The sequence below is a fragment of the Dendrobates tinctorius genome, unplaced genomic scaffold (genome assembly GCF_039654945.1).
Source record: "Dendrobates tinctorius isolate UK_male_01 unplaced genomic scaffold, ASM3965494v1 ptg000021l, whole genome shotgun sequence".
Taxonomy (NCBI): domain Eukaryota; kingdom Metazoa; phylum Chordata; class Amphibia; order Anura; family Dendrobatidae; genus Dendrobates; species Dendrobates tinctorius.
Window position 1 is genome coordinate 2390208 of NW_027361689.1, and position 72089 is coordinate 2462296.

The 72089-nt window shown below is 44.4% G+C and overlaps 2 protein-coding genes across 10 annotated transcripts in view; one reads left to right on the top strand and one right to left on the bottom strand.

Moving 5' to 3' along the window:
* TRAPPC12 (trafficking protein particle complex subunit 12) overlaps positions 1 to 8656 on the top strand; it is a 116665-nt gene extending 108009 nt beyond the window's left edge. For 8 of the 9 annotated variants that reach the window (XM_073568151.1, XM_073568146.1, XM_073568150.1 and 5 more), the window contains exons 10-12: positions 5080 to 5186; positions 6186 to 6273; positions 8239 to 8656. In XM_073568151.1, the coding sequence (XP_073424252.1) occupies positions 5080 to 5186; positions 6186 to 6273; positions 8239 to 8481 (438 nt within the window). In that variant the 3' untranslated portion in view covers positions 8482 to 8656. Of the gene's footprint in view, positions 1 to 5079; positions 5187 to 6185; positions 6274 to 8238 lie in introns of those variants that run through there. The other variant, XR_012230822.1, reaches the window with a different exon arrangement.
* Positions 8657 to 16686: 8030 nt separating this feature from the next.
* Positions 16687 to 57782, bottom strand: ADI1 (acireductone dioxygenase 1). The gene is made up of 5 exons (XM_073568153.1): positions 57525 to 57782; positions 26679 to 26798; positions 19500 to 19679; positions 19114 to 19241; positions 16687 to 17606 (listed from the first exon to the last, which is right to left on the bottom strand). Exons 1-4 carry the CDS (start codon positions 57642 to 57644, stop codon positions 19122 to 19124), a joined length of 540 nt encoding a protein of 179 aa, XP_073424254.1. The 5' UTR covers positions 57645 to 57782; the 3' UTR covers positions 16687 to 17606; positions 19114 to 19121.
* Between the last annotated feature and the right edge of the window lie 14307 nt (positions 57783 to 72089).

Genomic DNA, 72089 nt, shown 5'->3' on the forward strand with positions numbered 1-72089 from the left:
CAAGTAGGGTTGGAGTCCTTTTATTAGGCTACGGGCCTACGATCAGGAATAGTAGCGTTTTGGAGGCATTTTTTTTGCTGTGTTCCAATCACCGCACTTGTGGTTACATACATGCAGATTCACCGCATCTAACAACATTCTATTGTTGGCGTCTCCTCTACTGAGAATGACATGCTGCAGTTGGTAAACCTGCACTGCGGGGGAGTGTACGTGGCAGTAGATAGGAGCACCGTGGATGGGATTTCTATAAATCCCATCCATTGTGCTTGTATCCTAGAACGCAACGTTTTGGACGCAGCGGAGGTGAGCTGTATCCAATCACTGCTATTCCTGATCGTTGGCACCCAGCCTTACTGCTAATGCCCTTATGCCCAACAGGAAATGGTTAGAAATTTGTCCAAGAGGACAATGTAAAAATTGCAGGTTTTTGATTTTTTTATATATATATATATATATATATATATATATATATATATATATATATATATATAATATATATACACACACAGTGTGACGGGGTATACGACAGAGCAAGAAGGGACGATCCAACGAGATTTATTAAGGCAGGGAGCATACAACATCAAATATCCATAATGTCCTTGGAGTCCATGAGAAGTCCACAATAAGTCCACGCAATGGAAACAAATCCGGGCACCTCACGATAGTCCTTGTGCCAGATACGATAACAATAATCCTTGCAATAGTCCACAGGATTCCACACAATCCCACGGACGTCACGAGCTGGCCTCAACTCAGTTCGTGACTCCTTCCACATCCGCACTCAAATCACAACTGATCTTAAAACAAGAATGTATTGTCAGGGCTCCTGGGATCAGCCCATCTGAAGGGGGGTAGGGGTCACACCTACTATTCAATGGTTTGGTCCATCAGAAGATTCTAGAAATGTAAGGGCTCCACTGAGTCTACAGGATGTGTATTGTAGGTTATCTTCTGCTTAAGAAAACAATTGCCAAAGTTCTACTAGCTGTTGACACAAGACTAAATTAGATTATGGTCCAGGTACATCACAAGACATTACAAAGTATTGGGGGAAGGAGACATGGTTAATTTACAGCAAATACAACCAGGTAAAGTTAAATGACATATTATACAAAATACAGGACAGGGCAAAACTACAAATCATGACATACAGTAATAGAAAAGCATAAAAAAATTTATAATATGAAAACTTTGATTTAGCATCAGGTCCTTTTCTTATCATACATTCACATTAATGGGAATCTGTCAGCAAGATCAACCCCCTTGAACGATTCCTATGGACATGTAGTTTAGTGAAAGATTAACAGTAACTTTATATCTGTTCCCTAAATCCAGTGAAATACTAAATGAGGCCTTAAGTGTTTTGTCACCACCCAGAGTACTTTTCAATACTCTGCCTCCTGAGGTTATTGCCATTGTTAGTGCCATCTTCTGATCAGTGGCTTTCCTGGTTTTCTGCACACTAAGCTGTCCGGTAACTGCGCTGGCTATGACGTGGGGCGGCACAAGCGCTATATAACGCTGTAGCCATTATACCTGGTGGGCACCTTAGTGCACAGAAGTGAGGAAAGCCGCGATCTACGCAGTTGCACCTATTGCCACAGAGACATTGAGCTACCACTAAGAGAGGGAGGTGGTAATGATGGAAATAATCTCAGGAGGCAGAGACTCATAAAGTGCTTTGGGTGTGGCAAAGCACTTCTCATTTGCATACTACAAAAATTGCACTATAGATTCAGGCAAAAGGTAATGAATATAAAAGCACCGATTGTATTTATCTTCCACTGATTTACATGCTACATGAGTGGTTCGGGGGGGATCTTGCTGACAGATCCCTGGATCCCAGATTCCGGTACTGGCCATATGGATGTAGATGATAAAGTTATGATCTATTGTCCGAATATCACAAGGACTCCATTTTTCAGTGTCATTACTTAGATACACACTTCTAAAGGACGTACCCAAATGTCTCCGCGTCTGTTAACCCTTTTCACGCTGCGTCTGTTGTGTTGATTGCTGTCATTTACACAATGGAGGACGGAGCTGCGTTTTCAGTACTGGCGATGTAAAGGCAGGGTCAGGGTCACTAAAGCTGAGCAGTGGCAGATGTAATAATTTTGGCACTCTGTATTTTCTGCCATCCTTTAGCACAGTCGTACATTTTATTAGCCATCCTTTCTAGTCCTGAGCGCGCGGCTTTCACTAAAAAGGAAAGGAATGAGAACTTTGTGCGCTACTTATTGGCTCATTAATCCTGGATGTTCTGCAGTAACCCTCCCGCTGCTATCTAATGCAGACCGCGATGACTGAGCGTGGAGACGGGCTTACTGATCTCTTATCTCATTTGGCGTGCCAGCAAATAAAGACTTGTTAAATCAGATCATTCTTCTCCCGTCTGTGGCCCCTGGACGTCTGCGGGGAAGCAGAGCCAATAGCCAATCTTTGTGACTGTATATGAACGGACGCTAACCGGGAACGAGGGACAAAGAGGGAAAAAAACAATAACTTCTGTGATCCTAATAACATGGCTGATAAACGGGACGTGCACGGGACGTGTGTGTGTGCGTGCGTGCACAGGATGTGTGTGCGTGCGTGCACAGGATATGTGTGTGCGTGCGTGCACAGGATATGTGTGTGCGTGCGTGCACAGGATGTGTGTGTGCGTGCGTGCACAGGATGTGTGTGTGCGTGCGTGCACAGGATGTGTGTGTGTGTGCGTGCGTGCACAGGATATGTGTGTGCGTGCGTGCACAGGATGTGTGTGTGCGTGCGTGCACAGGATGTGTGTGTGCGTGCGTGCACAGGATGTGTGTGTGCGTGCGTGCACAGGATGTGTGTGTGCGTGCGTGCACAGGATGTGTGTGCGTGCGTGCACAGGATGTGTGTGCGTGCGTGCACAGGATGCGTGTAGCCATATGTCATTTCATGCTGCAATTACAGGGACATTATATTATAGAGGTTGGGAAGACATGAATCAGTCGGCAGTATGGAATCCTCCTGTCTTTCTGCAGCATTGTGGCGGTCACTAGCTTTCCACGTCTTTCATAAAGGAACCGACCAAAATCCTTATGGCCCCAGATCTGTAACATATTTTCTGTTTTCATAAAGTATCAGCCGGACATGAAAACGAAGTAGTAGGGGGAGGCTGACATGACGATGGTAGGCAGGGACGAGGAGGCTGCAGGGGGGGTTGAGGATAAGATGACGAATAAGGGGATAGGGGGCTAAGAGAGGAAAAGACATAGGGAGGTGGGGTTAAGTGAGGACAAAAGGACAGGGCAAGGGGCGATTAATCCTCTTTGGCCTCTGACTACCTGTAAGGAGGAAGAAATTCCCACCCACCCATGAGAAGAATTCCGGGTCGCAGCGGCAAGGATCAGCAGCATTAACAGATCAATGTTATATGTATGTATAATATATATATATATATATATATATATATATATATATATATATTATATGCAATGCTTTATTTAAAAAATAAATATAAATAAATAAGAGCATTGACAGTTACCTCTTAAGCCCAGGGGACAGGCAGTTCGTTAGCCACGGTTCCCTGGAGGTTTCCCCCACAGGGATTTTTCCTCTCCTGACTGGCTTGCGGATAGCTCAGTGTGAGCACTGGGGTACTACCCTGGTGCATTGATATATTATGATGGCGCTGGTGGGTCCTCGAAGTTGGCTAAATTACATTTTTTGGGACTCCTGGAGTACATGGATGTCCTTCATTAGACGGTATTGTGGTGGTGGTCTGATGGGATTGGGTGATAACCGGCGGTGGAACGTCGGATTCACATTAATGGAGCACATAATTTCCCTCGGGATCAATAAAGTGTATCGTATCGTATTGGGTGATGCCTGGCGACTGAGCGTCGGGGTCACAATACTAGGAGTTTTGGTGATACCCGGTGATGGAATGACGGGATCACATTGGCAGCCTCTCCCTCGGATTATTGGTGCTTCGGGGTCTCGCAGCCAGAAGTAAGGTTGGGAGGGAAGGGGCAATGCCCTGGAATGGTGAACTACCAGACCCCCCCCCCTTTTTAGTTTCAAGGACCTCACCAAGTGTGTCTTAGGTATCAAATTATCAATAAATTGGCTGCTGTGGCCGTTTACACCCAAGAATGGTTGTGCTGGTTTTTATTAAGGGGGGGGGGGGGTATAAAGGAGAACGGGTCAACCAAGAATCGACCTCACCAGAGTCGTGTTGCATGATGATCTTTCTCCAGAAGATGTAAAATAAAATGGCAACTTGTCAGCAGTCTGGTCCTCCTCCACCCAAAATGACCAGGGTAATTGGAATATTTTCAGGAGGAGTAACAGAGGGACAGCACATGCAAAGTTCTAATGAAATATGCTCGAGAATTGTTATTTTATGGGGTAATATTTACTGTGACAGACATGTCGGGTGAGACGGCCGGTCAGATTATAATGCTTTTGGATCCTTCCCTGATTTTTCTATATATTATATTCATGAATTATGAAAATCTCTTTATTGTGTACTTTGTGGAAGACCAGGGGGGTTTCTTGAATCTGAGGGTGCGTTGGGCTAGGGATATGAACGTTATGTTTGTATTTTATTTTCTTTCTGAAAATGTTTAATAACAGTTACCTGATTTAAAAAATGAATAAATAAATTCTTGTAGGGTAACCGATCTGTTCACATGGGATAAAGGAATTGGTTGAAATAATTCTTCATAATTATAGATACAATACAGAACACTATAAGATTAACATTCTCTGTGCATAGAAAAGGTTTCTGAACAGAAAATATTCCTCATCAAACATAGGAGACATGTTGAGCGATCAGATATGATCTGTGGGGAGAACATTGCAGCAAATGTTCAGTTTCCCTGCAGCTCCCCATCAGGAGAAATGAAGTATTACACTGTTCCCAATGACAGCAGTGTCCTGTCTGTGTAATGCATATGTGCGCTGGGTCCTCCAGAGTGAGAAACCTTTTGTAGACGAGGATCCTGAATAGGAATACTATCCCAGAATGCCATAATAGGGATTTTTAAACCAGAGAACCGCTTTTATGTCTCTTATGCCTATATGTTGGTCTCTCCTTTTTTTCAGATTGGAGACATCAAAACTGCTGAGAAATATTTTCAGGACGTAGAAAAAGTGGTCGAGAAGCTTGTGAATAAAGAAGAAACGCATCAGATAATGGTTCTGATGAACAGGTAGGTGCAGGGTGGGGATCGGATTTTGGGCAGTTTTTGGAGACTGGGGCCCAGGTATAAATAGTCTGTAGCTGACACGTGGATGCTGATTTGTAATATGAATCAAATGGTTTAAGTGGGTAAATTTTGTATCTCAGTATTTCTAAAAATTTCAAGACCTCAGGAGTCGTGTCCTTGACGCAAGTAACACAAGCAGGTGACATTAAAGGGGTCCTCTAGGACCGAACAATTAATGACCTATGCATATAACGGGTCGTCAGTATGAGATCAGTGGGGGTTCAACACCCAGCACCCCAAATGAGCAGCGGCCGGATCTAAGTGATGTACGAGCAGAATGCAGCAGCGCCACACATTGCTTAGTGGCCGCTGCTGGGTACTGCAGCTTATCTACCAAAATTGAAGTTTCTCTCCCATTCTAGCACTAAAAAGTTGCAGAACATTGCAAGTTTCCATTCTTCATCAGGCGATTCTTTCAAATGTGTGCACCATGAAGCCAGTCTGGACAAAGGGATGTCCAGATCAAAAGCTGAAGGAACCGCTCGATCATCTCTGTCCTTGTGGCCGCTGCTCAGTACTGCACTTTATCCCCCATTCAGCCAGCTGCACTGCAGTACTCGGCAGCACTGGATAAGTAGTGTACGGCGCTGCTTACATCTTTTAGATCATCCCGGAGCAGTTCTCAGTTGATCAGTAAAGGTGTCGGTGGTAGGATTCCCCCGGATCTCATATTGATGCCCTATCGCAGAGATTGTTCATTAGTTGTTAAATCCTGGATCCTTTAATGGTGGGAAGTAATCCCCGCGCCCATGATTTAGTGCCACTATGGCACAACACCACTTCCAATTCTGCTTTATCCTAGAGTTTACCATTTTGACAATCATCATCTGCTCATTATAGATTTCCAGTAAATGCTGTAAAAATACTACAGCCCAGTATTAGACCAGGCCTGGGTGTCCGCAGCCAAGTGACCAACCTTGTTTTCACAATCTTTCCTGCCAGAGCTTTTCTTCATCTTGGTCAAAATAACTTTCCAGAAGCTCACAAGTTCTTCTCCGAGGTTCTGCAGTTGGATCCCACGAATACTGTGGTAAGTGGAAGAAGGCACTGCCGTGGCGTTCACGAGCCATACCTACGCCATGAAGATTTATTACAGGAAACCTTTTAAGGGGATTGTGTCATCAAACACTTGTTGTTTAAAGAGAAGCCTGCCACCATGAAATCTGCAGGGATAATGTCATGTAGGAGGAGCTATGTCTGGGATTTTGGGTCCAGTGGGCGGTCCTATCAGTGACTGACAGCTTTCCTTGTACAAGAGTGCATATGGAATAAGCGGTCAGTCACTGATCGGACCGCCCACTGGATCCAAAATCCCAGAAAGAGCAGGGGATTAAATGATTAAAGCAGAGGTGATACTGAATCTTTTCTCACAAAACTATATAGCAATATACTCTGTTCCTCCTCCGACAGCTATAGCCCCCTCCCCTGCTCTAAAACACGGTGCCTGCAGATTGGAGTGTGGATTCATGGTGACAATTTCTCTTTAAGTTTTTATGTTAAAAAGAAAAAAATATCTTGCAATTTTCACTCTTTCCACTAGGCTTGAATTCAGCCGCTTATTTCCTATATATGTATAGATATAGGAAATAAGCTTGTATAGATGTGTTATCTGTGCATGCTCTAGTCTGGGCAAAGGTCATTGTGACGGAGGAGGGGAGCTGTGACATAGCGTCTTGTGAATGGTGTGTTATCAGCTGTGTATAACAGTACTGCCTGTCTGTGTACAGAACTGAATGTAGAAGTCTTATATAGAATTGAATATGTTGAAGGACGTGTCCTTTTTTAAACCGTATTAACTACGTAACTACAGGGTGGGCCATTTATATGGATACACCTGGGTGGGCCATTTATAAAGTTGGAATCCAAATTGGCCGACCTCAAAATGGCCGCCATGGTCACCACCCATCTTGAAAAGTTTCCCCCTCCCAAATACTAATGTGCCACAAACAGGAAGTTGATATCACCAACCATTCCCATTTAATTTAGGTGTATCCATATAAATGGCCCACCCTGTATACTGTATATATTGGGCCAAGTGGCTAATGTGAAAACTGCATGATTCTACTTCATGAAGGTTCCCAGTTGGTCCTGTTTAAAGTGAATCTGTCATCAGGTTTTTGCCATGTGATCTGAGAGCATCATGATGTAGGGGCTGATGACCTAAGTCCAGTGACTTGTCACTTTCTAGGCGCTGTGTTGCTATTTCAATAAAATCAGTGTTTTATCAGCGAGAGATTATTACAGGACTAGCTGTCTGGTGCCTTCTAGTCAACCCCTGTATTTAACCCTGCCAGTGATTGAGAGCTTTCTGTCAATGCACAGTGTACATGGAAAGCTGCCAATCAGTGGTGTGGGCGGGGTTATATAATGCTCAACATTCAGAGCACCGCCAGATCTGCAGCAGAGTAAACAGGGATTTATATAAAAATGACAGCATGCAGACCAGAAAGTGACAAATCGCTGGAATCAGCATATCGGCCCCTACATCTTGCTGCTTTGAGATTACATAGCAAAAACCTGCTGACAGTTTCCCTTTAAGTCTCGTAATACTTAATGATCCCTGTTTCTTATTCCATGTGCCAATACTGACGAGTCCTGCAAATGATTCACTTATGCGCTGGCGGTTTATGCAGCAGGACTTGTAGATTGTTTCCAGCCGCTATCAGCATGGTGTAGAGCGCCATCACTTATACAGGTTGTTAGTGGTATTACAGCTGAGAAATAATCTAGGCTGCATTCTTCTGGTATTATTTTAATTTACCTAACGACCAATGTCGATCCCTTTCATTGCCTTCCTATCGCTCTTTAGTTCCTTCTTCACATCCCTTATGAATTCTGTTGCTTTAATCAACAATAGTTAAAAATAAAACGTATGATCCCGGTGTAAGGAAAAGCCAGCGAGGACGTCTGGCTGTGAGCTGCAGTCAGCATCATTGATGAGGATATCGATCTTTGCTTTATTGTTCCGTCTCATTCCCAAACTGTTATTTTCCAGGCAAATAACAATGCAGCAGTGTGCCTGCTTTATTTGGGCAAATTAAAGGAGTCCCTCCGGCATCTGGAAGGATTGGTTCAGCAGGACCCCAAACACTATCTCCACGAGAGCGTTCTCTTCAATCTGACAACTATGTATGAGCTGGAATCCTCCCGCAGTATGCAGAAGAAGCAGACGCTGCTGGAGGCGGTAGCTGTCAAGGAAGGTGACAGCTTTAACACTCAGTGTCTGAAGCTGCTATAATTCCTTTACTGCCACATCTCCTCACAGTGAGAAGAGACTGCAAAGAATTCCCCGTGTACAGATTTCTGCTTGAAAATGTAAATGTTATTCCGAGGTTAAATACCAGAATGTAATTGAACGTTCGGATTTTCTTCTACGCTCTGAATCTTTTCAATAAACATTACCCCGCATCTTCTCCGCGTGCCGACACGCTGCGTGTTTCACCTATAACCAGCTGGGCGTCCGTCCGGTGCTCCTCGTGGTAATGTCTATACAGAGCAGGTGTCATGTAGGAAAGCAACAGAATGGGACAAGAATGGATGCAGCGGCATATATCGAATATCTCCTATGTCCTTGGTGCCAAATATTTGAGTCTTCAACACTTTGTTTTTCTAAGGGTCCCGTTTCACATAGTGACGCACCAGCGATCCCAACAACGATACGACCTGGTAGGGATCGCTGGTGCGTCGCTAATAAGCTGCCAAACAGGCAGATCTCTTCAACGACCCACCAGCGATCCCGACAACGATACGACCTGGTAGGGATCGCTGGTGCGTCGCTAATAAGCTGCCAAACAGGCAGATCTCTTCAACGACCCACCAGCGATCCCAACAACGATACGACCTGGTAGGGATCGCTGGTGCGTCGCTAATAAGCTGCCAAACAGGCAGATCTCTTCAACGACCCACCAGCGATCCCGACAAGAATGTGACCTGGTAAGGATCGCTGGTGCGTTGTCACACAGCAGCTATTCTGAACGATTCCAGCCTGCGTCCCTGAGTTCTGCGTCGCCAACGAGGTTGCTTGTCAAGTCAAACACAGCGATGCATGCCGGCCAGCGGGATGCCGAAAATGAAAAATTGGCCCAGGACATTCGAGCACGATCAGCGATATCCATCGGGGGGGGGGGGGGGGGGCGGTCGCTGCTATGTGTCACGTAGCGAGATCACTGTTGCGTCACAAAATCAGCGATCTCGCTATGTGAGACGGGGCCTTTAGGTTCCTTTTGCATCTTCTTAAAGTGCATTCAGCACCAAAATCCACTTGGAAACGCAAGTTCATTGTGTTCCATAGAATAGTCATTTCAGCGTTCTTAGGCTAGTTTCACACTAGCGGTTTTTAGCGCTGCGCTTCGTGCGCAATAGAATCGCATGCAAAAAAGCATCATGCGTTTTGTATGCGTTTGCTTTTTTTAGGCACATGCGTTTTAACCAGTTTCTAGCCATGTTAACTCATGCGTTTTTTTGAGACAGGTTGGACGGACCAAAAATGCAACAGGTTGCATCCGGCGCGCCTAGGCGCACATTATAAAAAACCGCATGCGCTCGAAAACGCATCCGAACGCGTGCATACGCTAGACCATGCACCCCCATGTTAAAGATAGGGGTGCAGGACGCATGTGCACGCAGCGCTAAAAAACGCTAGTGTGAAACCAGCCTCACTTCTAAAATTAGATATTAGAAAAAACTTTTTGACAGTGAGAGTGATCAATGAGTGGAACAGGCTGCCACGAGAGGTGGTGAGTTCTCTTTCAATGGAAGTCTTGAAACAGGCTGGACAGACAATCATCCCTGTTTTGCACAGGGATGATCTCTTCTGGCTCAGTCGTCAACTCTGCTGCTTCAAGTCGCCACTCATTCACAGAGCAGCTCTTCCTCTTCCAGTCTGCTCTGTCTCCAGAGCATTGCTGTAGACGTCATGCTGATTTACAGCCGGCTCCCTGCAGTTAGGCAGTGGAGAGCTAGCTGTCAATCAGCATTGCATCAGCAGTCAGACCCCATCAACAGAGCAGAGTGGAAGAGAAAGATGCTGCTCTATTGATGTGACATTAGCGGAAGATGCAGAATTGCCGGCAGAGATCGGGGCCGGGCAGAACAAGCAGGTAGTTAAAAGACTTAAAATGTATCTTCCAGATTTGATGTGATGAACATAACCAGGAATCACGAGTGCTGTTTTCTTTTTTGTAAGCAAAACACAAAAGTGGATACAAAAGAGGGAAGTATAAAGGAAAGATTAGTGGTTGGCCATACACGAGACATCTTTCAGCCTCCTAGCTCCCCCATGTATATGAAGGTTCAGTTTGACTAAGAGGTCAAGTGTTTGTAATGGGGAGACAGGAGAAAATACCCGTCAAGATTCTTGGTAGCTGCTTATCTAACCTCAAAACAAAGGGATCGAGTATTGAAATTCCAATTGCCTGATCTTTCTGCTTCCCAACATCATCAGTGAGGAAGGATAGTCGGCAGGTCCCTCTGGATTCAGCAGGTTTGATCAACTTTCCTCTAATGTTTAGGGAACGTCACATCTAATTCATGTTGTCCGAATTACGTGGAGCATAAATCAGTCTGGATGTGTTATACATTGAAAAGCCTGATGAGGACTATGTGTATTAATATCACAAAATTTTTGTGCAACTTGAACAAAAATTTAGCAAGTTTTCACATTTTGAAGCCAGTTTGAATCATTTCTGCCACAGTGGGTGGAGCCAGGATATGACAGCCACGCCTTCCTGACTAATTCATCAAAACAACCAGCATTTTCTACTACAAAAATCCTCTACCTGTGCCTAACTGGAGGAGAACACACCACTTATAATATGCTCCGAATGTATTAATCCGTCCCTCAAAATTTGTATCCTCTTAATTTATTGCAGTCACCATATTATATAGCACTGTAGACTTAAATTGCTCATTTTGCCCTTATACCCAGATAATTCTTCTGTTTGCTCTGCTCTGAGTATATGGGACAGCCAATGTGTGAGGACAAAACTTAACTTTTAATAGATGTGCTAATAAATAGTGCTCCCTTAAAATGGAAAAAGAAAGGGCATCCAGCTTTAGTACTGGAAAGCCATGATTCTGTAACCCATTCAACAGATAGTGGTCAGGAACCATGAGGCCCTGTATACATGTAGGGACTGTGTTTGTACAGACAGAAAATAGGGAAAACATAATACAAATCTGGGTGAACAAATAACCCCACAATAAAGGGAGCAAATAATTGAAAAATGGAGTGATCTCACCCAATTGTTGTCATTAGTCACAGGGCTGTGGAGTCGGAGTTGTGGAGTCTGAGACGGAGCCCATTTTGGTGGTGTCGGTGTTATGGAAATTGAGGAGTCAGAATCATAGGTTTGGCTTACCAACTCATGGCCCTGATTAGTCAGATTCAGGAGCCACTTCACTAGTGATGATGGCATCCAAGGAAGTCTGGGCAATGGTCTCGACCTCTACATCCCTATTGGGGCAATCAAAGATTAAAGTCCAAGGCTCCCACCCTAAGAAGGGCAGTCCACATCTGGCCCTATGAAGGAAGCCCTACACCGTCCCTATGTGCATTTCATCACTGAAGAATCAGGGGATGTAAAGCACAAATTATGGTCTTCATATTAGTGCAGAGGATAAAGGACAACTCCTGAACTCTTCCTGTATGGCAGAGTCAGATAATGGTCCAAGGCTAGAATCCTATATAGTGGACACATGTAATGCCAAACAAAAGCACACACCGCATTCTCACAGGGAGAATACCTCACATTCATCTCCATTGGAACGCACCATGCTTCACAATACCTTGACTTCCACTTCTTGGCCCATACTGACGTCACATCCTGTAGATGAGATGCAGGCAAGGCCGATGGTACATGGAACGCAAAGCGCTCTGTGAAACAGCAAGTTTCTTTTACCTGCATGAGTCATCCCCCTCTTCTACTCCTTACTCAGATTCTCCCTTCTCCCCCCTACCTCGGAGTTTTGTAGTGATGACTCATGTAGGGAAAATTACTTTTTCTACATAGAGCTTAGGATTCATGATGTTATAGACCTAATGGTAAAGGAAAGACCTGGGTAGAAAGGCAAAATAAGCAATTGTAAGTACACTGCGCTTTATATTGTGGTAACTGCTGTATATTAAGAGGATAAAAATGTTGCTGGGAGGACGAGGGCTTCTTTAAGTGGTTAGTGTCTTTTAATGAATTGACGCCCTGTACTGCAGCTAGACTGACGTAATGCAAGCATACGCTACACTAGCTAGTCTTGATTGATCGGTTCCAATGTTTTTTGGAATTGCTGGGGTCCTAGCACTACCACAAGACTTCCAACCAACCAAATAATCTAAATCACACATTCAAGAGATCTGATCTGTGTAACATTATTCATCTAAAATGGGCGAGTCCAAGACAAGTTCAGAGGTGTTCCCTTTTATGCCAGTTGTATGATCCACCTCCATGCTGTCGTTTTGGGGATTCTCAACCACACAAACTGAGGTCCTCAAGAGGGAAGGATTGAGATACAAAAGACTAATAGCAAGACATTGTAAGGTCACCATTCACACGGCAGTACTTTGCCATTAATAGTTGTAGGCCAAAACCAGGAGTGGGTCCATAATGGAAAAAGACTACACCAGAAAGATCTGTACTCTTGTGTTTTGCACCCACTCCTGATTTTGGCCAACAAATCTGATGACAAATTACTGATCTACAGCTGATAGGAAGACAAATACTTTCTTTTTACGTATGCGATCTACGCCTGTGAACTTTGGGACTTTTGCGAATCATTCTATAACTACACACACATTGCTTCTTGTTATGTCCTGGGTTATCACTTTCTTAGAGGTGGATTATATAAAAGTTGCGAAGATCCTATCTGAATGAGCTCCTGAATAGATTTATTTTTATCAGCTGGCGAAGGAACATCTAAATCTTCGAGCGATGTCCCCTGTGCACTGAACATGAAGCATCTTACATCACATTAATATATCAGACTTGTAAGCTATACTTCAGAGATCTTCTCCTCCTCGTACAGCGGTGGAATACAGAGTATGTTCCCATGTCTGACGGTCTCACGTTGTGCTCCTGGGCTCCGGTGTGTCTTCTATAATTCATGGATTATTCCCTTCCTAGATCAGCGGCCCTCTCACTTCCAGGTGTGCATGCGTTCCCTGCTCATATCGCACCATTGTTTGCTTCTGAACGAGCCAGTAATCAAATGTGTCTCTACCTCTGCAAATAACTGTGCGGCGCGCAGGAGAGAGAGCAGGAGCCGCACTTGGATCATCACAGTGTGAAGACTAATTATCTCTTTCATCTCAGACCTATTGTATCATTAGTGAAAAGCTGGATTCTCATGATAAATTTCTGCTCATCCCAAGAATACTTTCTTGTATAGTAAAATTTCTGCTCATCCCAAGAATACTTTTTTGTATAGTAAGATTTGTAGATCTTGTGTAGTAAGATTAAAATTGACAAATCACCAGGCCCTGATGGCATTCACCCTCGGTTATTAAGGGAGTTAAGTAATGTGATAGACAGGCCTCTATTCCTTATATTTAAATACTCTATAGAAACAGGGTCTGTTCCTTTTGATTGGCGGCAAGCAAATGTGGTACCAATATTCAAAAAGGGGTGTAAAAGGGAACCTGGAAACTATAGGCCGGTAAGCTTAACATCTGTTGTGGGTAAAATTTTTGAAGGGTTTCTAAGGGATACCATTATGGAATATCTCAATGTTAATAAATGTTTAACTCCATATCAACATTGATTCATGAAGGATCGCTCCTGTCAGACTAACCTGATCAGCTTCTATGAGGATGTAAGCTCTCAAATGGACCAAGGAGAATCATTGGATGTCATTTATCTCGACTTCTCTAAAGCATTTGACACTGTCCCACATAAAAGATTGGTAAGTAAGATGAGAAAGCTTGGGCTAGGGGAAAATGTGTGTAGATGGGTAGGTAGCTGGCTTAGTGATAGAAAACAAAGAGTGGTTATTAATGGTGCATACTCAGATTGGGCCAGGGTTACTAGTGGGGTACCACAGGGTTCTGTATTGGGCCCCCTACTATTTAATATATTTATTAATGATCTAGTGGATGGCTTACACAGTAAAATATCAGTATTTTCAGATGATACAAAACTATGTAAGGTAGTTAACACAAAGGAGGACAGTTTGCAACTACAGACAGATTTGAATAAATTGGAGAATTGGGCTGAAAAATGGCAAATGAGGTTTAGCACAGATAAGTGTAAGGTTATGCACATGGGAAGGAGAAGCAGATGCTACAATTACTTACTAAATGGGAAACTGCTGGGGAAATCAGACATGGAAAAAGACAGGCATCTTAGTCAATAAGAAGCTAAATTGGAGTGCCCAGTGTCAGGCAGCTGCCACCAAAGCAAATAGGGTCATGGGATGCATTAGAAGAGGTCTGGGGACACGAGATGAAAACATAATTCCCCCCCTGTACAAATCACTCGTCAGACCACACTTGGGAGTATTGTGTGCAATTTTGGACGCCGGTGCTCAAGAAAGACATTACTGAACTTGAAAGGGTTCAAAGGCGGGCTACTAAATGATAAATGGAGTTGGTTCACTACAATACCCAGAAAGGTTATCAAAATTAGGTCTATTTACCCTAGAAAAGAGAAGACTTAGGGGAGACTTAATATATATGTACAAGTATATCAGAGGGCAATAAAGAGATCTCTCCAATGAACTGTTTGTACCAAGGACTGTGACAAGAACAAGGGGGCATTCTCTTCGTTTGGAGGAAAGACCATTTCTGCACCAGCATAGAAGAGGGTTCTTCACGGTAAGAGCAGTGAGGCTCTGGAATTCTCTTCCTGAGGAAGTGGTGATGGCCAACTCACTGAATGAATTTAAGAAAGGAATGGATGCTTTTCTTGTGAGTAACCGTATAGAAGGTTATGAATAATAGAATATTATAGGTAGATGGTTGACCCAGCTTAGGGGAAGGAATTTTTTTCCCTATGGAGAAAATTAGCTTCTACTCTGTGGGTTTTTTGCCTTCCCCAGGATCAATAATGCAGAACAGCTGCACTAAAAATAGGCTGAACTAGATGGACATAAGGTCTTCCTTCAGCCTTCAAAACTATGTTACAGCTCCAGCATATTCCACAGTATAGATTGTAAGCTCTTGTGAGCAGGTCCACCACTATAGCTGTTGGCTATCGCAAACCAGTACATCCAATAAAACAAAGTGGGAACCTAATGTTCCAATTATTAGGCTTCATACAAATCACTTGGATCTGTAATATGTGGTAATGAGATTTACTGAGGACTGGCATGCTGGTGTGAATACACTGCACGATGGTATTGGGACCCCTTCATGTTATATCTGCTGGAGCTTTTATGACATCCAAACCTAAATCCTAAGAGGTTAATTTGGAGTTGGTCCCTTTACAGTTCTAACAACTTCCATTCTTCAGGTAAGACTTTCTACAAGATTTTGCATGGTGTCTATAGGAATCTTTTCCCATCTACAACAGGTGTCCTTAACATGTGGTTTACGGATCTACACTGTGTGGTTTGTGACCCTATGATGTGTGGCTCACGGACCGATGATGTGTGGCTCGCAGCTGTCTGCTAGCTTAGTGTATTAGAATTAGGTCATAGAGCTGACCTCCAGGTGATGACTTTTCTGCATAGCCCTACACAGAACAGCAAATCTAATGCTCATATACTGGGTGGGAATGGAGATACATATGGTACGCTGCAGCTAGGATGATACAACCAGTGAGGGGAATGTGCTTGATGTAAAAATTCTGAATGCAGGTAAAGTGGGCACGCCTGGAAGAATGGTGCCTATAAGTGATGTGGAGCAGCTCTGTTGTCCTCACACCAGTTTCTGCGTGTAACTATTAGGGGGGATGGTGATGAATGTGGCTAATGAACATCGTTTAGAGCTCAATGTGGCTCTCGTGCGTAAAAAAAAAAGGTTTGGGATTACTGATCTAGAAGATCATTCGTGAGATTGTCAAGACACTGATGTTGCATGAAAGGCCCAGATGGTAACATCTGGTCTACTTCCACCCACAGGTGTGCAGTGGGGCTGAGTTCAGGGCACTTTGCACAACAGTCAAGTTCTTCCACACCAAACTCCTCCAGCCCATGAGTTAATGGACCTTGTTTTATGTAGTAGGGCATAGGCATGCTAGAACAGATCAGGATAAAAACATACGGTTGTCCAAAACTTCTGAAGCATTAAGACTTTGCTTCACTAGAACGAACATGCCTAGGCCAAGCCTTGGAAAAACAACCCCCTGGTGTTATCCATCCCTCACAAAGTTTCACTGCTGCCCCAGTACAGTCAGGCAGGTGACATTGGCTTTTTATTTGCCAAACTTAGATTCATTCATCAGATGCCAGACAGAGAAGTGTGATAGGTCACTCTACAGCACAAGTTTCCACCGCTCCAGAGTCCAGTGGCAGCTGCTTTACACCATTCCATCTTTATTTCAATGTATTGAAATGCAAAATTATACACTGTGAATACTACGCCGACACCAATATATAACATTAAATACCACAGGGGGGTGCCTGGCCCTGCAAAAATCCTAATTCACCCTACGTGACAGCGGCGGTTGGCGCCCTGTAACCTGCGCACGGGCACCCCTGCTCGTTAGCGGCTCACCCTGCTAGCCCTATAGGCCCCTATAAAAAATATATATAATATGGGATGTACTAATATCTTTCACGTGGACTTGTTCATTGAATGTTTTTCTGAATAAACTAATCCACAACAGGAGAACTTTCTGCATATATTCATTAAGCTATCCCTGTCTTTTGATTATTCATCAGACTGCGGCAATAACCACCTGTAGCCATTTATAGGGGCATTATACAACAGTGCACCGATAGGAGGACCAGGACCGGGTCTCCAAAACTAAACCTTTATTATGATCATTACTTTTCAGCAGTTCACAGCAGGAGGATTAGTTGCCCGGTCCGATACTTGCGCAGTGTCAGGGAATTGATATTGATTTCAACAAAGACGAACAGGAAAGTGAGGATTTATCACAGAGTAATTACCGCAGCCCGGACCGTAGACTGATGTCTGCATCCTCCTCCGGCAGCTGCTGTCCCTGATCTCTTTCTTACATGGTAGGGTCTCTATAAGAGCAGAACTACTGGTTTGCTACAATTTTTACATTATATTAGTGTTACAGAATTACATTTGCTGGATTGAAAAGCTGCTAATTTTGTTTCTGGGATGTGCCCAACACTTCTCCGTCCATCTTGGCAATCCAGGATGTTTTCTGCATGTATGATGCCATCGTGCGAAATATCCAACATCCCCCTGGGGTGCCAGCTCTTCTAGGAGATCCAATTCCAGTAGAAGATCAAGCAGTCCTGGAAAATCGGTGGTATAGTATCAGCGTCTATCTAGATACTATTCCTTGGATTGTCTGTGTAATTGTAGTTCATCCCTATTCACTTTAAAGGGGTAATCAGGCCCTCCTCATCTCTACAAATAACAGCAGCCATAATAATAGCAAATACCTCCAATTAGAATAGTATAGTTCTTCTGAATGTCGCTTACCCCATGTGCAGGGCATTGTAGTAGCTTAGGGTACCGTTACACTTAGCGATGCACCAGCGATCCCGACAACGATATGGATCGCTGTTGCATCGCTAAGTGGGCGCTAGTGAGCTGCCACACAGGCAGATCTCACCAGCGACATAGCAGGGGTCGTTACCTGTCAGACGCGGCGATCCTGACGTCCTCCCGCCCGCATCCACGCGTCGCTCATCGGCGCCACAGGAAGCTGACGACGAGAAATGGTCCAAGACGTTCTCGCGCGATCAGCAGTAATCAGCGGGGGAGCCGGTCGGAGGTATCAGACATAGCGATATCGCTAGCAATATCGCTGCTGCGTCACAAAATCGGTGACGTTACAGCGATATTGCTAGCGATATCGCAGTGTGTAACGGGGGCTTTAGATATAACTGAGTGGTCGTAGCCATGCATGTCTATCACGATGAGTGCTTGTAACCATACATACCTAAGCTACTGCAATGCCCTGCACATGGGGTAAGCAACATATGTAGTATTGTCCTTCTGATAACCTATGTCGCTTACCCAATGTGCAGGGCATTGCAGTAGCTTTGGTATCCATGATTACGACCACTAGCAACTAACTCACTATATGGCCGGGATCACACACAGTAAAACCAAGCTCTGGCACCGGCACTCCAGAGCGGAGCGTGCAGCCGCACAGCAATACATGGAGCTGCACGCTCCGCTCCGGAGTGCTGGTGCCAGAGCTTGGTTTTAACCTGCGAGACTCGGCCGTATCTCGCTGTAGTGTGACTCCGGCCTATGAGTGGTAGTAACCACGGATGCCAAAGCTACTATAATGCCCTGCACATGAGGTAAGCAACATTCAGAAGAACTATATTACTACACCTATTACATATTGGATAGGATCTTGGAGATGGGGATACCCTCTTGAGATAAAACAGGTGTCAGATACCGGCTGCTCACACATGCGAGGTGGCAGATATTTGTAGACGTGACCTCTTGATTTTGAAGTGAGCTCTCCTCTACAAATATCTAAAATATAAAATGTTGTTTCTATTTTCTGCTTTTTTTTTTTTTAATTTGGCACATTGTGGTGAATAAAGGATGGCATTTCAACATCTAAATACACTTTTTAGATGTCCCTATAAAGTCCTATATGGACCAAACCAAGTTTTAAGACACTGGGCAGCCAGCAAGTTGCTAGAATGACATGTCCTCTAAGTAATACAAGGAAATATTGTACAGCCCTTACACAGAGGTACTGTCAAAGGTTCACATATTTGTTGGATCCTATTTTACATACAGTACATCTTATATTAAAATATCTTATTATACCAAGTCTTTTACGCCTTCTGAGCCAAAAATGTAAGATACTTGGTGCGAGCCTCAAAGTCATCCGCAGGCCGGTTATACGGGGTCCACACTGGCTCTCCGACAAACAATCTCATTGCTTTCACGTAGTTCTAGAAAGAAGAAAAGAGACGTTAGCAGAGGAGCAATGACCCAACTATTGGGAGTAACTATGCCATGGCCTTCGTGCAAAGGCATTCTACTCAGGTCCTAAATCTTTACCATTCCTCCTACTGTCCCTGGACGTAAGGCAGAAGAGCCCAAAAAAAGACCCGGATGACCTTCATATTTTATTATGTGCAGTTCTCAACCAGAAATATACATTTCCCTCTAGGTATTATTGACCCAAACGATAGGGCAGTACCACACACTTTCTCATCCAGTGTGAAGCGGTGGTAGATGCCGGCTGGAAGTGTTATCAGGTCTCCTTTTTCCATGGAAATCCTAATCCATCGTTCCTGCTTATCCCGCACATCAAAGTAACCACTTCCTTCCAGGATGTAGCGGATCTCGTCATCCAGATGCAAGTGCTCTTCATAAAATATCTTCAGCTGGAAAACAAAAGGAAGAAAGTGTAGCATAGGAAAGAGAAGAGGGCTTGAAAATAGGAACTTTAAGATTGGGCTCAAGCGGCCATATAAAACGAAAAACGGCCAATCAGGTCTGCAAAATGCAGACGGGAGGTTCTCTATGTGCTCAGCCATATTGCTGATGGGTGCAGGAGCTGCTTTATTTATTTTACTCATTTATATAGCACCATTATTTCCACAGCCCCGATGGGGCTCACAATCTAGATTCCCAATCAGTATGTCTTTGGAGTGTGGGAGGAAACCGGAGTACCCGGAGGAAACCCACACAAACACTGGGAGAACATACAAACTCCTTGCAGATGTTGACCTTGGTGGGATTTGAACTCAGGACTCCAGCACTGCAAGGCTGCAGTGCTAACCACTGAGCCACCATGCCACCCCTATAGTCTATACAATGCTGTGGAATTTTCCACACAAGTGCACTAGTACATTGAATACACTTGGTCCGTATGTGGGGTCTAATGCGCACACGACCCAAGAAAACTCTTGTCTAAGTAGAATTTAAGTTAAGTTATAGGATTACACAGACAGTCCAAAGAATTAATTGGGAACCATGTGATGGTTAATTTTCTCTGTTTTCACTGAAGAGGTGCTGCAAAAAATTTGAATAGTCACTATTAGGTTCCCCCACAGATTTTCATTGTTTATTGGTTTCGTTCCCAGCAGAAAGACACTATGGACACGTGGGTTGGTTGCACAATAAACCAGGTTAGTAATTTGCAAATCCACACTGACAAATTTTTTGGTTCCTTAATTTTCAATTTAAATTTACCGAATATCAACTAATAAAAATTGATTTTGAGTTGTGGTGCAACAGAAAGAAAACTAATGAAAATGGCCAGGACAAAAGAGATGGTGCCTTAACTTAGTATTTTGTTGCACAACCTTTCGAGGCAAATTGTTTTTCTGTAACTCTCAATGAGATGTCTGCACTAGGGATGAGCAAATAGCTTCACATAAGTTCTTATCCGAATAGCTATAGCATCGGGAACCCGGATACCTGGAGCGCTCCCGATAATCAGCACTATAGACATTTGGGTAAGAAGTTATCCGAAGCTATTCGAGCAACCCTAGTCTGCACCTGTCCACAGGTATTTTGGCAACTTCTATTGAGCAAGCTGCAAAAGTTGACTCTGGTATGAAGGTGCCTTCTCTCCAGCAAGTCTGATCTCCTTCCACAGGTGTTCAACAGGATTGAGATCAGGGCTCATAGAACCACTTCAGAAAAGTTTGATGCTTTGCTCTTCGCCATTCTTGGGTGTTTTTAGCGGTGTGTTTTGGGTCATTATCCTGTTGGAGGTTCCACAACCTATGACTCAGACTAAGCTTTCTGATACGGAGCAGCACATTTTGCTCCAGAATTTCATTGTACTCTACACATATTCAAGACACTCTGTGCCAGATGCAGCAAAGAAGCCTCAAAAAATAACCAAGCCTCCTCCAAATTTCTCTCTAGATACAATGTTCTTTTCATTCTTCATTTTTGCGTCTGTACATAGAGGTGATGTGATTTGCCCAAAAGCTCCAGTTTTGTCTTATATATACAAAGGAAATTCTCCCAGAAGCTTTGTGGCTTGTCAATATGCATTTTAACGTGTTCCAGTCTCGCTTTTACTGGTGGTTTCCTCCTTAGGCGTCTTCCGTGAAGCCCACTAGCTGACACGGATGCACCTTGACCTCAAGTTCACCTCTAATCTTTGAAAGTTGTTCTGGGCTCTTTTGTTACTATTAGTGTTTTCTGTCTTTTCAATTTGTCATCAATTTTCCTCTTGCAGCCACGTTCAGGGAGGTTGGTAACAAATCCATTGACCTTAAACTTCTGAATAATAGGTGTAACTGTAATTCCAGAAACATTCAGCTGTTTGGAAATGGTCTTCTAGCCTTTACGTTTTACATGTTAGTCTATCATTTTCTTTCTAATCTCTTCAGACAACTCTCTCCTTAGCTTCCTTTGGTCCAAGTACAGTGTGGTATACACCATGATGGCAAACAGCACAGTGACTACTTTTCACCCTTCAAGTAGACTGACTGATCTGTGATGCTAATTACAGAATGTACCTTAGTTTGACATGTCTATATAGTAAAATAATTTTCACTTTTCTAGGGGTACCATCATTTCAATGACCATTGTTGTCTTAGTTTAATAAAAGGTACCAACAATTTTGTCCACGTGTAATGTAAAGGAGAACACCAATTAAGGGAACGTGTCAGCGAGGGGTACCCAGAGGACATGGTGTATAGGTCACTGTCCAATTAAAATTAAACCTTGCATATGTTTTAGGCAGGTGTGCAAACCATGATGCATAGTAAAAAAAAAAAAAAAGTTTTTAAAAATACACGCGTTAATATGTTAACAAAATAAATCAAATCAATATTTGGAGGGACCGCCTTTTGCCTTCAAACGTGCATCAATTCTTCTATTTACACTTGCACAAAGTGAAGGATTTTGTAGAGTTATATTCAGGTTCGTGAGTAACTAATTATATCAAACGTGTGATAAATGATCATTTTCATATTTAGGTTGAAACACAGTCTCTATCTGAAACAAAAACAGCTGCGTAGGAGGCAAAACTCTGCTACAAAATGGGTTGTGGAAGACACGATTTATAAACCATGGCAAGATTGAGCACAGAATCAAGACACAGAGCATCAAAGTCTGTCCAGGGAAGGATCTAAAAGCTGTGTGTGACTGAGCAGGAACATGGTCTGCACCTACCACATCTCCTATTCAAGGAGGATGCAAAAGAGATTACACAGACAGGACAGCCTGGGATCGCAGCTGCTTTCTGTGAGGTAAAACATTTCCCTGCCTAATTTAAAATGTGTTTTATCTCACAGAAAGCAGCAGCTGCGATCCCAGGCTGTCCTGTGTGTATACTCTCGGGCACATTTAGAAGATTATCTCAGCACAGGAACATTCTTTAATACATCAAATTGTGGAACTTATTTTCCTTTCAAGATCTATTGATTAAAATGAACTTTGTTCATGGGACAATCCCTTTAAGACGGGCTTGCTAAATACTAGTCTTAGTAAATTGGGCCCTTTTTATTCAGGTGATGAAAATAAAATCTGGAAATTTATAAAAACAAAAAGAAAGATACATTTCCTCTTGTGTTAAGATGTCATCCAATTACTGATTGGGTTAATAACTTTCACATTTTGACAGACTGGCGTTCTACAGCTGCGGCGATATCAAATATCTTTTTTATTTTTAATTTATTTTTAAATGGGGTAAAAGGGAACCAGTACGCCAATGTCGGGAAAGGTGTTACAGGTACAATTTTTCATAACACACAAAGTATGATCATTTTTAGTGTATTTTTGCAAGAGATATGCAGACCAGAAAATGGCCATTTTATAGTTTCATTATTCATTTCCCTTACAGCGTGTACATCAATTGTGTATATATATATATATATATATATATATATATATATATATATATATATATATATATATATATATATATACATATACACATACACATATACATACATACATACACACATACATACACACACACACACACACACACACACACACACACAGAGTTGTGGCCAAAAGTATTGACACCCCTGCAATTCTGTCAGATAATACTCAGTTTCTTCCTGAAAATGACTGCAAACACAAATTCTTTGTTATTATTATCTTCACTTAATTTGTCTTAAATGAAAAAACACAAAAAGAATTGTCCTAAAGCCAAATTGGATATAATTCCACACCAAACATAAAAAAGAGGGTGGACAAAAGTATTGGCACTGTTCGAAAAATCATGTGATGCTTCTCTAATTTGTGTAATTAACAGCACCTGTAACTTACCTGTGGCACCTAACAGGTGTTGGCAATAACTAAATCACACTTGCAGCCAGTTAACATGGATTAAAGTTGACTCAACCTCTGTCCTGTGTCCTTGTGTGTACCACATTGAGCATGGAGAAAAGAAAGAAGACCAAAAAACTGACTGAGGACTTGAGAAACCAAACTGTGAGGAAGCATGAGCAATCTCAAGGCTACAAGTCCATCTCCAAAGACCTGAATGTTCCTGTGTCTACCGTGCGCAGTGTCATCGAACTTTAAAGCCCATGGCACTGTGGCTAACCTCCCTAGATGTGGAAGGAAAAGAAAAATTGACAAGAGATTTCAACGCAAGATTGTGCGGATGTTGGATAAAGAACCTCGACTAACATCCAAACAAGTTCAAGCTGCCATGCAGTCCGAGGGTATAACGGTGTCAACCCGTACTATCCGTCGGCGTCTGAATGAAAAGGGACTGTATGGTAGGAAACCCAGGAAGACCCCACTTCTTACCCCGAGACAAAAAAGCCAGGCTGGAGTTTGCCAAAACTTACCTGAAAAAGCCTAAAACGTTTTGGAAGAATGTTCTCTGGTCAGATGAGACAAAAGTAGAGCTTTTTGGGCAAAGGCATCAACATAGTTTACAGGACAAAAAAAAAAAAAAAAAAAAAAAAGAAGGAGGCATTCAAAGAAAAGAACATGGTCCCTACAGTCAAACATGGCGGAGGTTCCCTGATGTTTTGGGATTGCTTTGCTGCCTCTGGCACTGGACTGTGTTGTGAGTTCATTTTCTGGTCTACTAGTTGTGAGTTCTCCTTCCAGGCTCCCTCTGGTGGTAACAGGAGATAGTGAGGCTGATTTAATCAGTAGAGATCTGCCACCTGATAATGAGGATGACGATTGGACCTCATGAATTTCAGACTGGATTTAAGTCAGCCGACGCCCTATTCCGGTGCTGGTGATTTCTTCTGGCTTTTCAGCTCTTGGTGTTCAGCTCTGTTCCAGTCATTTCAAGCTAAGTTTTTCTGCTAATGTTCACACTTGATTTTGTTGGTCTATTCAGTTTTTTGTGTGGTCAGCCAGCCCCGAGTGGGGCTGTGCTAAATTTCCACTCTTATTTATCTGTATTTGCCAATTTGCTTTTTGTCCCCTATTTATTGGCCTCTTTTTGCTCTGTCTCAGAATATTTCAGAGTGCTGATATAGTGGAAGAAGTCTAGTGACTTCAGGGTTAATTTTGTTATCAGAAGTGTTGGACATTATTTTTGTAGGGTTTTTGGCAGATTGCAGACAGTGTCTTTCCTTTCTAGTTATTTTAGGCCCCATCGTTTGCTCAGCCTATTTTCCTGCCTGTGTTTGTGTTTTCATCTTGTTTCACCGTCAATACTTGTTTGGGGCCCGTCTTTCTTTTGGGGTCTGCTCTGGGGCAGTTAGTTTTCCCCTTTCTTGCTTTAGGCTTATTTAGTCCTCCGGCGGTGACGAGACATCTAGGAACATCATAGGTACGCTCCACAGCTGCTGCTAGTTGTGTGGTTAGGATCAGGGATCTGCAATCTGCATAGCTACCAACCGCTCTGGTTTTTCTGGGACTTAGCTTGTTTTGTTTTTTCCTCCTCGGTGACCCATTCATAACAGGACTGCTTGACCGTGTGCATGGCATAATGAAGTCTGAAGACTACCAACAAATTTTGCAGCATAATGTAGGACCCAGTGTGAGAAAGCTGGGTCTCCCGCAGCGGTCATGGGTCTTCCAGCAGGACAATGACCCAAAACACACTTCAAAAAGCATTAGAAAATGGTTTGAGAGAAAGCACTGGAGACTTCTAAGGTGGCCAGCAATGAGTCCAGACCTGAATCCCATAGAACACCTGTGGAGAGATCTAAAAATGGCAGTTTGGAGAAGGCACCCTTCTAATATCAGGGACCTGGAGCAGTTTGCCAAAGAAGAATGGTCTAAAATTCCAGCAGAGCATTGTAAGAAACTCATTGATGGTTACCGGAAGCGGTTGGTCGCAGTTATTTTGGCTAAAGGTTGTGCAACCAAGTATTAGGCTGAGGGTGCCAATACTTTTGTCTGGCCCATTTTTGGAGTTTTGTGTGAAATGATCAATGTTTTGCTTCATTCGCTTTTGTGTTTTTTAATTTAAGATAAATGAAATGAAGATAATAATACCAAAGAATTTGCGTTTGCAATCATTTTCAGGAAGAAACTGAGTATTATCTGACAGAATTGCAGGGGTGTCAATACTTTTGGCCACAACTGATATCTATATTCTATAATATAAATAATAAATATATATATAACCTTTATGGAGTGAGTGAGTGACGCTCTGGGGCCAAGATCCTGTATGGTGTGTGGTGTGACTGCAGTCTCGTGAATCCTCACAGCATGCACACTGCGCGCTGTCGAGTTTCTCCAGTGCGGGTTCCGAAAGCAGGCAGTCATTTGAGCGCAAGTATGCATTGTGCTTACTTCTGGCCACATTCCGACTAGACATGTTCAGTCAATTCAACTATATTGCGAGAGGCTGCGCACGTCTAGTCAGCACAAATCCCGTGTTCATGCGCCCCCTGCTCCTGGAGAATCCTGACTGCAGTGTGTGGATTCATAAGTCTGAAGTCACACAGATTGACTGCAGACTTGAAGCCCAAACACAGACAACCCCTTTAAGGTGGAATAACAGGAGCAGTATGATTTACTGTTGTTTTTTTATAACCTTTATAACAAGCAGTAAATTATATAGTATTGATTTGCTGCTACAGGTAAGAATACAGGTGACAATCCGCTCTATCGTAACATTAGTGATAGCAGAGCGTCACCAAGTGATAAATAATAATAAATGAGAGTCAAGTTTGGCCTGTTGGTTGGGACCTCCACAACAGTCTCCTGTGGAAAATTAATTGCTTCCCCCAGGCCTAGATGCGTTCAGAACCAGGCGACACATCGGATAATGGCCCGGCTCACCCTCAGCTTGCCAGCTGTCTAGAAATCACTGCTCTCATGGAATATCTAAGAAAAATGACGAACATTATAATATCAGCAAAACATCTGACAGACAGTGTTTCAGAAGACCTGACGCTCGCTCTTCATGTCTAGAGTACGGGATGCATCATGTCGTCCCCGCACCTGCATCCTCTCCACTGAAGCCAAGGACAACAATTTACCTTCTGCTCATAATTGGGCAGCAAGTCTTTATGTATGGTGATTATATCCATCCAAGAGTAATTATTTTCTTTGCGAATCTTGGCCAGCTCTGGATCCGTCTCATAATTATCAGCATCCAACTGGTGAGGAGGAAAAGAAAAAAAAAAAAATGCTGAGAAAAAAAAAAAAGCACAAACATATGTATTGCTGTGAGCATAACAGAGCGCCGTGTCCAAATAACGTCTCGGTGACAGATGTTACTGGGGAAGGTGGGGAGCAAAAAAGAAAGGAAATACAGATTACAAGGAATCACCATTCTACAAGTGGCACCAAATCCCAGACATACTGCTAGACCTAATATTAACCAACAGGCCAGACCGCATATCAAATGTAAGGGTTGAGGGTCACTTGGGTAATAGTGATCACAAAGTAATAAGTTTTCATGTATCCTTTAATAAGATGTGTTGTAGAGGGGTTACAAGGACACTAAACTTCAGGAAGGCAAATTTCCAACGGATGAGAGATGATCTTGGTGCAATTAACTGGGACGATATCCTGAGACATAAAAATACCCAAAGAAAATGGGAGACGTTTATTAGCATCCTGAATAGGACCTGTGCACAATATATACCGTATGGGAATAAATAAAAAAAGAGAAATTAATCCAGCTCACCGCACTGCCTTGCTGGTAGGATCCAGATCCTGCGCACGGATTTGACTAGGCAGTCAATCAATAATAGGAAAGAAAAAAGAAGTTCCAGCGCCAGGAATGGAAAATTAAAAATCCATTTTATTGTGCCATTGCATATTAAAATTCCAGCAGGTACAGCATATCTGTCGGATGACTACAGAACAACGCGTTTCGACGCCTCAGGTCTTAATCATGTTCCAGAACATGATTAAGACCTGAGGCGTCGAAACGCGTTCTGTAGTCATCCGACAGATATGCTGTACCTGCTGGAATTTTAATATGCAATGGCACAATAAAATGGATTTTTAATTTTCCATTCCTGGCGCTGGAACTTCTTTTTTCTTTCCTAGTATGGGAATAAACATGCAAGAAATAGGAGGAAACCACTATGGCTAAATAGAGCTGTAAGGGGCGCAATAAGAGATAAAAATAAAGCATTTAGAGAATTAAAGCAAGTAGGTAGTGATGAGGCATTAAATAAATACAGAAAATTAAATAAATTCTGTAAAAAGCAAATCAAGACAGCAAAGATTGAGACAGAGACTCATTGCCAGAGAAAGTAAAAATAATCCCAAAATATTCTTTAACTACATAAATAGTAAGAAACTAAAAAAATGATAGTGTTGGTCCCCTTAAAAATAGTCTGGGTGAAATGGTGGATGAGGATGAGGAAAAAGCCAATATGCTAAATGACTTTTTTTCAACAGTATTTACACAAGAAAATCCCATGACGGATAACATGATCAGGGATAAAAATTCTCTATTAAATGTCACCTGCTTAACCCAGCAGGAACTACGGCGGCGTCTAAAAATCACTAAAATTGACAAATCCCCGGGCCCGGATGGGATACACCCCCAAGTACTGCAGGAATTATGCACAGTCATAGATAGACCATTATTTTTAATCTTTAAAGATTCCATAATAACAAGGTCTGTACCACAGGACTGGCGTATAGCAAATGTGGTGCCAATATTCAAAAAGGAGACAAAAACTGAACTTGGAAATTATAGGCCAGTAAGTTTAACCTCAACTGTGGGTAAAATCCTGGAGGGTTTTCTAAGAGATACTATACTGGAGTATCTGGAGAATAATAACCTTATGACCCAATATCAACATGGGTTTACAAGGGAGCGTTCCTGTCAGACTAATCTGATAAGCTTTTATGAAGAGGTAAGTTCAGGACTGGGCGAAGGGAATGCAGTGGACGTAGTGTACATGGACTTTTCAAAAGCTTTTGATATGGTGCCACACAAAAGGTTGATACATAAAATGAGAACAATGGGGATAGGGGAAAAAATGTGTAGATGGGTTAAAAGCTGGCTCAGGGATAGGAAACAAAGGGTGGTTATTAGAGTTGAGCGAAACGGGTCGAAAAATTTCAAAAATCGCCGACTTTTGGCAAAGTCGGGTTTCATGAAACGAAACCCGACCCTAGGATGAGGTCGGCGACTTACGCGCCAAAGTCGCGTTTCAAAAGTTTGTTTTGCGCTCTTTTTCAGCCAATCAGGATCCACGGACACTGTGGGCAACGTGATGACATAGGCACGGGTCACCACCATCTTTCAGAAGGGCATGCAAGTGATTGGCTTGCTTTGGTGGGCGTCACAGGGGGTATAAAAGGGCGTGCACGCCGACCACCATCTTACTTCTGCCGATCTTAGTATAGGGAGAGGTTGCTGCTGATTCTGTAGGGAGAGCGTTAGGCAGGGAAGAAGACAAAAAAACTGCTTCTGCTGCTAGAGATTTGGCCTGCACAACACACCAGTCACTGTGTGTGCAGTGCAAGGGGAGGCTATATAGTGGTGTATCAGTGGTGTTGGTTGTTGGGCTGCCTTCTAAGGCTTCCTGACATTCCTGCATTGCTGTTTACCCACTGCTCCGCAAACTGCTTTTTTAAAAGCAATCCAATCTCCCTTATCCTCTAGTCACTTTTGTCACAGCTGTGCCATCGAGCCTGTCACATAGCGCTCAGATATTCATTGGGCCTCACACAATCCAAAAGTGTCCATCCAGTGTCCAAAAGTGTGTGCAGAGATTCAAAATCTCCCTTATCCTCTAGTCACTTTGGTCACAGCTGTGCCATCGAGCCTGTCACATAGCGCTCACATATCAGTGGGCCTCACACAATCCAAAAGTGTCCAGTGTCCACAAGTGTGTGCAGAAATTCTAAATCTCCCCTGTCCTATAGACACCTTGTACCTTGTTTTACATTACTATATAGTTTGTTGGATTTTGTCTACATTTCTACCAAAAATGAGGAAGGCTGGTGGAAGAGGCCGTGGAATTGGGCGGGGGTTGGCAGCTGGTAATGATGGTGTTGGTGGTGGATCTGATGGTAGTGGCAAGAGCAAAATAGGACCGAATGCAGGAGGTGCTGACCCTGCGTCATCGTCTGGCTACATAAGGCCTCGAACGCTTAGTTTTCTAGGAGTTGGCAAACCGCTTTTAAAGCCAGAGCATCAGGAAAAAGTTTTGTCTTACATTGCTGACTCAGCCTCCAGCTCTATCGCCTCCTCTTCTTCAGTTGTAAAAAGTAAAAGCACTGAGTCGTCATTGGAGGCTCATGTTCATGAACCACACCTTTCCTTGTGTCCTTCACAACAACCAAGATTGAAGGATGACGCAGGCCATACTACTGATTACTCCATGGAGCTGTTTTCACATACCATGCCTGGATTATCAAGTCAAATGGTGAATTACCCAGGCCAAGATGAATCTGACATGGAGTGCACTGATGCACAGCCGCTGATGGATGATTCTGCTGGTACATTCACTCAGAGCACTTCATTGTCCTCGCAGTGTACAGAGCCAGATTCTGACCCTGATGAGACTCAGGTGCCCCTTCCCGCACACTATACCACCATAAACGGTGACACAGAGGAAGGTGCACATGACATAGAAGAGGAGGTGATGGATGACCCAGTTGTTGACCCAGATTGGCATCCTTTGGGGGAAGAGGGTGCTGCTTCCAATAGCTCAGATAAGGAGCATCCACAGCAGACATCGACATCGCAACAGCTGTTATCTGGCAGGCCCGGAGCACTCCAAAGACAGGTTCCAAACATCAAAAGAGTTGCTGGACAGCTTGTCCAGAGGGTCAAAAGATCACAGCGTGCTAGGCCGCAAAATGTCTGCCAAAGTAGGAAGAGTGCAGTGTGGCACTTTTTTGAACAAAATCCTCATGATCAGGCCAAGGTTATCTGTAAGAAGTGCGCAAAGACCTTTAGCCGAGGGAAAAATCTGAAAAATTTGAATACCAGTTGCATGCTTAGACATTTAACCAGCATGCACTTGCAAGCGTAGACACAACACCAAACCTCAAGTGCCACATGTGCAACTGATCACAACTAAGGTAGTCAGCAACGCTACATTGTTTCCCCCACTGTAAGCCCACCGGTTAGCACAGCAGCAAATGTTGAGGTGTCGTTGCAAGACCACAGCAGTCAGGGAATCCCACTGTTATATCAACGAAAGACTGATTCTAGGCCATCAGAAAGAACACCAACTCCATCACCATCATCAACCCTCTCTCAGTCCGCCCTGTCCACCGCTACTTCCACCATATGCAGCTCTCAAGTCCAGCTCACCCTCCCAGACACTATGAGTAGGTCAAGAAAGTACTCAGTCTCTCATCCGCGTACACTGGGTTTGAACGCCCACATTGCCAAACTAATCTCGTTTGAGATGATGCCCTTTCGGTTTGTGGAAAGCACAGCTTTCCGCGAACTCATGGCCTATGCAGTACCACGCTATGACCTACCCAGTCGCCACTTCTCTCGCAAAGCCATCCCAGCCCTCCACCATCATGTGAAAGACCGCATTGTCCATGCACTCAAGCAGTCAGTGAGCGGAAAGGTGCACCTCACAACTGATGCATGGTCCAGTCGGCATGGCCAGGGCCGTTACGTGTCCATCACTTCACACTGGGTTAATGTGGTGGATGCAGGGTCCACAGGGGACAGCGGTGGTGGGACAGTGCTGCCTAGCCCACGGTATAGGAAACAGTTGGCTGTAGGCGTTCGACCCTCCTCCTCCTCCTCCAGAAGCGAAAGCTCGTCCACAGAGCGCAGTCGTACGAGCACTCCATCTGCAGCTGCCACTGTTGCACACGATGTGTCCCCCTATCGAGCAGCTAGTGGAAAGCGTCAGCAGGCTGTGTTGCAGATGATGTGTTTGGGCGACAGACACACCGCCGAGGTGCTGGCCGAGTACTTGAAGCGACAAACTGAGTCATGGCTGGGCAGTGTACATCTTGAGGCAGGCAAGGTAGTTAGTGATAACGGCCGTAATTTTGTGGCAGCCATAGCCCTTTCAAAACTCAGCCACATACCTTGCTTGGCTCACACCTTGAACCTGGTGGTGCAGTGCTTCCTCAAAAATTATCCGGAGTTAACAGCCCTGCTCCAGAAGGTGCGAAGACTGTGCGCGCACATCCGCCGGTCGCCTGTACACTCCGTTCGTATGCAGAAGCTGCAGCGATTGCTCCACCTTCCCAACCACCGCCTCATTATCGACATTGCAACAAGGTGGAACTCCACCCTGCACATGGTGGAGCGGCTGTGCGAGCAGAGGCAGGCCATAATGCATTTGTGGGAGGATACACGGCCAGGCACTTTGAGAGCAGACATGGAGTTGACAGGTGTGCAGTGGTCGAAGCTGAAAGACCTTTGTAAAGTCCTTCAGTGTTTTGAGGAATGCACACGGCTGGTAAGCGCAGACGACGCCACCCTAAGCATGAGCATCCCACTTATGCGTCTGCTCATGCAAACTTTGACGCACCTTAAGGAGCAGGCGTCTGCAGCCAATGTTGATGAGGAGGAAGAGGAGGAGGGAATCCTTGATGACATTCAGCCATTGTCTGCTCAGGGACCTCTCCTGGACGAGGTGGAGGAAGAAGAGGAGGAGGATGATGATGGGGATGATTACTTAGGGGAGGAAGATGCATCTCGTGGGGCAAGTGAAAATGTTGGTGTGGCAAGGTCTGGTACAGGGTTTGTGCGTGACTGGAGGGATGTGGATTTGCCAGAAAGTGCTCCTCCACCCAGCACTCGCAGTGCATCATTGACACCGGGAACATTGGCCCACATGTCAGATTATGCCTTGCGGATCCTAAAAAGGGACCCCCGCATTGCCAAAATGATGAACGATGACGACTACTGGTTAGCCAGCATCCTGGATCCACGCTATAAAGGCAAATTACAAAACATCATGCCACAGGAGAACCATGACCTAATATTGGCTAATAAACAAGCAACTCTGGTAAATCGGTTGCTTGAGGCATTCCCAGCACACAGCAGCGGTGATGGTTCTCACACGAGCCGTACGGGCCGGGGGCAGCTTGGCAGAGGTGTTCGTGGTGCACACAGCAGAAGTGGCGTTGGAGACAGGGGTTTCATGACAATGTTGTGGACTGATTTTTCAAATACCGCTCACACAACTGGTAATACTGCATCGATGGAAAGTGACAGGAGACAGCAGTTGTCAACTATGGTTACAAACTACTTTTCCTCCCATATCGATGTTCTCCCACACAGGTCATTCCCCTTTGACTATTGGGCCGCTAAACTGGACACCTGGCCTGAATTGGCCCAATATGCCTTACAGGAGCTCGCTTGCCCAGCTGCAAGTGTGCTATCGGAAAGAGTCTTCAGTGCAGCTGGATCAATCCTGACAGAAAAAAGGACCCGTCTGTCAACCCAAAATGTGGATGATCTAACCTTCATTAAAATGAACCACGCATGGGTTTCCAAGGATTTTGTCCCACCTTCCCCTGATGACACATAGGGTGACAGAAAAATGGCTTGCTTTGGTCCACCTCTTCCTGGGACTTCACCTATTTCGCCTTTTGCATCAACGGAATGTCCAACATCAACATATGCCACTTTCTAAAACTCCCTAACTGTGCTGCCTCCCCCCCCATGGCCGGGGTCAACACCTAGCGCACGACACCGTGCGAGTGCCGTTGCCCTGGACAGGTGGGTAGGCCGACTCTTGGGCGCGGGCACTGGCACAGGGTCCCTCATAGTGCAATCAAATGTCTCTGACGGTGGTGGTGCACACCCGCCGTCAGACACACCGCTGTACTATGAGGGGCCCAGTGCCAGTACCGACGCCCACGAGTGGGCCCCCCTTGCTTGGGCAGGGCCCCAGCATTTGCAATCTTTACCTCTCCCTGCTCCTCCGCTGTGTAATCTGGGCCGTCAAATCCATACTGTGCCTGACACCGTCTGAGCCTGCCTCCTGATGTATAGACATATATTTTGAATGTGTACGCTATCCATACATGTTATCCGGGGATACGGTACCCTTTCTAACCTTTGTGCAATCACGTGCAATCCATACTGGGCCTAACACCGTCTGAGCCTGCCTCCTGATGTATAGACATATATTTTGAATGTGTACGCTATCCATACATGTTATCTGGGGATACGGTACCCTTTCTAACCTTTGTGCAATCACGTGTAATCCATACTGGGCCTAACACCGTCTGAGCCTGCCTCCTGAGACATATATTTTGAATGTGTACGCTATCCATACATGTTATCCGGGGATACGGTACCCTTTCTAACCTTTGTGCAATCACGTGCAATCCATACTGGGCCTAACACCGTCTGAGCCTGCCTCCTGAGACATATATTTTGAATGTGTACGCTATCCATACATGTTATCCGGGAATACGGTACCCTTTCTAACCTTTGTGCAATCACGTGCAATCCATACTGGGCCTAACACCGTCTGAGCCTGCCTCCTGAGACATATATTTTGAATGTGTACGCTATCCATACATGTTATCCGGGGATACGGTACCCTTTCTAACCTTTGTGCAATCACGTGCAATCCATACTGGGCCTAACACCGTCTGAGAATGATAGATGGGGCCCACCATACACTGGAACATTCCAAAGGTGGACATCAGACACTGGAGCAGCATTTACAGGGCCCATTATACACTAGAGCATTAGAAATGGGGCCCATTATGTTTGGAGCATTATTTGGGCCCATAAGACAGTAGAGCTTCATCCATGGGGACCAACATATACTGTAGCATTATGTGGAGCTCATCATATACTGTTTCAAACATTATATGGGACCAATGATTCTGTATGGAGAAATAGATGGGCCTCGTCATGAGATGTAAAAAGTGAGGTATTTTTCATTGTACTATACCGCTATTTCTCTGCCGTATCGGAGCATGATGAGTTGTGGTATGTGTTAAAGGGGCGCTCTTTCGCCCAGGGCACATGAAAACCTGGAGCCAGCCCTCCCCCCCACAGTCTGTAGCCAAATAACCCCCATTTTTCAGTGCGTAACTTGTATTATGAAGTTAATTAAGGTTGACAAGCTTAAGTAAGAAGAATTGATGCTTTTGGCATTCAAATGGGCACTGTTGGTGTGTTTCCTGTCCTCCTCTCACTGCCGACTTTTATTCCCCATTGACTTACATTGGGTTTCGTGTTTCGGGACGACCCCGACTTTTCCCTATAATCGGACGATCTTGCTCGACCCGACTTTTGGAAAAGTCGGGTTTCACGAAACGAAACGCGACCCTAAAAAACCAAAAGTCGCTCAACTCTAGTGGTTATTAATGGATCACACTCGGACTGGGTCACGGTTAGCAGTGGGGTACCACAGGGGTCAGTTTTGGGACCGCTTCTTTTTAACATTTATTAATGACCTTGTAGGGGGCGTTGAGAGTAGAATTTCAATATTTGCAGATGACACTAAACTCTGCAGGGTAATCAATACAGAGGAGGACAATTTTATATTACAGGAGGATTTATGTAAACTAGAAGCTTGGGCTGATAAATGGCAAATGAGCTTTAATGGGGATAAATGTAAGGTCATGCACTTGGGTAGAACGAACAAGATGTATAATTATGTGCTTAATTGTAAAACACTGGGCAAAACTGTCACTGAAAAAGACCTGGGTGTATGGGTGGACGACAAACTCACATTTAGTGGCCAGTGTCAGGCAGCTGCTGCAAAGGCAAATAAAATAATGGGATGCATTAAAAGAGGTATAGATGCTCATGAGGAGAACATAATTTTACCTCTATATAAGTCACTAGTGCGACCACACTTAGAATACTGTGTACAGTTCTGGTCTTCGGTGTATAAAAAAAGACATAGCTGAACTGGAGCGGCTGCAGAGAAGAGCGACCAAGGTTATTAGGGAACTAGGGGGTCTGCAATACCAAGACAGGTTATTACACTTGGGGTTATATAGTTTGGAAAATCGAAGGCTTAGAGGTGATCTTATTACAATGTATAAATATATGCGGGGACAATATAAAGACCTTTCTAATAATCTTTTTACTCTTAGACCTGTGACGGGGACAAGGGGGCATCCTCTACGTCTGAGGAAAGAAGGTTTAAGCATACTCACAGACGCGGATTCTTTACTGTAAGAGCAGTGAGACTATGGACCTCTCTGCCATGTGATGTAATGAGTGATTCCCTACTAAAATTTAAGAAGGGACTGGATGCCTTTCTTGAAAAGTATATTACAGGGCATATACACTAGTTTCCTTATATTGCGTTGATCCAGGGAGCTAGTCTGATTGCCGTATGTGGAGTCGGGAAGGAATTTTTTCCCCAATGTGAAGCTTACTGTTTGCCACATGGGTTTTTTTTGCCTTCCTCTGGATCAACATGTTAGGGCAGGTTAGGACAGGATATGGGTTGAACTAGATGGACTTAAAGTCTCCCTTCAACCTTAATAATTATGTTACTATGTTACTTCTATTTGACAATTATCACATTTCGGTCTCGTACACCATGACAAAACGAGTCTTGGATTTTCGGTAACATTCTACACATTTATATACATCTACTCCCTGTACATTTGGATTACAACAAATATATACCATATGCATTTGTGTAATTTATATCCTGGCCGCTGCATTCACACACATCCACCGCCCTGGCATTAACTCTCTACACCCCATCCATATCGGCCCCTCACTCCTTTCCTCTCCTATGTTTAGCACTCACACTTCACATTGTTAAATTGCACAGATCCATTCAGTCCCACCATTCAACATAAGAGACGCTCCCACAAATCACTCAACCATCTGCTCACTCTTTCTATCCTCCTTCTCCTAGTCGCAGGAGACATTGCTCCCAACCCTGGTCCCCCATGTTATAGAAAGTCAAACCCCCCCCAACTGCTACACTCAGAAACCCCTCTAATCTTATTAATATTCCCTGCATGCCATCTGTCTCTCTTAATTGTGCCCTTTGGAATTCTCACTTAGTGTGTAATAAACTCTCCTTCATCCATGACTTCTTCCTTTCTAATTCTCTTAACCTCCTGGCTCTTACTGAAACCTGGATCCAGCAGTCAGACACTACCGCTGCTGCTGCTCTTTCATACGGGGGACTACACTTCTCTCATACCCCAAGATCAGACAAAAGAGCAGGTGGAGGCGTTGGTCTGCTTCTATCACCAAAATGTACCTTTCAGGTTATCCCCCAACTACCGTCACTAGTCTTCCCTTCTTTTGAGGTCCATGCCATCAGACTCTACACCCCCTTCTCCATGCGAGTGGCGGTAGTGTATCGTCCCCCCGGCCCCTCCCATCAGTTCCTGGATCATTTTGCCACTTGGCTTCCACATTTTCTCTCCTGTGACATCCCTACCCTCATCATGGGCGATTTCAACATCCCCATTGCTCTTCCCCTCTCCCCATCTGCTACTCACCTTTTATCTCTAACCTCCTCGTTTGGCCTTTCGCAGCTTTACTAATTCTCCAACGCATGAAGACGGAAACTCCCTCGACTTGGTCTTCTCTCAGCTTTGTGCAGTGGATGATTTCACAAACTCCCCTCTCCCGCTCTCTGATCACAACCTTCTTTCATTCTCTATCAAGAACTGCCAGGCTGCTCAGGTCACCCCCACTGTCCATACTTATAGAAACATACAGGCCATTAACACCCAGAAACTTACGATGAACTTGCGGTCTTCATTGGCCCCTATCTCCTCCCTCTCATGTCCTGATTTTGCATTGAAGCATTACAATGAAACACTTCAAACTGCCCTGGATGAATTTGCACCTCCTATACATAGAACAACACGACAAAGACAGCGACAACCCTGGCACACCCTGCAAACACGTTTCCTGCAGCGGTGCTCCAGGTGCGCCGAACGTCTGGAGAAAAACCAAACTACACGAAGATTTCATCCATTCTAAGTTCATGCTTAGAACATACAACACTGCCCTTCACCTCTCCAAACAAACCTATTTCAACACCCTCATCACCTCACTGTCCAATAACCCAAAACGTCTCTGACACTTTTCATTCCCTGCTCAACCCAAGAGTGCAGGCCCCAACCACGGAGCTTCGAGCTGACGATCTGGCCAATTACTTCAAAGAAAAAATTGATCATATCCGACAGAAAATTATCTCCCAATCATCTCATACCATGCACTGTCCTCCCTCCCTCACTGCATCTGGCTCACTCTCAAGAGTTTGAACCAGTCACAGAAGAAGAAGTAAGCAGGCTCCTTGCATCTTCCCGCCCAACCATTTGCACCAGTGACCCATTTCCGTCAAATCTGCTCCAGTCCCTTTCCCCTGCTGTCACCCATCACCTAACTAAAATATTTATCCTCTCTCTCTCTCTCTTCTGGAATCTTTCCCTCCTCATTTAAGCATGCTATCATACATCCACTACTTACAAAAACCATCCCTCGACCAAAACTGTGCCGCTAACAATAGACCTGTCTCTAATCTCCTGGAACGCCTGGTCCACTATCTCTCTGATAACTCTCTTCTCGACCCTCTCCAATCCGGTTTCCGCTCTTTACATTCTACTGAAACTGCCCTCACTAAAGTCTCTAATGATCTACTAACAGCTAAATCTAACGGTCACGACTCCATGCTAATTCTCTTGAATCTCTCTGCAGTATTCGACACGGTGGATCATCAGCTCCTCCTCACTATGCTCCGCTCCATCAGCATCAAGGACACCATTCTCTCCTGGTTTTCCTCCTATCTCTCTGACCGCTCCTTTACTGTATCTTTTGCTGGCTCCTCCTCCTCTCATCTTCCCCTTACTGTTGGGGTTCCTCAAGGATCGGTTCTAGGCCCCCTCCTCTTCTCCTTGTACACTACCCCTATTGGTCTAACAATCAGTAGATTTGGTTTCCAGTACCATCTCTATGCTGATGACACCCAATTATACGCTTCTTCTCCTGACATCACGCCAGCCTTTCTAGAGAACACTGGCGATTGTCTAAACGCTGTGTCTAACATCATGTCCTCACTATATCTGAAACTGAACCTGTCAAAGACTGAACTCCTTGTGTTTCCTCCCTCAACTAATGCACCTATACCTGACATTGCCATTTCCGTGTGTGGTTCCACTATTACTCCCCAGCAACATGCCCGCTGTCTTGGGGTCATACTTGACTCTGAGCTTTCATTCACCCTCCACATCCAATCACTAGCTCGCTCTTGTTATCGGCATCTCAAAAACATTTCTAGAATTCAACCTTTTCTTACCTTTGACTCTGCAAAAATTCTTACTGTTTCTCTTATTCATTCTCGTCTGGACTACTGTAACTCTTCTAATCGGTCTCCCTCTTACCAAACTTTCCCCCCTCCAATCTGTCTTGAATGCTGCAGCCAGGATCATATTCCTCGCCAATCGTTACACCGATGCCTCTACCTTGTGCCAGTCTTTACACTGGCTACCCATCCACTCCAGAATCCAGTACAAACTTATTGCCCTCACCCACAAAGCACTCCATGGCTCAGCACCACCCTACATCTCCTCCCTTGTTTCAGTCCACCACCCTACCCGAGCCCTCTGTTCTGCTGATGACCTGAGGTTAGCATCCTCGATAATCAGAACCTCCTACTCCCGTCTCCAAGACTATACACGTGCTGCGCCAATTCTTTGGAATGCACTTCCCAGGTCAATACGATTAGTCCCCAATCCCCACAATTTTAATCGTGCCCTGAAAACGCATTTATTCAGACTGGCCTACCGCCTCAACACATTAACCTAACTATCCCTGTGTGGCACAGTCAAAAGTTTTACCATAACCAGGTTCCCCGTATCATGTTCCCACATGCTTTATGCATCTATTAGCCCTCTGTATCCGTACTGTTACACACTTAACATTATGGCTGGTCCAAACAATCAGGGCAATTGTTACCACCCACCTTTCGTGTCTCCCCTTTATCCCTCATAGATTGTACGCTTGCGAGCAGGGCCCTCATTCCTCTTGGTATCTGTTATGATCTATGTGATTATTGTTATGCTGTAATGTCTATTGTCTGTACAAGTCCCCTCTGAAATGTAAAGTGCTGCGGAATATGTCGGCGCTATAGAAATAAAATTTATTTATTATTATTATATAGAAGGGAGGTGTATTCGATTGGGTGGCTTATCCAGTGAAAAATCACCTTTCAATTCTCTATCGATTGATGCCAAATGTGTTATATGTGTGATCTGTCCAAAGATTGATGAAGCATTAAACCTATAGGCATATGGCGTCCTAGGCTTCTTTCACACCTTCAGTATTTGGGGAGTTTTTAACCTCCACATTTGTAAACCAAAATCAGGAGTGGAAAAATCAGATGAAAAATATAATAGAAACACGTCACCACTTCTGGATTTCTCACCAGCAGCGTAGCTTCCGGGGAAGGGGGGGGGGCCCCGCGCTCTGAGGGGGCCTACCCAGAGCTACACTGAGCTACACTACTGTAACTGTATCGGCGTGCACAGTGCCGATACAGCTATATTCTGCAGCAGAGCAGGGAGAATCGATTTCCCTGCTCTGCCACCCGGCCGCTATGGGGCCCCTGAGAAGGCGGAGGGGGAGCAAAATGCCAGCAGTGGGCATCCCACCCATCATCGCAGGCTCAACTATATCAGCTAGATGCTGATACAGCTGACCGCATTGATGAGAGAAGGAGCGTAACGCTCCCTCTCCCATTATCCCAGTCATCGTCTGATGTCACAGATGTCGACACTGATAGCAGGCGTGATGCTGTCACTACTCGGCGCTTGTGGTCCGGAGATGAGCGGGAGCTCAGCAGGAACCAGGAGGAAGAGATGTGAGTATTTATGTTATGGGGAGTGCATTATGCTAGAGAGTCCGCCTATGGGGAGTGTATTATACTATAGAGCAGGGGTGGGCAATTAATTTTTCAAAGGGGCCACATAAGAAACTGGGGCTGTTGTGGAGGGCCGAACCAATTGGCTGATCATATTTCTCCTTAAGGCTATGTTCACACGCAACGCTTTTGCTGCGTTTTGTTTCTGAAGCCAAAACCTGCTCTCTTGGCAGTAAAACTAATGTGTTCCAAACACCAGTTTTGCTGCATTTGTTTGCTGCATTTCATTGGGTGTGGATTGTCTTCATAACTTGTTTAATACATTTGGTTTTACAGTGCCTTGCGAAAGTATTCGGCCCCCTGGAACTTTTCAACCTTTTCCCACATATCATGCTTCAAACATAAAGATACCAAATGTAAATTTTTGGTGAAGAATCAACAACAAGTGGAACACAATTGTGAAGTTGAACGAAATTTATTGGTTATTTTAAATTTTTGTGGAAATTCAAAAACTGAAAAGTGGGGCGTGTAATATTATTCAGCCCCTTTACTTTCAGTGCAGCAAACTCACTCCAGAAGTTCATTGTGGATCTCTGAATGATCCAATGTTGTCCTAAATGACTAATGATGATAAATATAATCCACCTGTGTGTAATCAAGTCTCCGTATAAACGCACCTGCTCTGTGATAGTCTCAGGGTTCTGTTTGATGCACAGAGAGCATCATGAAGACCAAGGAACACAACAGGCAGGACCGTGATACTGTTGTGGAGAAATATAAAGCCGGATTTGGATACAAAATGATTTCAAAAACTTTAAACATCCCAAGGAGCACTGTGCAAGCGATCATATTGAAATGGAAGGAATATCATAAAACTGCAAATCTACCAAGATCCGGCCGTCCCTCTAAGCTTTCATCTCAAACAAGGAGAAGACTGACCAGAGATGCAGCCGAGAGGCCCATGATCACTCTGGATGAACTGCAGAGATCTACAGCTGAGGTCAGACAGTCTGTCCATAGGACAACAATCAGTCGTACACTGCACAAATCTGGCCTTTATGGAAGAGTGGCAATGAGAAAGCAATTTCTCAAAGATATCCATAAAAAGTGTCGTTTAACGTTTTCAACAAGCCACCTGGGAGACACACCAAACATGTGGAAGAAGGTGCTCTGGTCAGATGAAACCAAAATTGAACTTTTTGGCAACAATGCCAAACAATATGTTTGGCGTAAAGGCAACACAGCTCATCACCCTGAACACACCATCCCCACTGTCAAACATGGTGGTGGCATCATCATGGTTGGGGCCTGCTTTCTTTCAGCAGGGACAGGGAAAATGGTTAAAATTGATGGGAAGATTGATGGAGCCAAATACAGGACCATTCTTGAAGAAAACCTGTTGGAGTCAGCAAAAGACCTGAGACTGAGACGGAGATTTGTCTTCCAACAAGACAATGATCCCAAACATAAAGCAAAATCTACAATGGAATGGTTCACAAATAAACGTATCCAGGTGTTAGAATGGCCAAGTCAAAGTCCAGACCTGAATCCAATCGAGATTCTGTGGAAAGAGCTGAAAACTGCTGTTCACAAACGATCTCCATCAAACCTCACTGAGCTCGAGCTGTTTGCCAAGGAAGAATGGGCAAGAATTTCAGTCTCTCGATGTACAATACTGATAGAGACATACCGCAAGCGACTTGCAGCTGTAATCGCAGCAAAAGGTGGCACAGCAAAGTATTAAGTTAAAGGGGCCGAATAATATTGCACGCCCCACTTTTCAGTTTTTGAATTTCCACAAAAATTTAAAATAACCAATAAATTTCGTTCAACTTCACAATTGTGTCCCACTTGTTGTTGATTCTTCACCAAAAATTTACATTTGGTATCTTTATGTTTGAAGCATGAAATGTGGGAAAAGGTTGAAAAGTTCCAGGGGGCCGAATACTTTCGCAATTGCACTGTATTTCGCAAAAATGCTGTAAAAACAGTTATTGTGTATTTTGCAGCAATTTTGCACTCTCTCATAACTTTCTATGGCGACACAGGGAAAAACGCTGAAAGAACTGACATGCTGCAGACCGGAAAACAACAAGCGTCTGCATGAGATTTCGGTAACCTCATCGCTTTGGCTCGTACTGTAAAACGCAGCTTTTAATTTACATGAAAAAATCCCACTGCATATGAACACAGCTCAACACTGATTATATCAGTTTATAAGAAGCAGTAAGTTATGTTTTTAATTTGCTGCCAAGACTCATAGTAACCTGTATTAGCCGATAATTAAAGGGGTTCTCCAATTTCAGAAAACCCTTCTCATTAGCTGCAGTTATAAAATAAAAAAAAAAAAAGCTTTTTTCTTCCCCTCCCGTGACCAGCCCTGAATCTCTGTGACAGTTCCTGATGCCTGTTCTTGTCTGAAGTGCTCACGTCACGTCTACAGCGCTGCAGCCAGTCGGTGAGCTCATTTACTATGGGCTACTCATGGCGTCAATCCATGTGAAGCTGCTGAGCTCAGTTATTGGATCCAGAAGTGTCGACATGACAACTGTTCTGCAGACAATAAGAGGCACCGGAATCAGCAGCTGAAGCTGGAAAGGGCGGGTAAGAGCCATTCCATTCAGGGGACAGCGAGTTTTCTGAATCTGGAAAGCCCCTTTAGGCTGTGTGCACACGCTGCGGATTCTGCTGCGGTGTACAGTACCATTAAAATCAATGAAAAATGAAAACCGCTGTGCAGACAGTGCAGATTTTTCCGCGTGGATTTGCTTCGGTTTCAAAACCGCAGCATGTCAATTCTTTGTGCGTATTCCGCTGCGGTTTGGCATCTGCTCCATGGCAGGTGTCAAACCGCAGGCTAATCCGCAGAAAAACTGCAGATAAACCGAAGGTCTTGTGACCTGCGGATTTTCCTGCGGTTTTTGACAAATCCGTGAGGATAAATCCACAGGACAATCCGCAGCGTGTGCACACACCCTTAAGAAACAAAAACTGCGGACATTTGAAAAATTCATTGCTTACCGCTCATATGTGGGGAGGAGGTGACAGACAAGCGGTAAGAAGTCTTCCATTCAGTCCATGGAGTGGAGAAGAGACTCGCGCACACACAGACCATCCACCAGAGTACATAGGACACACACACAGACATGCGTACAGTCACGCATGCAGAGACCAGCCACCAGAATACATGGGGCACACACAGACACGCGCGCACACAGATCAGCCACCAGAGTACATGGGGCACACACACACATGCGTACAGTCACGCACGCAGAGACCAGCCACCAGAGTACATGGGGCACACACAGACACGCGCGCACACAGATCAGCCACCAGAGTACATGGGGCACACACACACATGCGTACAGTCACGCACGCAGAGACCAGCCACCAGAGTACATGGGGCACACACACACACATGCGTACAGTCACGCATGCAGAGACCAGCCACCAGAATACAGGGGGCACACACACAGACATGCGTACAGTCACGTGCGCGCACAGACCAGCCACCAGAGTACATGGGGCACACACACAGACCAGCCACCAGAGTACATGGGGCACACACACAGACCATCCACCAGAGTACATAGGGCACACACACAGACATGCGTACAGTCACGCACGCAGAGACCAGCCATCAGAATACATGGGGCACACACAGACACGCACGCACACAGACCAGCCACCAGAGTACATAGGGCACACACAGACATGCGTACAGTCACGCGCGCGCACAGACCAGCCACCAGAGTACATAGGGCACACACACAGACATGCGTACAGTCACGCGCGCGCACAGACCAGCCACCAGAGTACATAGGGCACACACACAGACATGCGTACAGTCACGCGCGCTCACAGACCAGCCACCAGAGTACATGGGGCACACAAAACAAAGTTTGGGAAAGATATTTCACTGCTGGAGGATAGAGGGAGGGGGGTGCACACACAATGTCAGATTTCCAGGCTGCATGTAGTGATGCTGAGGGGGCACTTCACTATTCGACACTGTATACTTGGCCCAAGTGTTTTAGCTCCTATCAGCCTGATCCTTGAGCTGCTAGAAGTTGCTGGGGAGGGAAGGGTGCAGCAGATAATTAGCTGCTCTCCCTCCAGTTTGATTTCAATCTGTGATCCAGCAGTTGTGGGGTTAAAAGGACACAGCTCTGCCAGCAATCATTTACACAGCACAGACACAGCAGGCCTGTCTCCTTGATGCTACAACAGCAGGGAGAGCTGCTGTGCTGTGAATGATCTCAGCTTCCTCCAGCAGAAGCCGCTCCACCAATAGTAAGACAGCGGGGCGGGGCTAACACCAAGCTGTGAGCTCACATGCGAGTTCCTGCTCTTTCCTTGTTTCTGTCTGCGGCGGGGAGAAACAACCAAAGGGCCGGATGTGGCCCGCGGGCCACCATTTGCCCACGTCTGCTATAGTCTGCCTATGGGGGGTACATTATACTATATGGAGGCTATCTAGGGGGTCATCATATAGTTGAAGCTGGTATACAGTTTGGGGGCTATTAAGGGGTCAGTATATATACAATGAGGGGGCGTTATACTGTGTATAGGGGGAGACTCGGGACATTATTAAATGTAAAGCTGGCACGTATTGTTACAGGGGAACTCAGGTTACGGTGACTGTCAAAGGGGCACACAGGACAATATTACTTTTTAGGTTTCTAGTGGGCAAAGTGTGGGCACTGATTTCTAGGATATTTGCACCAGCATTATTATATTCTAGAGAGTTGCTTTAGAATTTAGAGTTTACACAGCACCACCCAGCAGGTGCAGTAATTGGGACACATACGGCAGCAGCGGCTCAGCATTGGGGTATCAGCAGGATGATGAGTTTGTGCAGGTTGGAAATAGTCCCATCGGGGACAGTGCTGAAAATGTGAGAAGTGAAATGTGTCTTTGATGCAATCTCTGCAGCCGAGTCCTGGCTGGAGAAGTTGTTATGTCGGTCTGGGCCAGATGGAAAAAACGTGAAAGGTTAACGACTCCATCAGAAAGAACGGCAGTCATTATCTATAACTGTGCTGTGATCTCTTATATGTTCTGTAGGACTGGTATCTACCACTGACCACATGGCTGTAATATCAGTGTTGGTCTTTGTGTAGAGATTATTTTCAGCAACAGCGAGGTCATCTGCTGAGGTTCTCCTCCACTATTCGGGTGTCTCCCAGTTATAATCAAGGTTACCTGGTTTAGGGGCCCACTCAGAAGTTTCACCCCCCCCCCCGAACCAAGACTTTACCTATGCCTCTTTCTCCTGGTTTTGACTTACAAATACTGAGGTAAAAAACTCACCAAATACTGGATGTGTGCACGCGGCCTTATATGCAGTGGCCTGCGCACAGTTTTTGAAGCAGAAAATGTTTCAGGAAAATGCCGGCAATGTTTTCCTGGAGTGTCGTCTTTGGCATCGCCCCACTATTTTCTCAACATCTGTGTAACTATTTCCCCCACCACCACCATCCGGCAGCCACATGAAGAATGGTCCGGTCACTTCATGTTTTTCGTAGATAAAACTCATACCCAGGAATGTTTACAAGACTGGTAACATGTCTGTGGTTTTTTGTGCACCAAATATTCCGTATAAAATTGCGGAGACATGTCCAATATTGATCTGAGCCTCGGATCAAACTCTGCAATGAAAGTCTATGGGTCCATGAGAAGAATTGGACAGCACATGGAAGCTTTCAGTTTATCACGGGCTGATAGTGAGAAGAAGGTGCAAAAATTTTTTTTTTTTTTTTTTTTTTTTTTTACTTCATGTCAGTGCTGCAGTTTTACTGAATCTGGTGTTTTTCTTTTGCTCCTGCACCCTTCTGTTCCAGAGATATGGCCACTCCTTCCCTGTATGTAAATCTAGCCTTATTAGACAAGGGGGTGTGGCCCTTATGAATACACCCACAAGAAAGAATTGAGCAACACATCCGCCTGGCTGTCAAGACTAGATTTACACACAAGCGAGGGAAGAGTCAGACGGCCGTATAACTCTGATGATGCCGCGACGCAATGCTCGGACTGGCCGGAAGCTCGCTCAATTTGAGATTGAGGCTGTGTGCCCACAATGCGATTTTTAAGCGTTTTTGCGATTTTCGGCGCGAAAACGTTTAAAAATCGTGTACAGAACGCCCCCCATGCATTCCTATGGCATTCCGCACATGCTGTGCCTTTTTCCGCGGCGGAATCGCATCGCGGGAAGAAAAAAAAAAAATAAAAAAAATAAAAAATCACAGCATGATCATTCTTTTGTGCGGAATCGCAAAGAATTGCCGCGATTCCGCACCCATAGGAATGCATGAGAATCACTTACTTCCCGCATGTGGCTATGCCCACCATGCGGGAAGTTAAGAGTCTCATGTGCGGTTGGTACCCACGGTGTGGAGGAGAGGAGACTGTCCTCCAGGCCCTGGGTACCATACCCCTGTAAAAAAAAAAAAAAAAAAAAAAAAAGATCGGGGTATATTTACCTTCCGGCGTCCCGCGCTGCCATCCCGGGTGACAGCGTTCCCAGTAATGCCTTGCGGCAAGGTCCTGTGATGACGTAGTCTCGTGAGATCGCTATAGCAACGCGAGACCAACGTCATCACAGGTCTACCAAGGCATTACTGGGAACGGGAGCGTCGCTGAGACTGCACAGGACGTCGGAAGGTAAATATACCCCGATTTTTTATTTTTTTTTATCATTTTTAACGTTTTATCTTTTACTATTGATGCCGCATAGGCGGCCTCAATAGTAAAAAGCTGCTCACACTTGTCAAACACTATGTTTGACGAGTGTGACCAACCTGTCAATCACTTTCCAAGCGACGCTTCAAATTGCTTGAAAAGTGCTTGAATATTGCAGCAAAATTGTGAACATAATCGTGGTAAAACCGCGCGATTTCTGGGAAGAAGTCCGGTTTTCAGTGTCCGGATTTAAACGCAACGTGGGCACATAGCCTGACAGCTGTCACGCTCAGGCTGAGAGAGCCGACGGCCAGTCCGAGCATTGCAATCCTCATCCAAGTTATACATTTCGTCTGACTCTTTCCTAAGAAGCAGCCATAAAACAGGAAAGGAAAGGCTCGGGAACAAAACAAAAACAGCGCCGCACTCAGGAGCAAAGGGGCACTTACACCAGGAAAGGTTACAGATTTACTGCGAGTGACAGGTGCTCTTTAGGCAAGGGGTCTGATCACTTTTAGGCCGAGGCCTCCATTCTTCTAACGACACATTTTTTTTACTAGAAAATCATTTTGGGAACTTTTCTCCAAGTCTATAATCATATTTACAATACAAACTGGTTGTCCGGCCTATTGTAACCGGACAGTTACTTCTAACAGCTTGCTGAAAAATGAGTAATCGACAGTATTTTCATTAAAAAAAAAAAAAAATTGACGGCACATGGACAGCACTCAGTGCGGCAGTGTACATGAGCGATTCTTTTCACGGACTGAGTGTGCGTTAAAAAACAATAATCGCAGCATGCACTAGTTTATTCTGTGTGTCGAATCAGATTCACCCACTCAAGTCTATGGGTGTGCAGAAAAACAAAATCAGATTTTTACGGACACTTTGTAATTCTTTAACACATGAACTGTACCATATTTGGTTTTGTAAATTAATAATCGCTGCTGTATAAAGACGGACCGATATTTTTTTATACGGTTGTGTGAACAGCACAACAGAGACACAGCGTGATGGAAATGCTTACAGGATATTAAAGAAAAAAAAAAAAAAACGTGTAAATTGTTTTTGTTTTTTGTGTTAAATAAAGAGGGGAAAAAAGCGCCAAAAAAGAAGAGATAATAAGGAGAAAAGTTGGCTTGAATTCAGCCTTTGTAATATAGCAGAAACTATTACTTTGGGGTAAAACTAAAAATCTATAAACATGAACAAAAAAGTAAATAAATGGTCGCACATTAATTGCAGGGAAGCTTTTTTTTTTTTTTTTTTGCAGTCAATCATCGTCCATGTTCTGCTTCACTTTTTGTTAAAATTGTTGAAAAAATACCTGGCAGTAAATGATGACGGTGCCATGATGCCCGGTAGCTGGGAACTAACGAGGCAGCAAAGGCCAATTCATTACATGTGGTCGCTCACAGTCGATTACTCTGCACCCTGAAGATAGAATAGGAAGGTCGGTAAAAATCCCGGAGACGTTCCACGCAGGATTCCATCCTTCTCCCCGGAACGCACATTTGTTGAAATTCGTTTTTACTGGCGATTTGCATTACTCAATTTTTTGGAATCAGGATAGGAGTCAGACAAGCCATAAACAATTCATGCACTGGGTTAAACAATGGCACACGGTGACTGAGCCAAACATGGACTAGATGGTTAAGAGCCAACGCTTTCTTGGGCAAATCTGGACAAAGTGTGTATTCAAATTTTCACACTCTGGAACAAGCAAAAATATAAGAACCCATGCAAAATTTATTAGGCGCCAATTCATCATTTGGGTAATTTTTTTGTCTTGTTTAGTTTTTGCACACATCAAAAATGGAAGCACAGAGATGCTTTTCTGTCTCTCTTGGGCCTCTTTAGAGTAATCCTTTCAATAAGCTTTCGAATGTCTTCAACTTTGCAAAACCAAAACATCTGACGTGGTACTCTAGTATTGGACTAGAGGACAAATCGAGCAATCGTTTTTTCAATATTTGAAAAACAAAACTTAAGTTATAAATATCTAAATAACCAAAATGAAGCCCATAATTCTGGAGAAGGGGAAAACAAAATCAAGGAAAGGTAATATGAAGGGGTTGGCCAGTACTTTAGAATGATGGCCAAGCCTGAGGATAGGTCATCAATGTCAGATTGGTTGGGAAGAGACACCCGGTACCCCAACCGATAAGCTGTTCCTAGTACCGGCCGGGTGTGATCAGTTCTGGAGGTGGATCTGCAGTACCCTGATGCGGCTACTACCAGGGCTGTTGAGTCAGTAAGCCAAACCTCCAACTCTGACTCCTCAATTTCCAAGACTCCGACTCCACGAAAATGGGCTTGGAGTCGGTAAGCCAAACCTACACTCCGATTCCTCAACTTCCACCAAAATGGGCTTGGAGTCGGTAAGCCAAACCTCCGACTCCTCAATTTCCATGACACCGATTCCATAACCCTGGCTACTACAGAGCTGATGGAGCGGTGTAGTTCTACTACATAACTGATTACATTTAGCTAGCAATGGGAACAAGCTGCCAGGTGTCCCATCACCACCAACCTCCTAAGGATAGTCCATCAATACAAAGTAGAGGACAAAAGTAAAAAAGTAAAAGAAAAGGCTCAAATTAAATAACAAAAAGGTACAAATGAAAAAAAAAAAAAAAAGTCAGAGCCACATGCCCTGCAGATCTGCTCTACATGTGCCCCTCACATCATGTGCCTCGGCTCAGAGCACCGAAGAAGAATGAAATGAAAAGAAAAACTTTGTCCTGATTTTGGAAAGTTTAAATGAGAAAAATTAAAAGGCAACAATTTATTAACCATTTCAGGACTGACTATTTGGGGGCTTTCAGGAGAAAGTTTACTTGGTTTTGGGACTTTTTTCATTTTCACTATCTCTAACAAAAAGCCGTAACATTTTTATATGAACTTTAATGTAACCATATGAGGGCTTGGTTTTTTGTTTTCTTGCAGGATGAGTTGTAATTATCAGTGGCACCATTTTGGGGTCCATATAACTTATTGACCAACTTTCATTAACTTTATGAGAAGGAATAGAAAAAAAAAAATCAATGCATATAATCGTGTGGTACATTCAACTTTGTGATCATTTTTTTTTTTTATTGGCAGGGAGATGAACAAAACCCAACGATTCTGGATTACATAGGCACATTTTTTTTATTATTCTCCATTTTCACAGTCTGTGAAAATCCAAGGGTGGTATGATTTTTTTCACTGGTGCATGGATTTGATTTGTGTTGTCAATTTTAGTTGACCCTCAGATCAAAATTGGACATGGCTCTGGTATTTTGTGCGTTACTGTGTTCGAGACGCAGTTCTGGCAAAAAATTGTTGTATCCCCTGCACCTTTGTAAATATTTCTCATTAAAACACTTGGGTGTCCCAATATGGCGGTCGGTGAACTTCCTCCACTTGGAATTCTGGGATACGGTAACATCTGGACAGAACAGGAAATGAAAATATTACAAGGCAATTATATGAATAAATAGATTTTTTTTTTGCAGGAGATCGAGGGCATCGCAGGAATTTGGCTTATAATAAATATGGGAAACTGTGTTGTGTTTTATTTCATTAAAATACTTTATTCTGGCTGTACCTCTATTTACTTGAAGATTGTGAGCCCTCGCGGGCAGGGTCCTCTCTCCTCCTGTACCAGTTATGACTTGTATTGTTTAAGATTATTGTACTTGTTTTTATGTATACCCCCCTCACATGTAAAGCGCCATGGAATAAATGGCGCTATAACAATAAATAATAATAATAATAATAATAATAATAACCTGTAAAAACTATAGGATTAGATATGGATCGATGTCTTCTTGACACCTCTCCATTACTAAGTGGGGCTTGACGTCAAATTACAATACAAAGGTGACATCAAACCCACAACTATTACCTTATATGCCATCGCTATAGGGCAGTGGGAAGAGAAAGACTAAGTGCTGGAATAGGTGCATCTAAGGCCTCTTTCACACATCAGGTTTTCTGCTTCAGGCGCGATCCGGCGCTTTTGACTAAAACCGGATCCGTCGAAATGCAATGCCGGATCCGGTTTCCCCCCCATTGACTTGCATTAGAGCCGGATCGAGCCGGATGGCCATGCGTTTCATCCGATTTTCGCCGGATCCGGCAATGTGACGCGATCCGGCGTCTGGAAAAAACGGTGACTAACGTTTTTTGTATCCGTCGAAAAAGCCGGACACGCCGGATCCGGCGTGTCCGGCTTTTTCATACAATGAAAGCCTATGAGCGCCGCAATGCGCCGGATCCGGCGGCCGGATCCGGTTTCTTTGGTCTGAGCATGCTCAGTAGCTCTGCCCACAGGACATATATAAAAGCAAGACAATGGGACCCTCAGCCACACCCAACATGCCACCCAAGCCAAGAACCAGGAGCAGGAGAAGGCAGCAGACATCTGCAGCAGCAGCACCATCAGCACCACCCCAAATGGAGCAGCATGCTGAACAACGGGAGGGGAGTCCAGCAGCAGATGAGAGACGGTAATTATCAAATCCCCCATTCCTCCAAACTAGGGCTATGGAATATCAAGATATTCATTGGCCCTTTGTTTCCCTTTATTCAACAGTCGCCCAATAGATGCAGCAGCAGCAGCAATGGCAGCAGCAGAAACACCACCCACAGCCATGGAGTCTGGCCATGAGGAAGACAGCACATCTTCTGGGAGCCCTCCCTCGCATCGTCAGCGTTTGACGGTAAGTTTTTATTTCCAAAATCCATCATCTCTAATATATGTGTATTCATTGCCTTTTATTTCAAAACAGGAATCACAAGATGAAGAGGAGCTCCCAGAAGAAGAAGGAAGGGGTGGACAGACACTTGGAGTGGGCTCACAATTGGTAAGTTTTTTGCATCAAACGCAGAAACACAACATCACACTACACACAACACATAGAAAACAATGTTCTGCAGACCACACACAGCAAACAAATGCCTACATCCAAAGACATAACATTTTTTCTTTTCTTCTCTAGTCTTCCCAATCTGGTGCTCGGCCAAGAGGTCCTCGCAGTGCCTCCCAGGGTCGTCGGCGACAGCAACGCGGCGGTCACCAGCGTGTAAGTATAAATATTTTTGCTTTGTTTTTTTGCACTTATTTCATTTCTTTTGTGGAGGCTAATTATGTTATTTTTGTCTTTTTCTTTAACAGCCTTCACAGCGTGCTCCCGACTCTGACGGTGAGGATGGAGGGATTGATATGGACCGCCTCATCGATCTCGTCAGAGAAAGGGAGCCGCTCTGGAATATGGCTGACCGACGCCACGCTGACCTGATCGTTACCCGACGACTCTGGGAGGAAATCTGTTCGCTCCTTGTGGACCGCTGGGAGGACCTCGAAGCTCGGGACCAGATTAAAGAGCGTAAGTATATACAGTACCGGTTGCTTGATTTAAACCAGTGTTTCCCGAACTCCAGTCCTCGTGGTCCCCACGGATCATGTGTTCAGGATTTCTATTTACTTTGGAAATCCTGAAAACATGACCCCTGGGGACCATGAGGACTGGAGTTTGGGAAACACTGATGTTGTATACTAACCACTTTGTCCTTTCTCGTTTCAGGGGAGAGAATTGTGAAGCGGTGGCGGTCTGTGAGGGATCGTTTCAAGAAGGAGTTCAATAAAGAGATGCGGGCCCCGAGTGGATCTGGAGGACGCAGGAGCAAGTACAAGTACGCACGAGCCCTGTCGTTCCTCCGGGAGACAATGCTCACCAGAAGGTAAATATTACACACCACATGTGACAAAAAAATGTTTAGATGTAACTTTTTTTTTTTCAGCCAGGGCCATACCATGTCACTATTTTAATTGTTTTTTTTTCTCTTTATTCCACAGCACGGTGAGCAGCACTCGGGAGCCTGCACGATTGGACCCTTCTGAGGCGATCCCTGAGGAGACCGGCACCGAGGGACACTTCGACCGCCCCGGTACATCTGCACCTTCCCACACATTCGACCCATCTGTCCCATCCACCAGCACAGGAGCATCGTGGCCGCCTACATTACATGAAGCTGCTGGTGAGGAGATCGCTTTCCCTTTACCCCACCCTTCTGCCCCTGCCACCTCTAGTACACCTGCGGGTACTGGGCGGCAGCGGCAGAGGGGTCAGGAAAAGACTTATGCGCCAGAGTTCTTGCATCTGAATGCATCTTTCCAGAACTGTCTAAAAGTCTTGTCAGAGCAAATCTCCGCAGGCTATCAGCAGATCAACTCCAGCATTCTGGAGGTGAAGACACTTCTGCAAACCATGCATTCAGAAGCAAGATCTTCGCCAAACCACACCTTTTTCAGGTCTGTTGTGGAGCGCATGGAAACGCTCTCTCCTGCCCAGCAGATGCATGTAATGCATTCATGCCACGCTGCTCTCCAGCAAGTTACCTCCCAACCTCCTCCTCCCACCACAGTAGTTCCTCCACCTGCACCCCCTCCAGCCACTTTCCATCCTCCCCCTCCTATTACATCTACACCCCCTCCAGCCACTTTCCATCCTCCCCCTCCTATTACATCTACACCCCCTCCAGCCACTTTCCATCCTCCCCCTCCTATTACATACCATCCACCTCCCCAGCAACCTCCCCAGCACCAGCAACCTCCCCAGCACCAGCAACCTCCCCAGTACCTGCAAACTCCCCAGTACCAGACATCTCCCCACTTCCAGCAACCTGCCCCGTACCAAACTCCTTCCCCATACAACTTGCCATCAACATCATCTGCTCCTACAGTCCCTGCCCAACCCTCCACTCCACCACCTCTTCTGCTTCCCACATGTCCACCCATTCTGTAGTTTTTTCCACAACTTCACCTCTAACTGTTCCTTCCCCACCACGATCCCAGTCCTCTCTCCACACTCCCAGTGTCGAAGTGTCCCGCAGCCCCTCCAGCAGTATTTCCACCACACACTACACAGATTTATAATGTGTGTATTTAAATAAAAATGACCAGTTTTATGGTTTCAAAGCTTTATTAAAATTTTAAAAAAAGTTTACTAAAAAAAAACATTTTTCAATAAAAGTTAAATAATTTTACACTGGTTGTCTGTCATTTCTTTCTGCGGCGAAAAAGGTTAAATACAGGGTATTTAAAAGGTGAAATGGTATTCAAAACTAGGTATATAACTGTGGGTAAATTTTAGCTTTTTGCCACAGTTGTGTTCCTGGTTGTGTTTGAAGCAAAGTATTTCACCTAAAAAGTTGTGTTCATTGTTGGTGATTTCCTAACAATGTACACAACTTTTGTTAAAAGGTGAAATACTTTGCATAAAACACAACCAGGTACACACCTGTGGCCTAAAGCTAAAAATAGAGACCATGACAAGATAGCCAACTTTGGTTGGCAAAGGTATATACTGTTGGTCCAGAAGGTACACAAGTTTGGTTGGGCACAAATCTTTCACACTCTGTCATCCTGCCAGTGTACTCTGCCTTGAGGTGACAAAGTATAGTGCAAAATTGTCCCTCATTACTGAAACCGTCACAGAACTTCTAGTGGTAATGTCATGGTAATCTTGCAAGGTGGTTTCTTCAGAGGTGTCCTCAATGGAAATTGGTTCCTTGCAGATAACACAATTGTGGAGTACCACGCAAGCTTTGATCACCTCGTCCACAGTTTCTGTCTTGAGGTTGATCGCAGTCAATAGGACCCGCCATTTGGCTGTCAGAATACCAAAGGTACATTCAACCATTCTTCTTGCTCTTGTGAGGCGGTAATTAAAAATGCGCTTTGGTCTTGTCAATCCTCTGCTAGAGTACGGTTTCAAAAGGTGTTCTGACAGCTGGAAGGCTTCATCCCCTACACAGACAAATGGCATAGGTGGACCAGATGTTTGCGGCAGCGGTCTAGGTGGTGGGAACTGGAAGGTGTTTCCATACAGTTTACGCCCCATGGCAGACAGTTTGAAAACTTGAGTCATTGGAGCGGCCATAGGCCCCAATATCAACCGCAATAAATTTGTATTCCGCGTCAGCGATGGCCATGAGGACAATTGAAAAATATTTCTTGTAATTGAAATATTCTGATCCCGATCCAGCTGGCTTTACAATGCGGATATGTTTCCCGTCCACAGCGCCCAAGCAGTTGGGAAACTGACATATCTGTTGAAACTTGTCAGCAATTTCAATCCACCTCTCTGTTGTGGGCTCTGGTAAAAACTCTTCAGCTAAGGAGTCCCACAGTGCACGGCATGTGTACTTCACAATTCCAGATATGGTGGAAATCCCGAGTCTGTACTGGAAATGCAGTGACGAAAGGGATTCTCCAGTTGCAAGAAATCTGTGGGGAATTAAAAAACAATAAATTAGTTTTAAATCACAGCAATACATACCAAAACTGAGCTATAACACTTGGAGATACAAACTACCACCAACAAGATTGCAGTGAAAGTGTGCTCTGATGCGATCACATCCAATAAATGTGGCTTACCTTAAAGTCACCATCAGACGCTCTGTGGGTGAAACAGAGAAGCGGCAATAGGTGTCCGCTTTTCTTATGAGGTGTGCAATGCGCTCCACCAAGTAATCAAAATTCTCCATTTTCATCCGAACATATCCAAAAAATTTATCCGGGTTTCGTCGAAGGTCCATGCATAGTGTAGAATAGACCCCACGCGTCATTCTCTTGGCTGTGATGGGGTGGATCCACAAACGTCGTCTACGATGCCTGATGCGCCGCTGTCTCGCTCTCTCCTTCTCCAGAACAATCACCCTCAAACGATTCGCCTCCGCTATAAAATCCGCCAAATTCTTCAAAATATTTCCAATGACAACATCCATCTTCGCCAGTAACTTGCTCTTCTCTCCAACCTGCACTTTCTCCTCTACAACCTGTCAAAGAAGGGCTGTAGGAACATGCTATATATAGTTTTCCAGTAGCCAATCCCGTTCGGAAGGCCACAAGGGTCAATTTTAAAAACCGGATCCGGCGTAATCCGTCGAAAAACGGATAGAAAAACGGATGAACCGGATGAGACGGATCCGGTTTTGTCTGTCAAGAAAAAGACGGATCCAGCAGAAAACCGGATCCGTCACATCCGGTTTTACAAAACATTTGCCGGATCCGGCGTTCCGGCACGACGCCGGATCGCGCCTGACGCCGAAAACCTGAAGTGTGAAAGTAGCCTTAGAGATGCACCATGTCTGGGGCGGCTGTGAGCTGGTGTTTGTAGCCGGGGGGGGGACAAAATATCCATGGCCCCTTCCTAGGCTATTAATATCAGCCCGCAGCTGTCTCCATAGCCTTTTCTGGCTATTATAGGGGGACCCCATGTCATTTTTTGGGGGGGCTCCCCTATTTGAATAGCCAGTAAAGGCTAAATATACAGCTGTGAGCTGATATTAATAGCTTGGGAAGATCCATGGGTATTACCCGCTTCCCAGGCTATAAACATCGGCCCCCAGTCGCTGGCTTTCCCAGTTCTAGTTTTGAAAATTACGCAGGAGCCCACGCAATTTTTCTTCCTTTTTTTAAATTAAACAGATAGATAATGCGTTTAAGGCCGGGATCACACTTGCGAGAAACTTGCACGAGTTTCGCACCGCAACAACCGGCTCTCGGGACCAGAGTGCGCGGCTGCATGCATTTATATAAAAAAAAAAACCCGGTGAAACTGATGATATAACCTGACACTTCCCAAACGTTGATAAAAATCTGACTTTTCTGCGATTTTCTTGTTTTGGTCACCATATCTGCAATACCGGTCCATTCACCATCTGAAATGTAGCACCGGCATAAACAGATTTTTGGCTACAGACACCCTGCAGCCCCAACCTTAAAGGAGATGTCCCTGGGAGCAGTTTGATCCAAATAAAAATAATACATTCGACTACTCCCCGTCCCCTGGTCCACTACGTGTTCCCACCACTGGCTGCGCAGCTAATGTCCCATCAACAGCGCGCCATCCAGTGAGCTCAGCGGCTCTGCCAGTGTAGATGGATCACCCCAGCACCGCCACGGCAGACACCGGAGACTTATGGGTGGACCCGGGGACGGTGAGTAGGACAATATTTGTTTGTTATACTCCCTTGCACCAGGGAATTAAGAGAAACTGAAAGTACAACCCCTTTAATGCATAAAGGAAAAACCTGTGGCAACTCAAACCAATTGTGCCCATTACGCAGACTGAGGTCAGATTGTCAGGATAGATCATTTCCTAAGTTATAAAAGCTAGAACAAAAGTAACCAATCAGATAATCGCCTTGAATTCTCGGCAGTCATCGCATTGGTTGCTTCAAGTACAGCCTCTTTTTAATTGGATAATTGCTCCTTAACTTTAATATAGGCGGCCAATCAGAGGTCTGCTTTTAGGTTTCCCGTACAAAATGGCTTTTTGAAAGGGGAGCGCTGATTGGCAGCAGCGGACAGGACCACTAACAGGGGTCGCTATGATCAGCGTCATAACACGTGTTCCCGACTCTCACCTTGCAGTAGTACACTCCCAGCTGCTGCAGCTCCTGCTCTGACGCCGGCTGGTTCGGCTGTAGCTGGTGCGGTTTCCTCTGGTCCTCCCCAGAGTCGTCCATAAACCAGGCCTGTACCATATTTCTCCGGGGTCCTGTCACACAACTGAGACGAGAGTGAGGAAACAGTTACGTGAAGTATAGCCTGTCCCGCCCTCTGCATCAAACTACGAAATAGCGGAAGTGTCGCCTGTAACAAGGATACCATTTTTCTGGTTATCACACGCGCAGCGCCGGAAGTGTCGTCTAAGGGAGCCATTTTATTGGTTACCACCACGCAGCACCGGAAGTGTCAGCGACAACAAGGGCAGAATGCCATTTTATTGATTACCACGACCGCAAAACAGAAAGTGTCGCCCATATTAAGGGAGCCATTTTGTTGGTTCTACTTTCTCAGCACCGGAAGTGTCGCCGTTAAAACTAGGGCCATTTTGTTGGTTACCACACGCAGCACCGGAAGTGTCGCCGTTATAAGGGACGAAAGTCATTTTGTTGGTTATGACATGCGCAGCGCAGGAAATGCCGCTGTTGCTGATCATGTTCTTTGGCAGACTCTAAGTATAGCCAATCCCTGCCTTGAGTCTGCATTCTGCTGCTTGCTCTTACTAATGTTTTATGCTTGAGGCTTTTGTTGCGCTGCTTTGTACACATTTGGAATTCTCTGCCCACTCCTTGTGTGTCGCTGTCAGTCTCCATAATGTAACTTGCAACGCCCAAGTAAAGATGGTGGATGTGGTTGCGTGGAATCTTGAGCAATTCCTCCTAATTCTCCCATATTGACCCTTCAGAATATACCTGAGTGGGACAAGGTGGGTGATGTCCCCCCTTAAGAGGGAGGTTGTGGAGGTTAGGGCTTACGATACGCCCAAGTAGAGAGCTCACCGCCCGCATCCCTCAGAACAAGTATGCTGACAAATGGCAGCCTGTGCACAGTGGGGATTTACCTGCAGAAATTTCTGCATCTCGAGGCGCGAAAAACACGGCAAAGACGAGCATTCTTGGTGCGCTTTTGTATAGCAGGGAAGGCTTTTTTGAGCTACAGAGGGGAAAAAAGTATTTAGTCAGCCACCAATTGTGCAAGTTCTCCCACTTAAAAAGATGAGAGAGGCCTGTAATTGACATCATAGGTAGACCACAACTAGGAGAGTCACAATGAGAAAACAAATCCAGAAAATCACCTTGTCTGATTGGAAGATTTATTTTGCAAATTATGGTGGAAAATAAGTATTTGGTCATTAACAAAAGTTCATCTCAATATTTTGCTATATATCCTTTGTTGGCAATGACAGAGGTCAGACATTTCTGTAAGTCTTCACAAGGTTGCCACACACTGTTGGTGCTATTTTGGCCCATTCCTCCATGCAGATCTCCTCTAGAGCAGTGATGTTTTGGGCCTGTCGCTGGGCAACACGGACTTTCAACTCCCTCCAAAGGTTTTCTATGGGGATGAGATCTGGAGACTGGCTAGGCCACTCCAGGGTCTTCACATGCTTCTTATAAAGCCACTCCTTCGTTGCACTGGCGGTGTGCTTAGGATCATTATCATGCTGAAAGACCCATCTACGTTTCATCTTCAATGCCCTTGCTGATGGAAGGAGGTTTGCACTCAAAATCTCACGATACATGGCCCCATTCATCCTTTCATGTACACGGATCAGTCGTCCTGGTCCCTTTGCAGAGAAACAGCCCCAAAGCCCAAAGTATGATGTTGCCACCCCCATGCTTCACAGTAGGTATGATGTTCTTTAGATGCAACTCAGCATTGTCTCCTCCAAACACGAGTTTTGTTTCTACCCAACAGTTACTTTGGTTTCATCAGACCATATGACATTCTCCCAATACTCTTCTGGATCATCCAATTACTCTCTAGCAAATTTCAGACGGACCCGGACATGTACTGGCTTAAGCAGGGGGACACGTCTGGTACTGCAGGATCTCAGTCCCTAGCAGCGTAGTGTGTTACTGATGGTAGCCTTTGTTACGGTGGTCCCAGATCTATGCAGGTCATTCACTAGATTCCCCAGTGTGGTTCTGGTTTTTCTTCACCGTTCTTGTGATCATTTTGACTCCACAGGGTGAGCTCTTGCGTGGAGCCTCAGATCGACGGAGATTATCAGTGGTCTTGAATGTCTTTGATTTTTTTATTATTGCTCCCACAGTTGATTTCATCACACCAAGCTGCTTGCCTATTGCAGATTCAGTCTTCCCAGCCTGGTGCAGGGCTACAATTTTGTTTCTAGTGTCCTTAGTGGAGATTGGAGTGTGACTGTTTGGTGTTGTGGACAGGTGCCTTTCATACTGATAACAAGTTCAAACAGGTGCCATTACTACAGATAATGAGTGGAGGACAGAAGAGCCTCTTAAAGAAGTTAATTTGCAAAATAAATCTTGCCAAATCAGACAAGGTGAGTTTCTGGATTTATTTTAGGCTTTCATAGTTGTGGTCTACCTATGATGTCCATTACAGGTCACTCTCATCTTTTTAAGTGGGATAACTTGTGCAATTGGTGGCTGACTAAATACCTTTTTCCCCACTGTACCGTAGCCATATAATGATGTTCTCATGAATTTGTGGATTATCCCCAAAAACCAATGTTTCCTCCCACAAGCCTAGGAGCTAATTGGTGTACCAGGGGCTCCCCCTGAGCTGGTGGTAGTATTTATTGTCAAAAATACATTCTTTTTAAGGCAGAATTCTAGGGCTCTCAAAGTGAATTCATTTTGTTTCCAATATTGGCATCCTCTCATTCGGAGGAAATGTTTCACAGTCATGAGACACTTCTCGTGTGGGATAGATGAGTAAAGAGCCCCAACGTATATGCTCCCCAAGATCATGTCTGGGTCGAATACTAGTCGGTCCAGTCTGCCCAAAAGGTCCATCATGTCTCTTACATAGGAATTTAGTGATTCGACAAAAGGCTTAAGCTCCCGATCGACATAAATGCCGAGATTCTAAGTGATGCTACAGACACCCGAGACTATTGGTCTCCATTTTATTGGGTTAGTGCCCTTATGGATTTTCAGTAGGCTATAGAAGGTGGGCAAAATAGGAAACCGAGGGAGCACAAACTGCCCACCAAAGCTCTTAACTCTTACAGGAACTTTTTTCAAGTTTTCTGTAGCTGATGTCCTCCTGTAATAGGGTTTGGCACATAGACCAATAGTCTCAGGTATTCATCACCAACACATTTCCGCCCTTGTCTGACGGTTTTATAGTGATTCTCTATTCTTTTTCCAATGTACAAAGACATAACCCTTACAAAAAATGAAATGCTATGTTTTTTTAGGTTTATTCAGGCACAAGGCTTTTAGATCAGTCATGACTAGATTAATGCATCCAGAGTGCTCACATCTCCTTGAGGGGGCATGTGCTGGCAGCTCTGCTTTTGTTCCCTAATATGGAATTTCTTCCATTTAAGTTTGCGTATGAGGAGGTGGAGGTCCTTAACAGCTTCTATTTTTCAATAGAAGTCTTCAAACAGAGGCTGGACAGACATCTGGGATGATTTAGCGAATCCTGCTTTGAGCAGGGGTTGGACCAGATGGCCCAGGAGGTCCCTTCCAACTCTACAATTCTATGATTCTACTGTATGTGATGTAGTCTTTGGTGGGCACAAAAGTAAGTCCCTTACTTAGGACCGCCATCTCTTCACTAGTAAGGGTCCTGGAGGATAAATTACTTGTGAATCTAGGATGGATTGTACGTGTGTGAGGCTTTCCAGGGGATAATTTAGCTCTACAAAAATGAATCCACTGAGGGGATCTTTAATTCCGTTTCTTCATCTATTACCCCCTCTTTCTCTTTGTGCTATATTCCTTGCCATTCTCCATGTCCGAAACCTGTCATTTTTAAAGACTGATCAATGTCAGGGTTACGGGGATCACGGATAAGAGCGATAGAGTATGCTCTGTTCTCCTTAAATTCCTGCAGGTGTCAAATGAAAAAAATAATGTATTTTTCTCTTATAGATTATACTGGAACCTCTCCAAGGTGTTTTGGAGAAATCAGGTTCCACCAAGAATTTTTTTGGTAATTTCTACCTGTTCCTTTAAAGCCTCGTTTAAGGTGCTCAGAAATGGTTTCTCCTCTTCCAGCAGGATTTTCATAATTCTAATAGAGCTCTCTATCGCTTACTTTCCCCATTTAGCTAGGACATTAAGAGTTTTTGTATCGGAAACCTGGGCTGAGGGATAAACGAAGATGGTGTGACACAATACCTGTTTTAATCTAATTTTCCAGACTCTGGACTTCCCACCATGACCCTATCTGTTCTTTGTAGACTTTAGTTAACTCCTTGAATATTGGATGGAATGATGGAACATATTTTGGTTGAGTGCCCTGTCAGAAAAAACCTCCCTTGCTTCAGTGATCCATGTAATTGTATCTATCCCTGTGGAAAGAAATCCTGCCATACTCAATCAATATTAACTCAAAAGCGCCATCCTCTTTGTAATTAGTGTAAGATATAGCGATTATGGAGGATAAAATATAACTTTTAGTAGAATACCTTAATATAAACCAAACTTTAGTATTGTGGTAGATCGGGTGCACACGGAGGTAGACATGGGCACACTGCAGCTTTAAGAACTTCCTTGGGTTTATTGTAGGCAGCATAAACCCTGGTGTGGTAAAGAAAATACAGCCCTCTGGGCAAAGCAGGAAAACAAAACAAAATGGTGTCAGAACAAACAGTCTTTCTGTGAGCGGGGTTCCTCCCGTTCACGGCTGACAGAACACAGTGTTCGGTTTCTCAAGTCCATGCAGCACTGTACTGCAGTGTTCCTTCTCCAGGCACACACTGAACACTGAGTTTTTCCCTTCAGGCATTTAAGCCCAGACCATATGACTCCTCCACCACTGACTGATCACATGACTGTGAACTCACCCAGGTCCTGTCAGCACACAGTGGTACTAGCTCTGTAGGGGGGATATGAGGGACATTCTCCCACCCACTCTGAATGTCCCCCTAAAAACCAGCCCATAACATAACTTAACCCTCGCAACACTTACTGTGCTGGAGGAAATACAACTCTGGATTTTGTATCACTGACATCATTAGGCGTAGTGAAACATATCTCCCCTCTATGACATTACCAGTGACTCTGTCACAGTATATACAGTGGGAAAAAAAAAAGTGTTCAGTCAGCCACCAATTGTGCAAGTTCTCCTGTGATGTACAATGTCTACAAGATATGATGTTTTCGGTAGGAACATTCTAGAAAAAATCCGGCATTCTATGACATTGTGAACTGCCAGCCTGGCAGTGGGGCTGCAGCCCCCTCTCTTCCCCTTCTGAGTTACATGGTACACTGTAGTAGTTTCCCTTCCCCCAAGTGTTATAAACCAGGACACTTCCTGTCACACCATTTGGCTTCTCTCAGCCTCAACTGAAAGGAAAAAAAAAAGTGCGGGAAAAGGGTCTTTGTCTGAAATCAAGGTTAGAAGTAAACCTTTTAGAGCCTGCCCTGCGAAAACCGTACAAAGTAGAGATATGAAAATCATCTTTTGGTAATCTGAACGGTCCCAGCTTCGCTACAGTGTCACTTCCGCAGTTCTACCATGTCCAGAACCTGAGATATGATTTGCTCCCAAATGGACGGTCATATCGCATAGATGTTAGATGTTTTCTTGATGGGCTCATTACGCTGGGAAACATGATACCACTGATGAGTCCCTACCAGCTTCTCCCATAAAGTTATAGCTAATCTAAGTTTTGTAGCCAAATTATAACTTGGATGAGAGAGGTGGGATTAACCCAGAATGCACCTCTCCGTGATGTCACATCGCATAGTCTATAAGGCATTCCCTTGGCAAAACCAGAAGGGCTCCAATCCTCGTGCTGACAAGAACTCGATGAGTGGAGATGTGTGGCTCCGCCTTCTTTCTCCGCCGCATGGTTTTGACTAAAGAGCCATGAACAACCGTGAGTGTACTTTCTATGTTCATCCATCTTTTACTTTATATTTGTAACTGTACATAATTAATGTCTCAACTTTATAGCAACTTTTATCTGTAATCACTGTCCTCTTTCGGAAAATAAATGATTTGATATTTAGTCTGCCTCCATGCTCTAAGAATCGAACTATACGCCTTTGATAATCGCTACTAATTCAAGGGGTTTGCCACGGACCCTCTTAATTTAACACTGTGAATTAAGTAACCGTGACTGGTGGCAGTGCGTTGTGTATGGCTATTGCGGCTTGCTGGCAGCACAAAGGGTCTTATATTGCTGAATGAGGGGCTGCGGCCACAGCATTGATAATTCCCTTACTGCAGAAGAATAATTGCCGGTTCACAACAGGCAGCCCGTCCGGCGACCAATTATCCTAGGTGCAGTTCCCTGACTGACCTGAGGGTAAGGGGGGCGCCGGAGAGCTGCGAGTTCCGAAGTGGAACTGAGGAAGTGGGGGATGTACATAAATCCCCGCCGTACTTAGAAGATTGATAGCAGTGGTGGGGCACCCAAAATACCCCCTGCGTCAAATTGTAGAGCGAGATTAGCTTGCTGGATATTTTTGGTCACATGGTGCCAGTGGTGGGATAACTAAGATACGCCCCCACTGCGCCTGTGATAGCCGTGTGCCGGCAGTGTGTCTCGTCCCTCCGTCCGCTGATAAACCCGTGTCAGTGGTGGGACTGTGACATAGTGGTGACACAGGGTCCACTGTCCGTCGCGTTTTGGTGGCAGCAGGACCCCCGTCAGTCCTCCGTTAGTGGCGAACAGCGGTGGGCTGTTCGGCGCATCTCCCACTTAAAAAGATGAGAGAGGCCTGTAATTAACATCATAGGTAGACCACAACTATGAGTCAAAAAGAGAAAACAAATCCAGAAAATCACCTTGTCTGATTTGGTAAGATTTTTCAAATTATTGTGGAAAATAAGTATTTAGTCACCTAAAAACATGCAAGATTTCTGGCTCTCACAGACCTATAACTTCTTTAAGAGGCTCCTCTGTCCTCCATTCATTACCTGTAGTAATGGCACCTGCTTTAACTTGTTCTAACTGCTGTCACAGAGAGCCTAGAGGCATGGGAAGAGGTGTGGGGACCATTGCCGTCGCTCCCTGCACCCAGATCGTTATGATCGGTCAGTCAATCTGATGGAAGCTCCCTGTGCCTTCAGCGCCCCTGCAACGTTATCGCTGGGGGCGATAGTTTCCATAGTGACAACACCCGGGTCACCAAGGTACGGAAAGCTTTATACCTTCAATCAAAGTGAAAGAAGTGAAAGTACCATAAAGGGACTAAGCAAAAGGTATAAAAAAAAAAAAAAATTGTAAAAATATGTAAAAAAAAAAAAAAAAAAAAAAACACCTTACAAAATATTAATAAAACATTACACTACTAAATACACATATTTTTTTGTTAAAAAAATAAATTAAACAAACAAAAATAAGTACACACGTTTGATATTGGCGCGTCCGGAACAACAAAATCTATGAAAGTGTCACACTAGTTAACCCCTTCAGTGAGCAGTGTAAAAAAAAAAAAAAGTAGCAAACTATGCTTTAATCATCATTCCACTTGGAAAAAGTGGAATAAAATGCAATCAAAAAGACTAATGCAAATAGTACCGCTGACATCGTTATTTTGTCCCACAAAAAAAAACAAGCCGCCATACAGCTCCATCAGCAGAAAAAAAAGTTATAGTTCTCAGAATGAAGCGATGCAAAAATAATTTTAATAAAAGTTTTTATTGTGTAAAACATAAAAAAATTATATAAATGAGATATTGCTGTGATTACAACTGACCCAAAGAATAAAGCTGCCTTATCACTTTTACCACACGCAGACCGGGTTTAAAGAAAAAATTTACAGACAATTCGAGAATTGATGGTTTTTGCTCATTATGCCTCCACAAAAATCGAAATAGAAAGTGATAAAAAAAAGTCATGTGACTGAAAATGGTACCAATAACACCGTCAACTCGTCCAGTGAAAAAACAAGCTGTCACATGACCGTGGGACGAAATATGGAAAAAATTATAGCTCTCAAAATTATGGTGATGCAATAAAAATGTCTTTTAGGGTTCTTTTACACTTGCCGTGTTTTTGCAGGACATTTTTGCGGCTCTAATAGATTTCTATGGGGCCGCAAAAACGGCTCGCAAAAATTCATCGGAGCGCCGTGTGCCCTATATACGGCCATGAAAAAATATTGAGCTTGCTCAATATTTTTCACGGCTTACGTACACGGCTGCAATACATTTCTATGATACCGCAAAAACAATGGTAGCTTGTTTTTGCGGTACACTGTATTTGCGGATCGCCATATTTTTCCCCACCAATTTGTTAAAAAACAGGGAAAAACGGTGATCCGAGGTTTTTTTGCAGCCCGTTTTTGCGGGAGACCGCAAAAATCACAGCAAAATTGGGCTGCAAAAAACCCGGTAAGTGTAAAAGAAGCCTTAGTATGTGACAGCAGCCAAACATTAAAACCCAACATACTGTACATCTGGTATCACTATAATTGAAACGACCAGAAGAATAAAGTTACCTAATCACTTATAACACACGAGGAACGGCATAGAAAATAAATAAAACCAATTCTTCACCTGCTGTTTATTTGTTCATTCTGCCTTCCAAAGATCGCAGTAAGGCTCTGTGCTTACACCGGGGTTCCGTGTAAATCTCTGAAATATGCGATTCAGACGGAAACCCCAACAGAAAATTCCTTATCATGAGGCAGATGGTGGCACTGTGGATGCTGTCTGATCAAGCGGTGTCCGTTTTTTTAGGCGTGCATAAAGCTTTATACATATCTGAAAAGAAGGACACCGCTGATCAGAGACTAGATGGAGTCCAGAGTAACTGCTGCCGCCTTATAGTGAATAAGGGGCTCTCATCTGAATCACGTCATTCAGAGATTTAGCTGTAAACCCCTATATAAATGCTCTGCATAGTTCGCTGGATAAATGTGATCATAAATGTTATGCTCACAATAAAAAACGTCAACTCAATCCACAAATAAAGCTTGTCCCCACTCAGGTCTGTAATCTGCTACTGGAAACAGGGAATTTCCACATTACTGTTAGCACAAAGGGATCTGAAAATGTGAAATGGCTCCACACCCCTCCAAAAGAAATTCAGTGAATTCTGCGCTCCCAAATCCAAATGCCCCCCTCCCTTCTGAGCCCCAGTGTGCATAAACCACCTTTAGCGTCCACATTTGGCAGGGGTATAATTTCCAAAATGGGGTCACTTTAGGCGGGATTCTGCTTTTGTAGCTCTGTATATGGAGTCCTCAAACTATTTTAGGAAACTGCGCTCAAAGAGGCAAATATCGCTCAGTCTGTCCCAATTCCTGCCATGTGGCTAATTAGTACTGTACATTCACATACATTCAGCAGAAATTGTGGGATACATTCTGGTGCCATTTTTACCCAGTGAAAATGTAAAATCTGTGGCTAAAACAAAAATGTGTTAAATGTAATTGTCTTTTCTTCACTGCCAAATGGTATAAAATTCTGTGACCCATCTGTGGTGTCCATATGATCACTGCACCCTATATGAATTCATCAAGAGGTGAATTTTGTAAAATAGGGTCACTTATGAGTTCTGTTCTGGCACCTAAGGAGCTCTCGTAATGAGTCAGGACACCGTCAAACCATAATATGGCGCTCATTCACTTTTGCACTGTGCCTCAAAAGTAGTTCCCGATTACATGCAGGGTTTTGGCGCACGCAGGAGAAATTGCAAAACAAACTGAGATCTTTTTTTTCCTATTAGCCCTTATAAAAACTAAACATTTGAGGCTAAAACAATATTTTAGTGGAAGAAATGTAATTATTCTTTCTTCACCGTCCAATAGTATAAATTTCTGTGAGACATGTGGTGTATGATCACTGCAACCTTAGATGAATTCATTGAGGAGTGCAGTTTGTAAAATGACATCACTTATGGGGGGGGTTTCTGCTGTTTTGGCACCTCAGTGGCTCTGCCAATGTGACATGGCACCCTCAAACTATTCCAGCAAAATCTGAACTCCAATATGGCATTTCTTCCTTTCTGAACTTTGCACTGTGCCTCAAAAGTAGTTTTCACCCACACATGGGGTATTGGCACACTCAGGAGAACTTTCACAACAAATTTTGGTCTTGGGGGTCTATCTAGTTTCCAAAATGTGGTCACTTGCGGAGTGTTTCCACAGTTTAGGTACATCAGGGGCTTTTCAAACTTAATATTTGGTACAGATACCTTTGTTTGCCATTACTGAGGTCAGACATTTCCTGTGGTTCTTAACCAGTTTTGCACACTGCAGCAGGGATTTTGGTCTACTCCTCCATACAAATCTTCACCAAATCTTTCACATTTCGGGGCTATCATTGAGCAACATTGAGTTTCAGCTCCCGCCAAAGATTTTCTATTGGGTTCAGGTCTGGAAACTAGCAATGCCACTCCAGGACCTTGAAATGCTTCTTACAGAGCCACCTCTTAGTTGCCCTGGCCGCTTCTGGTCATTGTCATGCTGGAAGACCCAGCCATGAGCCATCTTCAATGGTCTTAGTGAGGGAAGGAGGTTGTTGGCCAAAATCTTGCAATACATGACTCCATCCATTCTCCCTTCAATATGGTGCAATCGTCCTGTCCCCTTTGCAGAAAAGCACCACCAAAGTATGATGTTTCCCCCACAATGCTTTAGGCTGAGTGCAGACGAACTTTTTTGCCCTACGGATTTTTCCGCGCAGAATGGAAATCCACAGGTCAAATGACCTGCATTTTTCCTGCGGTTTTCTTGCGGCTTTTGTGCGGTTTTCCACTGCGGTTCCCCCCTGCGGAATTGGTGACAGGGGAGATGGAAAACCGCACAAAAGTAACATGCTGCGGATTTTGTACCGCGCGGAAAAATCCGCATCTGCACAGCGGTTTTTTTTTTTAAGGCTGCTGTATATCACAATGCGGCTATGCAACGTTTCTGCGCGGTAAAATCTGCTGCAGATCCGCTGCAAATCTGCATCGTGTGCACACAGCCTAAAGGTTGGGAGTTTTCTTGGGTTGTACTCATCCTTCTTCCTCCTCCAAATACAGCGAGTGGAGTTGATACCAAAAAGTTTTATTTTGGTCTCATCTCACAGGATTTTCTCCCATGTCTCATCTGGATCATCCAGAAGGTCATTGGTGAATATAAAATGGGCCTGGACATGTGCTGGTGTGAGCAAGGGGACCGTTCATGCTCTGCAGGATTTTAATCCATGACGGTGTGGTGTATTACTAATGGTAATGTTTGAGACTGTGGTCCCAGTTCTCTTCTGGTCATTGACCAAATTCTCCTGTGTAGTTGTGGGCTGATTCTCTATAGCAATATACCACATGAAGCAGGTATCCGGGGTGTGGGACACTTCCTCAATCAGAGGTCAATAGCATGTAGGGGGCATAACATCTTTTTGACATCTCTCTTACGGTTCATTCTGACCCACAATGCATTCCACTTTGATGGCAAATTCTACCACCAGCTCAGGGGCACTGCGATGGGGTGCCCCTGTGCCCCGTCATATGCAAATCTGTTCCTGGGCTGGTGGGAGGAGACCATTGTGTTTGGAGGGGAAGAAAAGTGGTGGCACGGTATGATTTCCATGTGGTATAGGTTCATAGATGATGTCTTTGTAATATGGACAGGGGAAAAGAATCAATTTGAAGAATTCGCAAGAGAATTGAACCAAAATGATGTGAATCTGAGGTTTACCTCAGAAATTCACGAAACTGAAATACCATTTCTGGATATTAGAATCAAAAAAGATCTGATGGGAGGTGTCTCCACAAGCATATTTCGTAAACCGACGAGCACAAATAGTCTGTTACATTGGCAGAGCCACCATCCAATCCCTCTCAAGAGAGGAATTCCGAAGGGACAATTCCTCCGACTTAGGAGTAATTGCTCTAGGAATGATCTCTTCCAGAAACAAGCTGGGGACATGTTTTGCCGCTTCAAGGACAAGGGTTACCCTAAACATATTTTAGACACAGCATATGATTTTGCAAGTAAAGCAGACAGACAAAAACTTGCAGAAACGTGAGGTTGGGGACTCGATGGAACAAATAAGGGTCATTGGAACTTTTGATGTTAAACATCAGGTCAGTAAGGTCCTGTCCAAACATTGGGACGTTCTCAGATTGGATCCGGATCTGAAGGATGTGATCGGTGAGCGCCCCAACATTGCGTTCAGAAATGGTAAATCTATCAGACATGTTGGTCCATAGTCAATACAGGAGGCCAGCGGTTGGTGGCACGTGGCTGGATAGGAGACCCTGTGGTTTCTTTAAGTGTGGGGATTGCAGTTTCTGTAAATATATGAGACCGGGAAAGTCCTTCTGTAGTGCATGCACTGGCAAGACGCTTTATCAACGAGACTTTTCTAACTGCAAGACCACAGGGGTTATTTATATGGCCACTTGCTCATGCCCTAAAAATTACATAGGGAAGACTAGGAGAGAATTCAGAAGGAGAGTAGGGGAACACATGGGGGATATTAGAAATCAAAGAGAGACCCCACTTGCTAAACACATGTGGATGTGTCACAAAGGTGACCCCGGTGAAATCAAATTCTGTATTATAGAAGTTGTGAATGTGAACCCCAGAGGAGGGAATGTGGATAAGAATATTCTCAAGAGAGAATGTGAATGGATATTCAGGATGGAGTCCCTGGAGCCGAGGGGGCTGAATGACCAATTGTCGTTTGCCTGTTTCTTATAAGCCATAATTGAATAATGTGACCTCCTTTTGAGGATATTGACCTTCTAGATTTTGTTTTTTGTTTCCCATATATTCGGGATTCCCATGTATTGTCATGGATCATTATATATATGTGTTCCCTTCTTACTGCCCTACGCTAACTCACTCCCCACTGGACTCTGAGCAACCTCAGTTAACTTATAATACCAGTTGATATATATACAAAAAAGCGTCTTTTAATTATATGTATTTGACAATGAAGACGCATACTGAAGCTTGTTCACACGAGTCAGCGTCAGCTGTGGTTTATTTGTATGCATATCTGAACTGTTAGTGCACAGTGTTTATACATTGTGTGATAAGACGCAATTGCTATGCTACTGAAGAGTGCAATTTGGCCACTGAATATATGTACATAATGGTGAACTGTACACCTGATGCTGCATCATGTGTGGCGCATCTTTTCAAGATGGGGGAGTGCAACATTCTCTATGGATCGCATGTGCGGGCGCTGCACGTCAGACTTGGCAGTTTGTCTCAGGTGCAGCGATTGGAGAGCAGTGAGACTGCCTGTTCGTTCTCCAGGAGTGACGCTGCGCACGTCAGACCTTGCAATTTGTCTCAGCTCCAGTGATTGGATAGTGCTGTGATGCTTGAAGAGACCCGATTGGTTATCCATGAGTGACGTTGTAAGTTAGCCCTGACAGCCAATCGGAACACCCGGGTCTGGCTGGTGCTATTTGATAGTGTAGTAGGGACACCATAATAGGCGCTGAGCGTCGCTATGTCACGTGAGTGGGCGGAGCATATGCGGTCTTAGCGGTGGGTTTAAAAAGAGGAACTGGGATGAGCATCGGTTGGCTTTTGCACCGTTATGGGACACAAGATATTGCATTATCGGGCCTCCCGATGAGCCTACTCAGGCGAAACGCATTGAGGCGTTAACCATTTGATGGCTGGTGGCGATAAACACAGATGAGTATCGCTGTGGCAGCTGTGTTTATTTTGCTATTGGGATGTTAATGGATTTAATAATGGGACACTATCCTCTATTCTGTGCTACACTGGTTAAATTGCCAGCTTTGTATATACCTTTTCTCTCTATATGCAGAGATCGTATAGCTGTGAGATCGTGGCAACATGGAATCTATCTAAAGTGTCCGGTTTATGACTCCCATTTATGTGTACATGATACCTCACGGTTATATTGGATGTGGGGCATCATTATGCAAATGAGTATCTAATTATACCACCTGATGCCATGTGTGTTCTCTATTTTTAACCTTTCTTTGGGACATAGGGCCATCTTTAGAGCAGATTGGTCTCTGTCTAGTAATAGAGGTTCCGTTTATTATCGGGTAGAGGTGACCACTAGTGGATGTAGGGTATACTAGGGCCCCTAGGCATAGTCATCGTTGAGCGGGGGCGCCACGTTCCCCCCTAGGGTGCCAACCTCCGCGGACAGGTAGACTTAAGCTCAGGATCACATCAGGGATTCCTAGGTGTCACCTTAGAGTGGTCTCTGCTTGAACACTATTTTTGTTTATTTCTTGTCACTTTTTTCGTTGGTGTTTACCACACTTGTGGTTTTTAACTAATAAAGTATAATTTTTAGGGGATATATATATATATATATATATATATATATGAGATTATTTCTGATTCCTGACCTTTCTCAGAATCATCCTTACCCCACAAGGCGAGAACTTGCATGGAGCCCCAGACCGTGGAAGGTTGGCTGTAGTCTTGAGATTCTTCCATTTTATTTTCTAATAATTGTGCTAACAGTTGTTGCCGTCTCACCAAGCAGCTTGACAATTGTCCTGCAGCCATCCCAGCCTTGTGTAGGCCTACCAT

Bases quoted from the DNA above. Each gene is read 5' to 3' on its own strand.
- ADI1 (XM_073568153.1), bottom strand. From the start codon at position 57,644: ATGGTACAGGCCTGGTTTATGGACGACTCTGGGGAGGACCAGAGGAAA. The intron at 26,799-57,524 runs GTGAGAGTCGGG...CCTCCTCACCAG, and splicing joins TGGGAGTGTACTACTGCAAG to TTGGATGCTGATAATTATGA. The intron at 19,242-19,499 runs GTGTGTGGTACT...TCTTCTTTCTAG, and splicing joins GCTTCACACTGGATGAGAAA to AACTACGTGAAAGCAATGAG.